The following is a 72089-nucleotide window of genomic DNA, read 5'->3' as shown; positions in this document are numbered from 1 at the left end:
GGTGCTGTCAGTGTTTTAGATTCCCACCATGCTAATAGGTGGGTAGTGGTATCTCCTTGTTTTAATTTGCAATTCCCTAGTGACTTATGATGTTGAGCATCTTTTCATCGGCTTATTTTCCATCTGTGTTACTTCTTTGATAAAGTTCAGGCATTTGGTCCATTTTTAATTGAGTGGTCTGTTTTCTTCTGATCAGTTGTGAGTATCCTTGTGTATTCACAGTACAAGTCTGTACCAAATATGCTATTTGAGAATGTATCTTTCTGTCTCTGGCTTGCCTTTAGATTCCTATAATTCTGCCTTTCACAGAACAAACATTTCTGATTGTGATGCATTCTATTTATCAATTTTTTTTCAGAGAACATATTTTTGGTCTCATTTGTAAAATCTTGTCCACAAATCCGAGGACATCCAGAAGCTCTCCCAAGTCCCTGTGTGAGGCCACCGTTAAGGGCTGGGGCTTCAGCTCCATCCTGAAGGGGGAATTGCATCAGCTACTTCGAATTCTTCTCTGTGGGAGATTGGTCCCCTCCCTTCATGTGTTTCTTTTCTTCATTTTTTAGTATCAGTATAGATACTTTGGTACCCTTTGGGGGCATTTTGTGGTTGGATCCTAGATGCTTTTGAAATTCCCCTGTGATATGTTTTCTGAACAATTCTTTATTCCCTCAACGACATGATGCTCCAGCCTCATGTTTCATATTCCTTTCCAAGCCCTAGAACTAGCCATTTCTCTAGGTAATTCTGTTTTCTTTTGTTGTGGAATGGTATTAGAAACCAAGAGTTTGGTGCTGGTGTGCCCTTTGCTACGGGGGTGTCATTGCACACTTGCCAACAGTTGGCAGGGTCAGGTCTGCAGATTTTAGCTATGCTAATGGGCCAGCAGTAGCAGGTTAGGGTGAGGGGAGCTATTGGGGGAGGAGTCTGGCTTTGCTGTGATCCTGATGCTCTTGGATATGTTGACTCCTCATGTGCCTGTCCCTCACTAGAGACAGACCCTCGCTCTCCTGAGAGTCCACTGTTATGTGGCCCTTCACGGAAGGGGAGTGGTCGCACACAGAAGCACAGGCCTTAGTACAAAGATGGGGCTCCAGACCCCCATGTAGAAAATCTGCTCTTTCCCACACACACTAAAGCGAGCCTGAGGGCCCGCTCCCCAGGGGCCCTGCTGACGCTCACAGGACAAGCTGAATCCTTGTCGGGGGGGATCCCTCTGCCTGTGGCACCTCACAGAGCAGGCGCCCAGACCTGCAGAAACTGGCACAGGGCTGGTGTGCAAGGTGAGTGTCTCACACAGACTGTCCTTGTCCCAAGGTGTCCTTCCTGGCTGAGCTGGAGAAGCTAGCCCACCATCCTCTGCTGTTCTCAGCCAGCGTCCAGAGAAAGGGCTGGAGGTCAGGGGGCATTGGGGCTGCCCATCTGATCCTGCCAGACGAAAAATCATTCATGTCACTTGTTGAAGGTGGTAAGGCAGACTTTATTGCAAGGGGTCATCATGATAGGTGTAGTGCCTACTGCACGAGGGGTGTTGATTGGGCTCAAACACGAAAGCAGGAGCGGCCAGTGGGATTAACAGCCAAGAGGCAGGAGGGGGCAGTGGATGGAAACTACTAAGAGGAATCATCAGAGCTGGGGCATCCTGGTTTAACCCGTGTAACGGGATTCTGGCTGAAGGCTGGCCTGGAGGTCAGACATCACTGGGGTGGAGGGGAATGGGGAACCCAATCAGATATGAGGGTGGTCAGATGAGGGTGATCAGGTGAGAGTGATTAGATATGAGGGGGATCAGATATTGTGGGTCATCAGATATGGAGGGTGAACAGATGAGGGTGGTAAGGTATTGAGGGTGATCAGATAAAGGTGGTCAGAGGAGGGTGATCAGATGAGGGTGGCCAAGGATCACTATGTCCACGTCTGTCCTCAGCCCCGTCCCTGGCTCATGCTCCAGATGGTGTTCTCAGTGCCCCAGGAAGCAGCATTCTGAAGCCTGTGCATGGCCATTAATATTGGACAAGAGACGCTGAGACGTAAATGCCCTGTGAGTCCAGACAAGACCCTTCCTGCAGGGCAGGGGTTGGACGGCAGGAGTCGCTCAAGACTACCCAGCACAGGGTTCCAGCCTCAGGAGCAGGTGCCAAGGGGCTGGGGCTTTCCTCTCAAGTCTGGGTTTCTGTTTTTTCAAAAACAAACAAAAAAAATATTTAGGCAAGCATTTTTGAAGTGTCTTTAAATATCTGATTCTATTGGGAGAATTTACTAAACACAATAAGAAAAGGAAAATCAAATAAAAAAGGAGGTTTCCAGGACTTCTAGATATATATATATTTTTTTTTTTTCTGGTGAGGAAGATTGACTCTGAGCTAACGTCTATGCCCATCTTCCTCTATTTTGTATGCAGGACGCTGCAACACATGGCTTGATGAGCAGTGTGTAGATCCGCACCCAACCTTTGAAACCCAGGGCACCGAAGCGGAGATGTGAACTTAACCACTATGCCACAGGGCCAGCCCCTAGATATCTTAATAGTGACAATCTGAATGACAAAGATGGTGTTTTTAGTTCAAGGTTTGCAAAATTTTGTCAGAATCTCTGATCCCAAGAATAAGACATTCAGATATCAAAGTCCAGAACAGGTTCAGGTGGGTTCACAGTGAGAAGCATGTCCTGTGGGGGCTTGTTCCTTAGGGTCTGCACACAGTTCTGGACACGGCAGGAGACACACATCTTAAAACAAAGATTAAGACTACGACCCTCCTCATCTTGTTGAACATGGTCGCTGTATCATCTGTCTGCTCGTTCTCAGATTGGGCCACAAATTCAGCTGTGAAGTATGCTGCTTCATGAATATGCAAATGATCAGGGTCTATTGAGGTACATATAGATATGTCTGTTTCCTGAGAGCATCACCCAACAACCGCCCCATCCCCTACAGAAGCACGGAGAGCACAGCCCCTCACCATGGACTGGAGCTGGAAAACACTCTTCCGGGTGGCAGTGGCTACAAGTTAGCGGCTCCCCAGTCCCTGGGTTGAGCAGGGAAACAGGAGCAGTGAAGGAGGATTCCACACATTCATGTCTCCTCTCCACAAGTGTCCACTCCCAGGTGCACATGGTGCAGTCTGGGGCTGAGGTGAGGAAGCCTGGAGGGCATCATAGAAGGTCTTCTGCAAGGCATCTGGATACACCTTCACCAGCTACTATATGAAGAGAGTGTGACAGGCCCCTGGACAAGGGCTTGAGTAATGGGATGGATCTACCCAAGCAGTGGTGGCACAAGCTATGCACAGAAGTTCCAGGGCAGAGTCACCATGACCAGCGACACATCCACGACACAGCCTAAATGGAGCTGAGCCGTCTGAGATCTGAGCACATGGTCGTGTATTACTGTGGGAGAGACACAGTATGTTAACCTACATCCTGAGTGTGTCAGAACCCTGAGGGAGAGGGCAGCTGTGCTGTCTGAGGAGATGCAGGGATGATGATTCTCCTGACTCCTCAGACCAAAGAGTCAGGAATCTGAGACAAAGGATGATGTTCTCACGTGGACACTACTCTTTTCCACAAAGGTTTTAAGATCCCAAGTGCTTTTTGAGCAAGATTCGGGGAGGATATTTTGCCAAAAGACCCTTGTCCTTTATTTAAGTTTTCCAGTGGGGATAAAGAGTTTCTTTGTTCTTTGGAAGTGCCTGTTGTGGGGTCATCTGGGAATATTTGGTTGCTGTCAGATTTGGGATTCCTGGACTGTAGAGCTCTCCCTAAAATTTCTCTTTCACAGTATTTTTGAAACCTGGAATTATGCTTGAGGAAAGTAAGGATATAAAAGTCAAGGATGGATTCTGTTCCCAGTCTCTGGCCCAGCATCACACACATGACATTCTGGTAGGACAATCATGATCACATGGTGACAAAGTCATGGGTGGACAGGTTTGCCAGGTTGAAGCACAGTCTACATCAGCATCTCATTCTTTCAGTCCTCTCCTTCAGTGGTGATTTCCTGGAAAGGTGCGTCCACACAGACAACAACCCTGAGAGAGTTCCTGTCCCTGGGAAGTGCTGATTGTCCCCACACAACAGGCAGCAGCATGTGGGGACCCTTGATAACATGAGACTCACATCCCAGCCTGTGTGACTTTCCTATGATCACTGTGTCAAATTACCAAAAAATTGAGGCTTAAATAAATCAACACACATTTCTTCTCTCACAGTCTGGAGTCAGAGCCTGAAATCAGTTTCCTTGGTCTGAAATCAAGGTAGGGGCAGGGCTATACTTCCTCCAGAGACTGTAGGAGAGTGCTATTGTCTGGGTATGTGTGTCCACCCAAAATGCATCTGTTGAATCCTAACCTCCAAATATGATGATTTTAGTAGATGGGATCACTGTGAGGTGCTTAGTTCATGAGAGTGGAGGGCTCATGAGTGGGATTGGTGCCTTTCTAATCACACTCCAGAGAGCTCACTTGTCCCTTCCACCACGCCAGGACACGGCAAGAAGTTGCCAACTACAAACTGGGAAGAGGACCCTCCCCAGAAGCTGAACACCCTGACAATTTGATCTTGGACATCCCAGCCTCCAAAACTGTGACAAATGAATGCTTGTTGTTTATAGGCTTCCTGGGCTGTGGTATTTTGCTATAAGAGCCCAAAATGATTCAGACGGGGAGGGTCTGGGATTTTTTGCCTCTCCCAGCTTCTAGAGCTGCGTTCTTTGCATCCCCTGACTCATGGACCGTTCCTCCATCTTCACAGCCTGTAGTAAATTACCTTACATCAGTGGTCGCACTGTTTACTTCTTATTCTGTAGTCTTATCTCTCTCTGCCTGCCTCTAACATAAACAGTTGTAACTACATTTCCAAATAATTCAGGAAAGTATTTGGATCTGAGGGTCTCTAAATTAATCAAGCTCGGCGAAGATGCTTTTGCCATAAAAAAGTCTATCCACAGATTCAAAGAATAACTCACACAGCCACAGTCCACCCTCAGCCCTCAAAGAATTACATACAACCCACAGGTCAATTATATTAACACGGTGGATATGTCCCAAAATGTCAATCCTTAAAGCATTAAATCAAGTCCAAAATCTATCCAAGAACCATCATCTCAAAAGTCCTAAATTTAATCATCTACATCAGATGTGGGTGAGAATTTGACTACAATCCATCCTGGGGTAAATCCTCCCATCTGCCCACCTGTGATACCAGAAAACAACTTATCTTCTTCTAAAACACAACTGCAGGGCAGGCACATGATAACAGTTATGGACAATCCATTCCAAAAGAGATAAAATGGGAGTTAGAAGGAATCTCCAGCTTGAATCAGCTCTGAAATCCGTGCAGGCAAACTCCCTGAGGTTGCAGTTCTGAGGAGCATCTTCTGTGGCTCAGTCTTCAACCCTGGGCCAGATGTTCTAACCTTGGAGCTGCCCTTCCTCCTCCTTCAAAGGTGCCACGGGGTAAAAGCTGAGCCCTTCATCAGCCTGTGATCTGTCAGTGGAGTTTTGAGAACCCAACAACTTTCCTTCATTTTCTGTCTCTGTCTACAAAGAATAAGTCCTTCTGACGCTTGCTAAGATGGTGAGGAAGACTTTATTCAAGACACTTGCAGTAGGGGGTTTGTAGTAGGAGAGAGAAACAGGTCGCCCCTCTGAATGAAGCAAAGGCAGCTGGGGATTTACAGCAAGGAGTTGAGTGAGGGGGTCTGTCGATGGGATATAACTGAGAGGAGACATCCTTTGAACAGAAGGCATACAGTGCTTACACTGAAAGTGTCCACCATTGTATGCTGGATGAAGCAGAGGGGCAAAAAACAGTTTCTACTTCTCTCAAGGGGACTTTGGAAACACAAGGTGCACTCAGGTCGAGCGGTAGGTGCTCAGATGACCAAGCGTCTCTCAAGACCACCAGGGGCGTTGGGGGAGAAAGATGGTGGTGTAAGCAGACTCTGAACTCACCTCCTCCTGCGGACACAGCCAATTTACAACTACTCGTGGAAAAATTGCCCCTAAGACAGAACTGAAAACTGGATAAGAGGAATTCCTTCAACAAACGACAATCCTAATTGGGGTAGAAGAGGCAGAAACTCTCCTCTCTCCCTCTGGAGAGAAAAAATTCCGCCTTCACAAGCCGCAGCGCCTCACTACCGCCGGGAGCAGCCCACAGGTACTCAGCCCTCCCTGAAGGAGTGGGGCCCTGAGCCGGGAGCGCCCCCATTGTGGGCATTTTGTGGACCCAGCACAATCGAGATGAGTGGTATAATATCTGACTTTGCCTGCTACTAAAACTATGGGGTGTACTCCCAGAAAAGCTGGTTCACAAAGAAATTCAAACCAGCTCTTAAAGGGCCCACGTGCAAACTCACCCGTTTCAGAAAGCAACCCATAATCACCAGAAAGAAAGGTGCACAGTGCATTGGTGAAAAGAGACTCACCTGATAGGCTCTGAGTGCATTGCTGTGAGACGTTAGACTTCTCCAGGGACTGGGACTTTGGCAGCGGCCATTGTTGTGGACTGGTGTGGGCATGCTGACACAGACGCCATTGGAGTTCTCCCTGGGGCCTGCTAGCCCAGGGTCTGCCCCAGCCACTAGAGCACTGATTTAATCCAGCTCAGCCAGGGCATGCAGCCCACCCTAGAGACTGGCCCCACCCAACAACAAGCCCTCGGGCAACTTGTGGGCCTGCATAGATTGGTGACTGGATTCTCTGCAGCCTGGCAACTGAGCCCACTTCAGTGGGGCAGGGCAAGCACAAAGAGTGGGTGCAGAGTGTGGGGCAATGGTGGAGTGTGTGAGGCTGCCGCCGTGGGGAGACTGGGTACACTTCAGGAGGTCAGGGCCTGCACACAGGGCAGGACTGTGTGGACTGTATGTGTAGACCTGTGGGCATCGGGGCTTGTCAGCTGCAGAAGACTTGTGCTTCTCAAAGACCCACATAGGGGGTTTGCCGCACCTCCCAAAGCCTGAAACAATTGGGTGTTCCCATGCCAGAGGCCAGCCCCACCCAGCTGCAATCCTCAGAGAACTGACAAGAGACATAAAAGCTGGAGGCTTATTGCAATTGTAAGCCCCTGAGCCTAACAACCTGCCTCCCTGGGGGCCCACTCACTTAAAAGAAATACTGAAACAAAAATGTGGTATCAGAACTTGCAGCCAACTGTGCTGGGGCTCCCCAGACATGATAAAGAGATTGAAGGGCCAACAACAACTACAAGCAGCTGAGCATTACAACATCTGGCCAGGAGCATAACTCAGCCTCCCTGGATGCCTACAGGGTGAGCAAACACGCCACAACAGAAGGACATACGTAGCCCACATAGGGGTGACCCCTGGAACATTGAGAACTGAGGGAAGCACACTGGAGGCCTCCTAAAGCATCACTTATATAAGGTCACCTATCCAAGAGCAGGAGACGTAGCTGACCTACCTAATACATAGACACAAGCACAAGGAAGGAGGCAAAATGAGGAAGCAAGGAATACATTCCAAGTAAGGGAACAAGACAAAACCCCAGAAAAGGAACTAAGTGAAACAGAAATAAGCAAGCTACCCAACAGAGAGTTCAAACAAAGAGTGTTAAGGATGCTCACTGATCGGGGGGAAGAATAGATGAACTCAGGGAGAATGTCAACAAAGAAATGGAAGATATAAAAAAGAACCAATCAGAAATGAAGAATACAATACTGGAAAAGAAAAATTCACTAGAGGGACTCAAAAGCAGAGTAGAGGACACAGAAGAACGGATCTGCGAGCTGGACGAAAGACTAGAAGAAATCACCCAAGCTGAACAGGTAAACGAAAAAAGAATTAAAAAGAGTGAGGACAGTCTAAGGGACCTCTGGGACAACATCAATCATCCTAACAACCATGTTATAGGTGTCCTGGAAGGAGAAGAGCAAGACAAATGGGCAGAGAATCTATTTCAAGAAATAATAGATGAAATCTTCCCTAACCTAAGGATGGAAACAGACATCCAGGTACAGGAAGCACAGAGAGCACCAAACAAGATAAACCCAAAGAGGCCCACACCAAGACACATCGTAATCAAAATGTCCAGAATTAAAGATGAAGAGAGAATCCTAAATGCCGCAAGAGAAAGACAATTTACATACAAAGAAAACCCCATAAGGCTATCAGCTGACTTCTCAGCAGAAACCTTACAGGCTAAAAGAGAGTGGCACGATATATTTAAAGTGCTAAATGGAAAAAACTTACAGCCAAGAATACTCTACCCAGCAAGGTTATCATTCAGAATGGAAGGAGAGATCAAAAGTTTCTCAGACAAGCAAAAATTAAAGGAGTTTGTCACCAAGAAACCAGTGCTACAAGAAATGTTAAAGGGACTGATTTAAGGATAAAAGAGAAGACCACAAATAGGAAAAATTATCTATTTCCATGCTAAGAGGCTAATGGATACAAATGCACAAAAAAGAGGTTATATATGCTATCAAAAACATAACATGAGGGAGGAGGGGAGTTAAAGACTAGAGCTTTCAGACAGAGGTCAAGCTAAAGAGACCATCAATTCTGTATAGAAGGAGAAAGGAACAGAGAAGGACTACTAAAACACTAAGAAAAAAAAAAGTTAATGGCAGGAAGTACATACTTATCAATAGCTACTTTAAATGTCAATGGACTAAATGCTCCAATTAAAAGGCATAGGGTGGCTGATTGGATAAAACAACAAGACTCATATATATATTGCATACAAGAGACACACTTCAGACCTACAGACATTCACAAACTAAAAGTGAAGGGATGGAAAATGATACTCCACGCAAACGGCAATGAAAAGGAAGCTGGGGTAGCAATACTCATATTAGACAAAATACACTTTAAAACAAAAACCGTAAAAAGAGACAAAGAAGGGCATTACATAATGATGAAGGGAACAATCCAACAAGAGGATATAACACTTGTAAATATCTACACACCCAGTGTAGGAGCACCTAAATACGTGAATCAATTATTAACAGACATAAAAAAGAGAAATAGTAACACAATAATAGTAGGGGACTTTAACAGTCCACTTACACCAACGGATAGATCATCCAAACAAAAGATCAGTAAGTAAATATTGGCCTTAAATGACACACTAGAACAGATGGAACTAGTAGATATATACAGAGCATTCCATCCAAAAACTGAAGAATACACGTTCTTTTCAAATGCACGTGGAACATTCTCCCGGATTGATCACATATTAGGCCATAAAACAAGTCTCCATAAATTTAAGAAGATTGAAAAAATACCAAGCATCTTTTCTGACCACAACTGTATGAAACTAGAAATCAACTATAGGAAGAAAATCAGAAAAGCCACAAATACGTGGAGATTAAGCGAAATGCTACTGAACAACGATTGGGTCAATGAAGAAATCACAGGAGAAATAAAAAATACTTGGAGACAAATGAAAATGAAAATACAACATGCCAGAATTTATGGCACACAGCAAAAGCGGTTCTAAGAGGTAAGTTTATAGCAATAGAGGCCTATCTCAACAAACAAGTAAAATCTAAAGCAAAAAATCTAACAATGCACCTAAAGGACCTGGAAAAAGAAGAACAAACAAAGCCCAAAATCAGTATAAGAGAAATAATAAAAATCAGAGCAGAAATAAATGAAATAGAGACTAAAAAAACAACAGAAAAAATTAATAAAACCAAGAGCTGGTTCTTTGAAAAGATAAACAAAATTGACAAACCTTTAGCTAGACTCAATAAGAAAAAAGGGAGAAGGTTCAAATAGGTAAAATCAGAAATGAAAGAGGAGAAATTACATCAGACACCTCAGAAATACAAAAGATTATAAGGGAATACTATGAAAAGCTATATGCCAACAAATTCGACAATCGGGAAGACACGGATAAATTCTCAGAATCATGCAACCTTCCAAAACTGGATCAAGAAGAAATAGATAATTTGAATAGACCAATCACCAGTAAGTAGATCGAAACAGTAATAAAAAACCTCCCCAAAAATGAAAGTCCAGGACCAGACAGCTTCCCCGGTGAATTCTACCAAACATTCAAAGAAGACTTAACACCTATCCTTCTCAAACTCTTCCAAAAATTTGAGGAGAGGGGGAAGCTCGCTAACTCATTCTACGAAGCTGACATTACCCTGACACCAAAACCAGACAAGGACAATACAAAAAACGAAAATTACAGGCCAATATCGCTGATGAACATCGATGCAAAAATCCTCAACAAAATACTAGCAAATCGCGTACAACAATACATTAAAAAGATTATACACAATGATCAAGTGGGATTTATTCCAGCTATGCAGGGATGGTTCAACATTCGCAAATCAATCAACGTCATACACCACATTAATAAAATGAAGAACAAAAATCACATGATCATCTCAATAGATGCAGAGAAAGCATTTGACAAGATACAGCATCCATTTATGATAAAAACTCTGAATAAAATGGGTGTAGAAGGAAAGTACCTCAACATAATAAAGGCCATATATGACAAACCCACAGCTAATATCATCCTCAATGGCGAAAAACTGAAAGCTATCCCTCTAAGAACAGGAACCAGACAAGGATGCCCACTCTGACCACTCCTATTTAATATAGTACTGGAAGTCCTAACCAGAGCAATCAGGCAAGTAAAAGAAATAAAAGGGATCCAAATTGGAAAGGAAGAAGTGAAACTGTCACTATTTGCAGATGACATGATTTTATATATAGAAAACCCTAATGAATCCACCAAAAAACTTTTAGAAGTAATAAACGAATACGGTAAAGTTTCAGGATACAAAATCAACATTCAAAAATCACTTGCTTTTCTATACACTAACAACGAAGTATCAGAAAGAGAAATTAGGAATACAATCCCATTTACAATTGCAACAAAAAGAATAAAATACCTAGGAATAAACTTAACCAAAGAGGTGAAAGATCTGTACACTGAACACTATAAAACATTGCTGAAAGAAATTGAATAAGCCACAAAGAAATGGAAAGATATTCTGTGCTCTTGGATTGGAACAATTAACATAGTTAAGATGTCCATACTTCCTAAGCAATCTGTAGATTCAACGCAATCCCTATCAAAGTTCCAACAACATTTTTCACAGAAATAGAACAAAGAATCCTAAAACTTATATGGAACAACAAAAGTCCCCAAATAGCTAAAGGAATCCTGAGAAAAAAGAACAGAGCTGGAGGTATCACACTCCCTGATTTCAAAATATACTGGAAGGCTATAGTAACCAAAACAGCATGGTACTGGAAAAAAAAACAGACACACAGATCAATGGAATAGAATCGAAGGCCCAGAAATAAACCCACACATCTATGGACAGCTAATCTTCGACAAAAGAGCCAAGAACATACAATGGAGAAAAGAAAGTCTCTTCAACAAATAGTGTTGGGAAAACTGGATAGCCACATGCAAAAAATGAAAGTAGACCCTTACCTTACACCATACACAAAAATTAACTCAAAGTGGATTAAAGACTTGAATGTAAGACCTGAAAATATGAAAATTCTAGAACAAAACATAGGCAGTAAGCTCTTTGACATCAGTCTTAGCAACATATTTTCAAGCACCATGTCTGACCGGGCAAGAGAAACAATAGAAAAAATAAATAAATGGGACTACATCAAACTAAAAAGCTTCTGCACAGCAAAGGAAACCACCAACAAAACGAAAATACAGCCTAACAATTGGGAGAAGATATTTGCAAACCATACATCTGACAAAGGGGTAATCTTCAAAATATATAAAGAACTGATGCATCTCAACAACAAAAAAACTACCAACCCAATTAAAAAATGGGCAAAAGACCTGAACAGACATTTCTCCACAGAAGAGATACAGATGGCCAACAGAAACATGGAAAGATGTTCAACATCATTAACTATCAGGGAAATGCAAATCAAAACTACAATGAGATATCACCTCTCGCCCGTGAGAATGGCTATATTTAACAAGACAGGAAACAACATGTGTTGGAGAGGATGTGGAGAGAAGGGAACTCTCATACACTGCTAGTGGGAGTGCAAACTGGTGCAGCCACTATGGAAAACAGTATGAAGATTCCTCAAAAAATTAAGGATAGAACTACCATATGATCCAGCTATTCCACTGCTGGGTATTTATCCAAAGAACTTGAAAACACCAATGCGTAAAGATACATGCACCACTGTGTTCATTACAGCGTTATTCACAATAGCCAAGACTTGGAAGCAACCTAAGTGCCCATGAAGGCACAAACAGATAAAGAAGATGTGGTATTTATACACAATGGAATACTACTCAGCCATAAGAAATGATGATCCAGCCATTTGTGACAACATGGATGGACATTGAGGGTATTGTGCAAAGTGAAATAAGTCAGAGGGAGAAGGTCAAATACCGTATGAGCTCCCTCATTAAGTAGTAGATAATAACAAACAAACACATAGAGACAGAGATTGGATTGGTGGTTACCAGAGGGGAAGGGTGGAGGGAGGAGGGTGAAAGGGATAATTCGGCAGATGTCAGTGGTGAGGGGTTGTAATTGGTATTTGGGTGGTGAACATGATGTAATCTATGCAGAAATATAAGTATAATGATATACACCTGAAATTTATACAATGTTATAAACCAATGTTACTACAATAAACAAAAATTTTTTTTAAAAATAGTCCACTAGGGGGTGCACAGGACTACCAGGGGCGCTCTGCACCACCAGGGGATGATGAGGAACTACTGAGCTCATGTCCTCACAGAGGGGGTGGGTTAAGGGCTGGTCTCCTGTCAAGAGTTTTTATCTCCATGCTCTATAAAGCTCTTCCTGACATGCAGACAGTACCTACAGCTTCCTAAAAGCTGTGCAAACACAGACATGTCCTCTCTTTTTGGAATAAACTCTCATATGTAATAACCAAAGTTCCCAAAGACTGGAAACTAGATTAATATTAACTTATAAAATCATGGCAATAACTTTATTAATTTAGATGTACATTGATCTCCATTTCAAAGATGAGCGAATTAACCTTATGTCAGAGCTTTGCACTGATATCAAGTACTCTGAATTTAACGTATTTGAATAATTATTTTATTGCATTTTCTTTAAAGTTTCCCCTTGATGTCTATGTAGAGAGATCCTGTGTAAATGGCCCTCGTGGTTGTTGAAAGCCCTCAGTCTCTCCACCAGCTTTATGTTTCTCACTCAAGGCTTCTCAGTATCTCCAAGTTTCAGTGACAGGAAAGCATTGTCTCAACACTTCAGTCCTTTTGGTCTTCTTGAAGGTCAGGCAGCCATAGCACACTGAGAGGAGAAGGCAACAATGTCAACATTTACATGGGATCCACTCTTACAGGGTCTGCAGTCTGTGGGCCCTTCTCCAGGTGCATCTTTGTCTCCAGACCCTCATGTTCATCCACCCCACGAAGAGGAGAACATCCCCCTCACTCCACCCAGCTGCTCACGTAGCTCAGCATCTGCAGGCTCAGGAGAGGGACACACTGGGGTCTGGGACTGAAGGAGATGGAGGTGAGGTCAGGAGTCTTCTCTTAGCATCTCATGATGAAGATGCAGTGGGATAGTTCCACAGGGGTTGACGTGGTGTGGAGATGCTATAGGGCAAGATTAGACAGATCATGCAGTTGTGCTGAATTGACATCTGCTTTAAAATAAATTAGGGGTCTATTTTCGAATAGTGAATGGTTTGATCTTCTTATGGATGGTCAGTTGGTAGGTGACAGAGAGGTGAAATAAGAGGTGATTTTAGTTTTTGGATCCTGTGTCCATGGCATATGGTCATTTCATTAAATACAATGTGACGGACAACATAGACTTGCACTTTCCCTTTGCTGTGTTCACACACAAATATATTTAGTTATCATTCACTCAATGATGTATTCAGATTTGCACTTGTCCATACGTCAAAATTGAGCAAATTCAAAGATACTCTAGTGGACTTACAAAGAGTTAAACATATTCTTCCTTCCCCATCGTAAAATCACAGCCCCATCCTAGTTATACACTCCATTGTCCCAGCCAGGAAGGTGGCTCTTTCCTTCCATGCTCTTCTCTTACATGAGACCCTAAATGAGCTGGGCTGCACCACAAGTTCCTCAAGTGGGTCACTGGGCATGATGCCAGGTAGAGGGGAAGTGGGTGGGGCTGTTCCTAATATACTCCTTGACAGCAGGTCCATAAAATACCCACAGATTTAGATAATGCCTGCACACTGTGGTACTGTGAAGTTTAATACACGTCAATTATTCATCACTAAAGTTATTACATGTAAAAATATGGATCATTGCTTGGAAAAACTTATAGGCAGATGGATAACAATGTGAAATATCGGGAACTTCTGAAAATACATCTCAGTTGCTTCAGGAAACATTCTTAGGTACATAGTAGAATGCATAAAATTCACACACGTTCTCATTAGAGGGAGGATGTTCTCCAAACATCACTAGGCCTGCTGAACTCTGTCCTGGAGAATGTTCGGGGGCAGTCAGGTCCATTATTGAGGAACACAGGCCCAGATCATGGGGCTAATTCACACCAGGTATGTGCCCTTGGACACATCACACTCTGGGACTCGGCCTTTTCTGTTGGTGTCCTGCCCCAGACCGTCATATATAGTCTGAGGATATGCAAATAGGGCCCTCCCTCTGCTGATGAAAAACAGCCCAGCCCCGACCCTGCAACACTGGGAGAGGAGACCAGCCCCGGGATTCACAGGTGCTCCCATTCGGTGAACAGGACTGAATACAGACGACTCACAATGGAGTTTGGGCTGATCTTGGTTTTCCTTGTCGCTATTTTAAGAGGTAATTTATGGAGAACAGGAGACCTTGACGATGTGAGAGGATGAGAGTGAGAAAAACAGTGGATGTGTCAGAGTTTCCTGACCAGGATGTCTTTCACTTTGCAGGTGTGCAGTGTGAGGAGCGGTTACTGCAGCCTGGTCAGTCGGGGACAGTCGGCTGTGCTTGCGGTAGTGTCTTCAGAAGCTGTGGCATCTTTGGTAGCAATGGCATGTACTGGAACGGCAAGTTGCTTAAGCAGTACTCAGCCACTACTTGCAGCTGGGGAAGCACAAAGTATGCTGACTGCATGAAGGGCTGATTCACCATCTCCAGAGACAACTCCAGGAGTACATTACATCCGCAAATGAACAGTCTGAGAGTTGAGGACACAGCCATGTATTACTGTGTGAAAGACACAGTGAGGGGAAGTCAGCGTGAGCCCAGACACAAACCTTCCTGCAGGAAGACAGGAGGGGCTGGGGTGCATGGGGCACCCAGGACCACCAGGGGGCACTCAGGACCACCAGGAGGCGCTCAGCACTCACTGAGCTCAAGAACCAGCCACAGAGGCAGGTGCAGGGACAGGCCTGGAAAGGATTTCCTTTCCAAGTGTGTTTCCTCTTCACAATAATAAATAAAATAACTATTCTCCAGGGTTACTGCTTCCCCAGCTGCCTCTAACACCATTCCTTGGCTCCAAGCATAAAACACCAGGGTTTTTCACATAGGTGGTGACAAACAGGGGCAGGAGGCCACAGTGTTCATAACAAGCGAACCAAACTGTGGCATCACACCAGTTCTCAGGGTTCCTGCAGTGCATTAAGGAAATCTATCCATTTGTTAATCTTTTCTTTTATTCATTCTTAGTGCCTCCTTCCCACACGTATTGTTGAGTTCCCCCTGACCCCATCCCTATGTGGGCACTGTGAGGGAAAGTGAACAAGTGGTCTAGGCTCTCACAGTTCCCTCTGGAGGAGTTTCCAGAGCCCTGGTCAAGCCTGACGTGAGGAGGACACAGCCACGCTTGGCTGGGCAGGAGGTGGAGAGGAGCAAGATGGAGCCCTCTTACTAGGAACTCACTGGTCAGCAGGGAAGTGGAGACCTCCTTTTGGTCACCAGCTCTCAGTGGTTCCTGTGGGGTTCAAGGTCACCCAGAGACCTCCAGAGAATTTAGAGTTGCCCGTTGCTTCTCATCTCTCCATCAACCTGGTTTCATCACGTGTTAGAAACTGTAGAACTGAGCTCAGGGTAGAGATGAGGATGGGTTGCATAGATAGCTCACCATGAAATGTGTTTAACCTTAGGATGTTGAGATCTGTTCTCTTTCCTGCTTTGATACCTTATAGCACTAGTAATAGGGGTTATTCATTCGGGAAAACATGGTTTGTCCCTAGAAGAATGAAGAGCAGTGAGTCAATATCCCCATCTCCAAATGACATACCAAGATGAGCCTCCCACAATGTAATTAAACAATGATTTGCCCTCCTCCAGGGCACGTACAACAAGTCATCTACCTTACTGTAAATTAAGACCCTTCACCAAAGCAGTGAAGGGAGGCCCAGGTAAGAACGGGAGACTGGAGGAGAAAGGGGAGCAAATTCTTCCATAAAGTGTACGAAGGACCCAAAGACAGACATTTCTGCCCTTCCATCTCAGGAGATCCACCACAGCCTCTAAAGTGTGACTGAAGGTCGTTCCCATCTTCCTTTTGCCTGACCTTTGTTCCTAGAAGTCAGGATAAGAAAGTTCCAAACATACTTCTAGAGGGAATAATATTCTAGAGGGCTTGTCACTGGAGGCTGTTTGGACAAGGCTTTAGATCAGGTCTTGTTACTACACACCCATCAATCGCTGTTGAGGCAAAATGGTGTGGAGGAGGAGTAGTGCAGAAAAGGGCGCCAGTCCTCAGTGCGCAGTACCATGGGTTTTACTACCTGCACACAGCTCCTTGAGGAGAACCCAGGTCAACACTCAGAATGGCACAGAGCCCCCAAAACCCTTTTTGTCCCATCCAGACTCTACTGAAAACAAGTGGCATCTGGATGTCAAATCCATAGGTTAGTTCTGCCCATATTTGACTTTGTGTAACTGAGATCACAAAGATGGGCTGCTCGTTTGTATCCACACTAAGTTGGTGCGGTTCACATGGACAGTTACGTGCACCGAAAACATTCTACTGTGACACGACATGCAGGGGTGTCCAGCTTTTGCCTAATACGAAAGGCTGCTAGGAGCAAAATTGTTCGCATCTGTTAGTGAACACATGTAAGTAATTCTGTTGCGTAAATATGTTTCAAAAATACAGTTATTTGGGGGCCGGCCCAGTGGAGCAAGCAGTTAAGTGCATGTGCTCTGCTGCAGCTGCCCGGGATCCACTGGTTTGGATCCCGGGCACACACCAACGCACCACTTCTCAAGCCATGCTGTGGCGGCATCCCATGTAAAATGGACGAATATGCGCATGGATGTTAGCCCAGGGCTTGTCTTCCTCAGCAAAAAGAGGAGGATTGGCAGATGTTAGCTCAGGGCTGATCTTCCTCAAAAAAAAAAAAAAGGAGTTATTTGCAAATTTTTAAGTCTGCAGGTACTTAACTGTGTTTGACCTACAAAAGGGCAATTTCAATTTTCTGCCTCATTCCTAGGAGTGGAATTTCTAGTCACGGAGTACCATTCCTTTCAGCATCAGTGGCTATTGCCAAACAAATTCTCCAAATGTTCACATCAAATTTACTCTCACACCAAAAGTATATGCAAATTCTAACCGCCCTACATCCTCACCAATACCGGATATTGCTCTTTTTGGTTTTTTGGTCTATTTCATTTGGCATGTCGTAGTCATTTGATGGATAAACATATATTGAAGAACTTTCTCCGTCTTATTGTTTGTAAATTCATTTTCATAACGGTGTCATTTGATGAACAGAAGTTTTTAATTTTAAAATCCAATATATCCAACTTTTCCTTTATTTGTATTGTGTTTTAGATCCTGTTTTTAAAAAATCTCTACCTACTGCATGAAAATTAAAATGTTCTTGGCTCTAAAGCTCTAATATTTTAGATTTCACATTTAAGTCTAGAATCCACCTGGAGCTGATTTTTTTTAGTATGATTAGCAGGAGAGACCCAGTTTATATTTCCCCATTCAAACATCCAAATGACCCAGAGCTACCCCCTAAAAAGGCAAACTTTCCTGGTGCACTGTGGGAACCATGGTGACAATGCAGCCACTGACCACTGCATCAGCCCAGGCCTGATTCCAGCTTGTCTGTCCAGTACCGTGGGTTCACTCATCTCCCTTTGCACCAAGTACAGGCTGTCCTAATTACTGCAAGTCTGTAATCTCTCCAGATATAAAGTAGGCCAAATCCTACAAATTTGTTTAACATCTTCAGACAGCCTTGGCTATTTTTTGGCTACTTTTACTTTCACAAACAGTTGGCATCTAGTTGTAAACCTCAAAAACAACATCAGAGGTTCTGAAGCTTTGATTGTGTTAGAATTGCAACTATAGGTCAATTTGTGGAAATCAAGCTCTTTACAACATTTAGTCTCAAAATCCGTTAAGATCTAAGAGAAAAAAAAAATACCATCTTCCAAAAATTCTTTCAGAGAATAGAGAACACTTCCTTACTAGTTGTATGTAAATGTATAATTGTGAAACAAAACCTGTCAATGATATTACAAGAAATAAAATGACAGGCTGTTGTCTCCCATGAACCAAGAGGCAAAAATCCTAAATGACAACTTAGTGAGTTAAATACGAAAATATATACAATGCACACTGAGTCTTTACTAGATGATGGACTGGGGAATATGCCAGGAAAAGAAGGTTAGAATATAGAGGGGGGGTGGGGAGCACGACATGATAAATGCGTTAAATGTTTACTCTAAAATGTCGAATCGAGTGACATCAACACATGGCAATATATGGCATTCCACCTTTTCATCCTCCTTTTTAATCAATGAATGAATCAAAGGAAACTGAGCTCAAAGTTTCGAATATTGTGATCTAACTGATAAAGAATTCAAAATAGCCTTTATGGAGAAACTCAGGTACTTACAAGAAAACTCAGAAAGTAAATTCAATGAAATCAGGAATAAAATGTATGAACAGATCAGTTCTTTACCAAAGAGACTTAAATTACACAAAGAACCAAACAGAAATTCTAGAGCTGAAGAATGAGATGAAGAGCAATGAATGAGATGAAGTATACAACAGAGAGCATCTCTAGCAGAGTAGACCAGATTGGAGAAAGAATAAACGACTTGGAGGATAGGAATTCCGAAATAACACAGTTAGGAGAAAAGGAGGAAGACAGATCTAAAGAGAGCAAAGAGATCCTACATGAGCTATGGGATTCCAACAAAAAGACAAATATCAGAACAGTCAGAATTCCAGAAGAAGAAGAGCGGAAGAAGGGGGCAGAGGGTTTATTTAAGGAAGTAATAGCTGAGAACTTCTCAAACCTGAGGAAAGACTTGGATGTACAAGTACACAAAGTTAATAGATCCCCCTATTACCTCAATGAAAGAGACCTTCTCCAAGACACACTAAAATGAAACAACAAGAGTGAATGACAAAGAAAGAATCTTAAAAGGCAGCTGGGGGAAAAAAGAGAGCAACCTACACAGAAACCTCCATGAGGCTGTCAGCATATTTCTTAGCACAAACTCTACTGACCAGAAAAGAGTGGAATGACAAATTCAAAGTGTTGAAAGATATAACTGTCAGCCAAGAAAACTTTATCCTGCCAAGCTGTCTTTCAGATATGAAGGAGAAATAAATGTTTTTTCAGACAAACCAAAGCTGAAGGAGTTCACCACTGCTAGACCAGCCTTGCAAGGAATGCTGAAAGGAGCTCTTCAAGCTGAAATGAAAAAACATTAATCAGGGACATAAAAACATATGTAAGCACACAACACTCTGGTAAAGGTGAAAAATAGTCAGAATTAGAAAAATGTAACTTCATATCAGGAGAGTGTGTTAGCCACTCAACATGGTATAAAGGTAAAAGGAAAAGAGTAGTAAAAATAACCACAGCTACGACAAATTGTTCACAAACACACACCATAAAAAGCGGTAAATTATGACATCAACAATATAAAAAAGTGGGCACTTTATACACAAAGACAAGTCGCTCTCAGCCTAAAATGTGTTGTTTTATCTATAAGGTATTTTATGTAAGCCCCATGGCAACCACAAAGCCAAAACCTGGAGCAAAGCCACAAAAGATAGAAAAAGGGAAGCAGAGCAGACAAGCTGGGAAAATCACCAATGTACAAGGTAAGGGTAGGCGGACGCAGAGGGAAAAAGCAGTAAGGTACAAGACGGCCAAAAGCAGTAACAAACTGGCAGTAGGAAGTCCTTATGTATCAATAACCATCTAAATGTAAGTGGATCGAATCCTCCACACTTAAGGCACAGAGCAACAGGATGGTTAAAAAAACAAGATCCCACTGTATGCTGTCTACAAGAGACCCACTTCAGATTTATGGACACACATATACACTCAGAGTGAAGTCATGGAAAAGGTATTCCACACAAGCGGAATCCAAAAGAGAGCAGGAGTAGCTATACTTATATCAGACAAAATAGACTTGAATACAAAAATGGTAATAAGAGAAAAAGAAGGATTAATTCATCAAGAAGATATAACTATTGTAAATCTATACACACCCAACATGAGCACCTAAATATATTAAGCAAGTACTAACAGATCTGAAGGGAGAAATACACAACAATGCAATAGTAGTAGAGGACTTCATTACCCCACTTTCAGCAATGGGTAGGTCAGTCATCAGAAAATCAACAAGGAAATATTGGACTTGAACCATACATTAGACCAAATGGCCCTAACAAACATTTATAGAACATTCCATCCAACAGTAGCAGAATACACATTCTTCTCAAGTGCACATGGAACATTCTCCAGGATAGATCATATGTGAGGTAACAAAACTTGTCAACAAATTTAAGAAGATTAAAACTATACCAAATGTCTTTTTCTAACCACAGTGGTATGAAACTAGAAATAAACATCTGAGGAAAGCTCGAAAATCCACAAATACATGGAAACCTAACAACATACCCCGGAACAACCAATGGGTCAAAGAAGAAATCAAAATGGAAATCAAAGAATATCTCGAAAAAAATGACAATGGAAACACAAGATATCACAAACCAATGGGACACTGCAAAAGCAATTCTGAGAGAGATGTTGACAGTGATAAATGAATATGTTAAGAAATTAGAAAGATTGCAGATAAACAACCTAAGTTGACACCTCAAGGAACTAGAAAAAGAAGAATAAATTAAGCCCAAAGTTAGCAGAAGGAAGGAAATAAAAATTAGAGTAGAAATAAATTAACTAGAGACCACAAACAAACATAGAAAAGATGAATAAAACTAATATCTGGTTTTTCAAAAAAAATAAAATGGAACAGCTTTAGTAGGAATAACTAAGAAAAAAAAGGGAAAAGACTCCAATAAAATCAGAAATGAAAGAGTAGAAATAATAACTGACACCACGGAAATACATAGGATCATAAGAGACATTAAGAACAAATATGCACCAAGAAATCATATAATCTAGAAGAAACAGATCAATTTCTAGAGACATAAGACCTACCAAGACTGAACCAGCAACAAATAGAAAGTCTGAATAGACCAAGAAAGAGTAAAGAAACTTAATGAGTAACCAAAGTCTCTCAAAACAGAACACCCCAGGACCAGATGGCGTCACTGGAAAATTTTAGCAACCATTTAAAAAAGAATTCATGTCAGGGCCAGCCTGGTTGCATAGTGGTTAAGTTCCCACACTCCGCTTCAGGAGTCCGGGGTTTGTGGGTTCGGATCCTGGGCAAGGATGTACACATGTTTATCAAGCCATGCTGTGGTGGCATCCCACATACAAAATAGAGGAAGTTGGGCACAGATCTAGCCCAGGGCCAATCTTCCTCAGCAAAGAAAAAAAAAAAGAATTAATGTCAATCCTTCTCAAATGTTCCAAAAGTTGAAGAGGAGGGAATGAAGCCAGCATTATCCTGATAGCAAAGCAAGATAAGGACACTACAAGAAAAGAAAACTACAGGTCAATATCCCTGATGAACATTGATGCAGAAATCCTCAACGAAATATTAGCAAATTGAATTCAATAACTCATTAAAGTGTTATACAACCTGACCAAGTGGGATTTATCCTTGGGTGCAAGGATGGTTCAACATACACAAATCAATAAGTGTGACACAGCACATTAATGGAATGAAAGATAAAAATCACATTAGCATCTCAATAGATGCAGAGAAAGCATTTGACAAAATGTAACATTCTTTCCTGGTAAAAACCCTCAATAGATGGGGTCTAGAAGGAACACACCTCAATATAATAAAGGCCAGGTATGACCAATCCACAACTAACATTATACTCAACAATTAAAAATTGACAAATTTTCCTCTAAAATCAGGAACAAGATAAGGATGCCCATTCACCACTCCTCTTCAACATAGTGCTAGAGGTCCTACCAAGAACAATTAGGCAAGAAAAAGAAATAAAATGTATCCAAATCAGAATGGAATAAGTAAAACAGTCTCTATTTGCAGATGGTACGATCTTATATATTGAAAATCCCAAAGACTCAACCATAAATCAGTTGGATTTAATCAATGAATTTAGTAAAGTTGCAGAAAGTAAAATTAATACACCAAAATCAGTTGCATTTCTATAGACTAACAATGAAACATATTAAAAAGAAATAAAGAAAACTATCCCATTTACAATGGCATAAAAAATAATAAGATATCTAGGAATAAATTTAACCAAGGAAGTGAAAGATCAGTACACAGAAAACTTCAGGATTTTGTTGAAAGAAATCAAAGAAGACGCAAACAAATGGAGGGACATTGATCCATGATCATGGATTGGAAGAGATGATATTATCCAAATTTCTGTGCTACTCAAAGCCAACTATGGATTCAATGCAATCCCTATCAAAACTCCAATAGCATTTTTCACAGAAATAAAAGAACAATCTGAAAATTTTATGGAACCACAAAAGACCCTGAATAACCAAAAATTTTTGAGAAAGAAGAACAAAACCAGAGGAATCACACCTTCTGATTTCAAACTATACTACAAAGTTATAGTAATCAAAACAGTTTGGTACTGGCATACAAATTGACACATAGACTAATGGAATAGAATAGAGAGCCCAGAATTAAACCCACACATAAACAGTCAACTAATATTTGATAAGGAAGCCAAGAACATTCAATGAAGATAGTATAGACTCTTCAATAAATGGTGTTGGGATAACTGGATAAACACATGCAAAGCAATGAAATTGGACCTCTATCTTATACAACTCACAAAAATTAACTAGAGATGGATTAAAGACTTACACATAAGACCTGATACCATAAAACTCATAGAAGACAACATACGGAAGAAGCTCCTTGACATTGGTCTTGGCGGTGATCTTTTGGATATGACACAAAAAGCACAAACAAAAGAAAAAATTAACAAGTGGGACTACATCAAACTTAAAAGCTTCTGAACTGCAACAGAAATAATCAATAATATGAAAAGTCAACCTATGGAATGGGAGAAAATATTTGCAAACCATGTATTGGATAAAGGGTTAATATCCAAAATTTATAAAGAAGTCACACAACTCAATGACAACAACAAAAATCCGATTAAAAAATGGACAGAGAAATTGAATAGATGTTTTTCCAAAGAAGACATGCAAATGGCCACCAGATACATGAGAAGATGCTTACCATCACTAACCATGAGGGAAATGCAAATCAAAACCACAATGAGGTATCACCCCACGCTTGTAAGAATGGCTAGCATCAAGAAGAAAAGAGATAACTAGTGTTGGGCAAGATGTGGAGAAAAGGGAACCCTTGTGCACTGTGTGGGGGATTTTAATTTGATGTGGCCACTATGGAGAACACTATGGAGGTTCCTCAAAAAATTAAAAATAGAAATACCATATGATACAGCAACCTCACTTCTGAGTATATATCCGAAGGAAACGGAAATAGATTTTTGAAGAGATATATGCACCCCTATGTTCATTGCAGCATTATTCACAATAGCCAAGACATGAAAACAACCTAAATGCCCATCAACATATGAATGGATATAGAAGATGTGCTGTGTATATACATAGAATACCACTCAGCCATGAGAAAGAAAGAAATCCTGCCTTTTACGACAACATGGATGGATCATGACGGCATTATGCTAAACGAGATAAGTCAGAAATAGAAAAACAGTGTAAAATATCACTCATATGTGTAATCTAAAAAAATAGAACTTGAAAAACACAGAGTGGAATGGTAGTTTCCAGGCCCTGCGATTGGAAGAATGGGAGAGATGTTGTTTAAGGGTAAATACTTGCAGCTAGTAGATGAATAAGTCCTGGACATCTAACACACAGCACACTGATTATAGACAACAAAACTGTATATAAACCATAAACTTGCTAAGAGACTAGATGTTAATTGTTTCCATCACTAGAAGAAATGATAATTATGTGACACCATAGAGGTGTTAGCTAACACTACAGTGACAATCGTAGTGAAATATAAATGTATCAATTAACAAGTTACGTCAAATTGATATGTAGGCATTCTATATCTTAAAGATGACAAGTAACAAGAATATTTATCTATCTTTATCTTGAAAATATCTAATTTAATATTACATGGATTTCACCTGAATAAAAAACCAATTAGGGCCAGCCCCGTGGCTTAGCGGTTAAGTGCACGTGCTCCACTACTGGCGGGTTCGGATCCCGGGCGCGTACCGAGGCACCACTTCTCCGGCCATGCTGAGGCCGTGTCCCACATACAGCAACTAGAAGGATGTGCAACTATGACGTACAACTATCTACTGGGGCTTTGGGGGGTTAAAAAAAAGGAAGAGGATTGGCAATAGATGTTAGCTCAGAGCCGGTCTTCCTCAGCAAAAAGAGGAGAATTAGCATGGATGTTAGCTCAGGGCTGATCTTCCTCACAAAAAAAAAAAAAAACAATTAGTATAATACAACACATTAATAGGATAAAGAAGAAAAAAAATATTACCAGTTCAGTAAATTCAGGGGAAAAAAAATTTGATCAAGTTGAGTACCAGTTTCATGATACCTCTCAGATAAATAAATTTGGAAGTTAAATTCCTGTATCTGATAAAGATATGTAAAAATATTACAGCTATCATCATATTAACGTTGGAATATTGAACGCTGTCCTCTAGGCTTAACTGTGTACTGGGGGAACTCGTCTGCCCAGTAGACAAGAAATCAAGAGGCTAGAAAGCTTGGAAAGTAAAAAGTAAAACTCTCTTTATTCACCAATAATATGATTTGCTTGTAGAAAATCCGGAAGGAATCTTTTCTAAAACACTCCTAGAACTAATAAATAAACTTAGGAAAGCTTCTTATTGAAAGTCAATATACAAATATCGTCTCTCTATCTACTAGCAACAAAAATTAGAAAATAAAATTTAAAAAAAAATTCCAGTTACAATGGCATTAAAAACATAAAATACCAAGAATATATAACAAAGGTTGAGAAAGACTTCTATACTGAAAACTCTAAAACGTTGTTTAGAGAGATTTGGGAAGACCTGAATAAATGGAGAAATATGTCTCGGACGTGGGTTGGAAGAATCTACATTTTTAAGGTGACAATTTTCTTCAAATTGTTCTATAGAGTCAATGCAGTCAAAATCACAATCCCTACAGAATTTTTACTTTATAGAAATTCAAAAGCGAATTCTAAAACTTACAGGAAAATGAATATATTGAAAAATATACCCGACAATCCTGCACTGCAGCGTTAGAATACAAATACAGACAGATTCCAGAACTTACTGTAGACATATAGTATGTAAGAGAGTGTGGTCTTGGCAAAGTGGTAGACATCGAGATCATGGGACAGAAATTGATGGGCTGGAAATTGAACCACACGGATACATCGTGGTCATTAGGTTTCCTGACATGGGTGCGACAAATTTAAACGACCTGATATGTAAGATCCTGATAAAGATGAGTGACAGCTGACATAACAACAGATTGCACTGAGGGAGTTTTGAAAACACTGCAAAAGGTCTCCAGAATAGGATGCAACCAGTGGGGCAGGTGCCGTCTGCAGCAAACACCTGCAGTCTCTGGAGGTCTCCCCAGGTTTGTTTGTTCAAACATGCTTCACACGGATTTTTAATGAAGCAATAAATACTGAGATTTCAGCCAAGGACACGTCTCTCGACAGTCTTTGGAATCTCTCTGCTACTGAATCATACACTTAAATTAGGTGATCATAATCAAAACTGGAGGAAAACTGCCAATAATCTCAAATTCAGAAACCTCAGACTCTAAATAGAAACTAAGGCTGAGGAACATGTCTTCTGGTCTTTTTTTCCGCAAGATAGTATTTTTCCAAGATGGACATTTTCCCAGGATATGTAAATATGTGTGTTCCAAGGTTGCAACGTACGTTTAGGAATCATAAACAGGTATTTTAAATGCTTTACGATGTCCGTCATATAAAAGTTGCCACGTGTCTACTAGCTGAGAGCTGCCACTTGGAGTCATGCCGCCCCTTTAGGAATATGAGGACATGCTGGTTCCTTTCAGACCACACAGTGACAGCAAAGGGTCCCTGATGTACAGAAGGTCTAGATTCGCACACAGGTGGGGAACATCAAGTGGCTTTCACGGGACGCACTGTTCTTCACTGGAAGTCATTCCATAGAGAAGATCCCATCATTTTTGTCCCAGTGAAAATGCATAGTTTATCTTGCAGATCGGGATTGCCCACTGACAAAGGGTGAATGATGCTGTCCGTAATCCTCTCTCCTTGGGTGTTTATATGTCTTTATGTCAATAAGCCTCAACTCGTACACTGTACAACTAAACTGAATTTAACATCTCTCTGAAATTTATTTTCAAATAATATTTTAAAATTGTGGTTTTAATCATGTGAAGGAACTGTCACGACGTTTATGAATTTTATTTTCAAAGCATCCGAGGCCTTTACTTTGAAGTCGGTGGTTCCTCAGAGCCTGGCTGTTGGCCGAGAGGGCTAGGTGGGTGGAGGGTGGATTCAGCCGAGGTCAGGAGAGCAAGGCAATTTGAGTCGGGTCAGAGGATCATAGCTCCTCCATCCGGGTTTATAAACGACCCAGGCTGGCTTAAGGAGACGATTGCCAGACACCCATCTCACTGTCGTGCCCTGTCTGGGCTCATGGCCTACAAGAGAGCCCACCATGGGGGTCTATTCATTCTGCTTGGTGAAGTGAGCGATGGATGCTATCAGATTGTGTAGCAATTCTCATTCGATTGCCCGCCATCTCTGCCTCCATGACAACACTGAACCAGGACACCCAGATCCAGCTGGCCTCATCCAAGGAGAGACCCTCTGGGGACACAGCACTGGCCAGACCTTCCATGTCCCTCACTCGCTTCTCCTCGCCTCCAAGCATCTCTCTTCCCTGGGTGTCCTCCAGGTCACCTGCCTCCATCCCTGGTCTGGCTCTGCCTCCTTGTTTGCAAAGGGGAAGCTGCCCGGAGGTCACCGCTAGAGGCAGCTGGAGGTCGTGCGAGCAAGAAGGAGCCCGAGGACAGACAGAAAACACATGTCTGAAAAGAGTTTCCTGCACAAACACGGGGAAGAAATTAATGAACCATTATTAATCAGTGTCCCCACTTCTAGGCCAGGATCTGTGGCATCTCAGAAAGAGGAGAAATAGTAAGAAAGTACACTAGCTGACGTGAAACCACGGAAGAATACGATGCAGATTCCTTAGATGGGAGTTGGGGAGTGAAAGAGTAGCAAAGTAAATAAAACATCAATGGCATTATTAAAATGTCCCTGGGAAGCAGGAAGGATGCCATGGAAAGTCAATCAGAAGTTAGTAATAATAGGGATGGTACAGTTTGACTTTCACCTATTTTGAGGCTGTGTCCTTTGGTGAGTATGTATTTAGGATGATTATGTCTTCCTCCTCGATGGATCCTTCTCTCATTGAGTCATTTGCCTCTTTGTCCCTAGTAATTTTCGCTGCTCTGAAGTCTGCTTTATCAGACATTAATGAGCCACTCGTGAATTTTAATTAATGTTTGAGTGGTCTGTCCTTCCCACCTTGCATCCTCCATCTCCCTGTCACCGAATCGGAAGTGACTTTCTCATAAGCCAGATAAAGTCGGGCTGCTTTGTATCCACTCTGCCAGTCTCTGCCTTAGTTGCTGTATCTGGTCGTCATTTAAGGGGATTGTCGATATGTTACTCCTTAAGCCTCGTGATTGAGTTTTCGGTTTGTTTCCTCTGGGTTCGCATTTCCTCCTTTTCTCTCTTCTTGCCTTCCTGGAGGTGCGTGAACATATTTTGGGAATGCATCTCGATTTATTTGTCTTAGAGTATTTACAGCGTTTCTGAGTGTGTCTTTGGTAGAGTTTTTGCAGTGGCTGCCATCGGCATGACAACAGTCTGCTGACTCAGCCACTTCACAGCACGAGGAAGCCTCACCTCCACGCGGTCTCTTTATCTTCCTCACTTTTAATAAGGTCTTAAGTATCGGATGGTGCTGTAATTTTTCTTTCAACATCAAATATGACTTATAAAACTCTTGAGGAAAAGAAGAGTCTATTGTGTGCACTTCTGCTCTTTCCACTGTTCCTTCCTCCTTCCTGATGTCCCAAGATCCCTTCCTGTATAATGTCCCCACTATTTCAAGAACGTCCTTCAGCCCGTCTTTACCAGTACCTCTGCTAGCAATCAATTCGTTCCATTTTTGTGCATCTGAGAACGTGTTCCTTACCCTTTCACTCCTGCAGGATAGTCTTTCACTGGATACAGAATTCACAATTGATCGTCTTTCTTTTCAACACTTGAAAAATACTGGGGAGCATCCTTCTGGCTTCCCTGGTCTTAGATGAGCCACACGGACATTGAATTGATGTCCCTCTCTAGGTAATGCTTCCTTTCTCTCTTGTTCCTTTCAAGATTTTTTTCTCTGTCTTTGGATTTAAAAGGTTTGATTGCAATGTCTTGTTGTGGATTTCCTTGAGTTTACGCTTCTTTGCTTTCACTCACCTTCTTGGATTTGGAAGTTTGTGTCTTTCACCAAATTTGTTGGGTTTTTGGTCCTTATTTCTCCAAATACCCCTCCCGCCATCTCTCATCTCCTCCTGGGGCTCCGGCGATGCCGACACTGGATCTTCTGTCATTGTCTCACAGCTCCTGAGGCTGCTGGTTCTTTAAGTCTATTTTCTCTCTGTTGCTGAGAAACACCGGCGCCTCTTCGACTCAACAACAAGAACACTAATGACGATGTGATGACACGTGGGGTGCACTGTGTGACAGGTTCCAAATGTTCTCTCAAAAAGAGAAGGCATTTTCTTTACAGTTATCTGTATCACATTTTGAAAAACTGGTCGGATTTTGTGTTACAAAGACAGCTCAGCAAGTCTCGCAAACCGTTTGCCTGCTCTCTCTCTGAGTATTCTGAACATCTTTTCCCTTTATGCTCCATCCACGTGAACGTTGCACAGACAGCTTTCCCAACAGCAGACCACTCTGGAATTCCTGTGCATAAGGACTTGGACAAAAGTTGGCGGCTCCTCCAGACTTTGTTGTGCATCTACCTTGCCTGAGGGTCTGTGAGCCAGGGCGTTGCTGTCCCTCACTCCTTTCTGATTTAACAGCCATGCAAGAGAACAGCTTTAAACAAAACAAACACCACATCCAGTTTAGCCCGATGGCTGGGCAGTGGGGTGTGAGGGCTCCTTGAAAATGTGAATCTTGGGGGCAGGACTGGTGTCATCCTTACAGCTAAGGTGATGAGATGAGCAGCTGAGAACACCCACACATTCCCTGCTCCCCCTGGCTGATGAGAGAGAGAGACCACTGGGAGCCACTGCCAGAGAATCACCCCCTGAGCCTCCGGCCTGAAGCCTGAGCACACTGGGGCTCGATGGCCTTCATCTCAGTGTAAGGGACGCACCGTGGGGACTGTCCTTTCTGCACATCCATAAAGATCGGGTTCCTCCCATTTTTTGTAACTTTTTTTTTTTTTTTGCTGGGAAAGATTCACCCTGGGCTAACATCCGTTGCCAATCTTCCCTATTTTTTCTTCCCCCCACCCCTGAAAGTCCCAGTACATAGTCGTGTACAGTTGTAACTCCTTCTGATACCAGCCCTGATATCAGTTCCCCTACATTAAACCCAGAAAATATGGGGTTAAAACCAAAAGCACTCATCCTCTTTCCTGCTTCTCTAAATTACATTCACATGTAAATATCATTTTTTGAATCTTCTGTCACTGAACTTCACAAGGCAAATAGAAGTTACAAATCAGTAAAGTCCAGGTGGCCTCAAGCTGGGCTCACACTGAAGTTTGAGCTAAGCACCAGTTCTGGAGGTTTGTTCCAGGGAAACTCGTGTCCAGAAAATGTCAAGAAGCTAAACCTTCTCAGACCGCAACTCCTTGACTTCCTGGCACCAGAATCCACCCTCCACCATGGTGACAGTTGTAGGACAACCATCTGCAATTCCCTTACCTTGCCATCGTCCTCCCTGCCAGCAGCCTCACAAAGCCAAACGCAGGCTGGTGGGAAAGCATCGACCAGCAAGGCCACAGCCTCCCCTCCCTGCAATCAGCTACATTCCTCGCAACCTTTAAAACCTCTTGCCTCCCATCTTTTGCGGAGACGAGAAAAATTTGAGACCTCTCGTCCCCCAGCTGACCTCACCCAAAATAAAAACTCTTTCCTTGCCATAAGCCTGGCATTCCAGTTTTATTTGGCCCCTCTTATGTGGCGGGTAAAGAACCCAAGTATGCATCCAGTAACACCTCTAGTTCTTCTATGTGAGCCACCGCCACATTATGGCTACTGACAGACGGACAGTGTGGTTTTACTATCGGGAACCCAACCCAGGCCACCAAAGTGGAACTTTAACCACTAGGCCATCAGGGCTGGCTAGGGTTTCTCCCATTTTTAGTAGCTGGAATTGAAGAGCATTGGGTGATTGGGCCTTGCCTGGTGGGCTCCGGGAAGTGACACGGGATGGCCGTGAATGACCCCCCTGGGAACACTGGGGCTGTGCTGGGTCAGGAGCCTCCCAGCGAGGATGTCCTGGGATCCCGGCCTCCCAGAAGCAAGAGGGTGTACAGAAGTGTTTTGAGATGTTTGGTGGATTCGATCAGAGGCATCAAAAGTAACTTTCCAACCCAGACGAACGGACTGAATGTACATTTTATTATATAGGGAAGGGTAAAGGCGAAAGCCTGCAAACAGATCCAAATAGGTCAAATAAAAGGAGGAAATGACAGTAGGTCATACCACTGGTCACAGACAGCAGGGCAAAGGGTTTCCTCTGTCCAGTATGGCACCGTCCAGACCCAGGACTCCTGGGCCAGGGCAGACCCAAAGTTCCATCGTAAACACTCTGAACCTGAACACGCGGTGAACCCCTGCCCGGGACTTCATAAGCCTCTGCCCACTGTCCACGCCCTGTCAGCCAGATGCAAGCCCTGCTCCATCGCCTCCCAGAGCGTGCCCTAAACCTCCACCTACCGTGCCACCTACATATAACAACATGCCTTCAGGGAAACCTGGCTCTGCCGCCAGCACCGGGTGATCTCATGCTGATTCCTCCACTGCCTGTGCCCCAGGCTCTCTGTGTGCACAGTGAAATAATAATAATAACAATGACGATGATGATAATGATGGCCACCTGTGGATCAGCAGTGAGGACCAGATGAAATGATACACCTCAGAGTGTGGTTTCCAGCCTGCACCGAGCACTCAGTCCACGCCAGCTGTTCTTGTGCAATTATCGCCACCACGTTCCTCCACCCTGAACACCCCTCGTCTGTTGCACAGGAATGGTCTGCCCCCACCCACAGCTCCGGTTGGAGGATGTGTGCCCACCCCCCAAAGGCGTGGAGCCTTGTGGAGACAAAGCCCAGCCAAGAAATTCACACCAGCACCCCCATCCCTCTAGGCACCAGGAGCAGAATGCAGCACGACATCTTCAAGCTAGAGGTGACATCCTCACCTGTCCCATTCTTGCAGCCCCTCACAAGGCAGTGTTCCCGGGCAAAGACCCTATGGCAGTCTACTGGCAGCACGCCCGTCCACCTCTCTTTGCAGCTCTCTTGCAGTGACTCCGCTTCCTTCCTGGGGCTCTTCGTCCATCCGGCCACGGCTCCTGTGTGGTGGCCCTGATGCCGAGTGCCCTGGACACGCTGACTCATTTGTTCACAGCAGGGCTCGTGCTGTGAGGACAGAGCAGTTGTGGGATGTGATTGTTAGCACAAAACAGTGACAACATGTGTGATGTCACCCTGGAACTTTTCTTTCTAGCACGAAAGCAACCAAAATGACTCAAGAAGAAGTCGAAGTCACAGCTGGAAGGATCTTCAGGAAAGTGTTAATATTATCGAGTAAATTACCTGCTCAGACAACTCGGGCCCGAGGGGCCTCAAGGGTGAGTTTTCAGACTCTCACGACACTGATCATCGCCGTGTGAGCTGCTCCAAGACTAGAAGGAACATTAAATGAATTGCGCTGCAAAGCCTCCGAAAGAGACCCATGGGCTAATTTACATATCAGCAAAGAGCCAAAGTCATAAATGAAATCCAGGAGGCCAAATTCTGTGCAAGTCACAGAATGAAGCTTAAACGAGGAATGAGGGACTATTTATAGCTCATCCAGCCGCCAGCAAATGATGGCCTGTGGTTATCTCAATGGAAAGGACGAGACTCCCTCCATTAACCAAAGTCCCAATCCAATCAGATCACCCTGAGCCTCCAGGGGTGTCACGGCTCTCCCTCCACACCCGAGGTGACCCTGCAAAGTCCAGAGAACAACCCTTGCCCGGCAGCCCCCGCCCCGTCTGTGCAGAGCAGTTATCATCTCACGCTCCAGACAGCGGGCAGAACCCTCACCCGTGCCCGTGTCTGTGTCTGCAGGGGCGTTCTTCACCACAGTGGTAGGGACCTCCCCACCCAGAGCTCGCAGAGGCGGTGGTGACGGATGCAGCATGTCTTCCATGTCCCAGCACCACCCTCAAGCCCCAGGAGAAAGCCGGAGACACTATGGCCACAAGGAGATCCTTACTAAAGAGTCAGCCTGCTGTGCTGAGCTACTGGTCACTTGTCCACCCTGCAGTCCCCAAGGTGCAATGCAGCGACACAGGAGCCCATATGTACACGAGGCTCACGTCCTCCTCACACCCAGGGCCTGGCTCCCACATGGACAGCAGCGGGAAGCCGGGATCTCTCAGGTTCCGACAAGACGACCCCACTCCCGTGCCCCTCACAGCACAACTAATACACTCACAGAACTCCGTCCTTCCGGAGTACCCGTGTGGAGTGGAGGACCATGGCTCACGGACACCCCCGTCTGTCAGTAGTTCCCATGGGACCACAGGCCTGTGGTCACCTGAGGCCTGATGGGTGATGGCACCACTTATCTCTGTCCTCGCTGAATCCTTCGCTCACCAGCACATCACCCATGAGCGGCCACCTTGCTATACAGCCTGGGAACCACCTGCTTGTCCCACAGAAAGGCAGAGCCAGGAATTTCTGAAAGAAGATTCTGGGAACACGTCCAGCTCAAAGCTGGGACACCCAGCGCCCTCGTTCCCTGCAGCAGCTCCGCTCAGCACAATGGGCACAGAGGCAAGCCCCACGTGGTCGCAGAGCCTCAGGACAGGGGTGGGCATGTTTGTTGCCACCTGCCTGGAGGGGTCTCCCTGTGCTCCCAGCAGGACACCCTCAGGCTGAGTCCACCCCACAGTCTCCCTGGGGCTCTGCTTCCGTCCATAGGTCAGCCTTTCCATCCCAGGTCTCCGCCCACCCACCCCTTGGAGGGGTTTCGGGTGGGTCTGCGTCACTGTGGTTTTACTCTTCCACACGTGACTATGACCACTGCCTCATAGCACCCGTCAAACACCCCGTCCCTGCATCCCGAGCTACAGCCCTGCCCTCACCAGGCAGTGACGCCTTCCCAGGGATTCTGGACGGCCATATCGCAGGGTGTGGTGACCCACAGCAGTGCAGCCAGAACCCTAACCCACTGGGGACACAGGACAGGGATGACCCACAAACCCTACAATTCCCCAACACGGCAGCTGTCACCACCGCCAGGCTCCTGTCCAAGTCCAGTGGAGAGTGAAACCAACAAGCAAGAACCGCCCAAATCTCATCCCAACTCCCCTATGAGCGGCATCCCTGTTGCACCCCTTAGACCAGGAGGGTCCCAGGCCACCGTGCACAGGCATCTATCCAGCAGCTCGGGAAGCTCCCTCCCTTGGGATTGGTGCAGGCCGCAGCTGGAAGGCACAGAGACCCCACTCTGCCAGGACTCTATGAGCATCCCTGGCTGGGCAGGGGCAGCACGAAGGTGGGGCTGGCCTCACGAGCTGGCACTACACCTGCCCTGGGGCCATTGGGCCACCTAGACACACCAATCGTTCCCCACATCGCTGTGCGCCCCATACCACCCTCACCACGTGAACCCAATACACTCACACCACCCCGTGCCTGACCACACCCTACAACCCACACCACCCCATACCCTACATCCCACACCACCTCATACCCCACAGCACCCAACCTTCTCAACACCTGACAGCCCACAACCTCCACACTCACAGCACATCATACCCCATGCAATCCCACACCAAAAGACCCAGTACACTACAGCACCCCGCCACCCATACATCCTGTGCCCCATGCAGTGCCCCACGCGAATAGGGGCTCTGCTCTCTGGGTACCAGGAAGGTGGGATGGGCTCCACTTCAGGGGATGCTGATTGAATTTCATTGTGGAAACATTCCTTCCAGGAGAAGGGGTGGAACCATGTGCCCACATCCCAGGGACTCACCTGGCTGGACCGTCTACTGGAGAGTCCAGCAGTCCTGTCGGCCTTGGCAGAACCCGACCTCCCCGGTGGGTCGACTTAGGACCCTCACTGCACACTGGGACCTGAGGAGCTTCCAGGGATGGACACCCTCCCCCAGGCCAGTCCTTGTCGGACCCGGACACAGACCCAAGCCTTTGTGAGACCACTAGCATGAGATGGGGCAGCCCTCTGGGGCAGCTGCCTCTGCCCAGCTCAACCTGGACCCTAAAAGGACTTGGGGTGCCCCCCAAGCCCTGGGGCCCCTTCCATGGAGGCTTGCTTCTCCCGACTCCTTCGGTGGGAGGGTCAACGACACCATTCTTGGGGAGAGAAGGGCTGAGGGTGGCAGCCTGACCACCCCACCTGCTCATGATTGTGAAGGAGACAGATGCACTGGGCACCTGCGTGGACGGGCCCCTCTGGACACATGGGCTAGAAGGCTCCTGCAGGGTGGGGCACCTCCTGCCACACACAGGGCTTTTTGTCAAGCTCCTTCCTACTGTGTTACTATAGTAGCTACTCTGGTTACTACCACAGTGAGAGACACAGCAGCAAAAGCCTGCTGGGGTCCGTGAGGCCTCAAGGCCAGGAGTGGCTGCTCCCCGGGCTCAGAACCCAGAGCCTCAGCCTCCAGGGCCACTCCCAACCACTCAGCCCATGGGCTCATGTCCAGGCACAGCCTTCACCCCCATGGGGGCTTCAAAGAAGACTTTGGTGACCACACTGACCCACACCCACACGCACAGAGCCCAGCAAGCTGGCAGAAAGCATCATGGCTCTCAACACCACTGGACAAAGGAATCAGGAAGGACAGAGACTGTGCCAGGAACCCTCAGAGGTCAAGCTCCCAGAAGAACCCCAGAGGCCCTCAGGGAGGCTGACAGTAACAGACACTGGAGCTGGGCCTGTACTCATCTGCAGAGAAGCTCGCCTGGTGTGTGGCGGCAGGCAGGGTTCCCAGGTGGCAGGAGCACCTCAAGTCTGCTACTAATCCTGAGGCAGGTGGGTCCCGTTCCCAGCCTGGCCCAAGAGGGCTCCAGGGATCTCTGCCCCAGGCGTCGGTCAAGGGGTGTCACGCTGAGTTCATGGCCAGGAGGCACACCATGCTAGATATCTGCCACAGTGAGTCTTTCCAGGGAGAGCCCCCCAGAGGAGCCGGCCCAGCCTCCTTCTTCCCAACCCCGCACTGAGGACGTGGCCTCTAACCAGGCACCTGCCCCGGAGAACATAGTGGAGGCTGCACCAGCCTCAGAGACCCCAGTGCTGGGATGTGTCCCTCACACTGCAACTACATGTCACACCCACACTTGAGCTGTCATCTGTCCCGGTGAAAACTTTTCACCAAAGGGCTTGAGGGTAAGCCCTGCCTGCCTTTGGCCCTGGGAACCCTCAGCAAATCCCTCTGAGGTCCTGACCACAACCCCATCCTGCTGCAACACCCCCTCCCAGAATCCCGGAACCCTGAAGGCTGGAACCAGTGGCCTCTCTTGACAGCCGTGCTGTGCCCATGCTTGCGCACCGAGATCCCAGAGTACAGGCCAGGGGAGTCCATGCAGACCCCTGCACCAAGAGACAACCACACTCCAAGCCTGCATCCCCAGGAAGACCCCTGACCCCTTTAAACCTGGACTGAGAAGGCCCAGCGCTGCCAGGAGAATCTGCCAGTGTTTCAGCCGACACCTGACACAGCCTGGTCTGGTCCTCAGAGCCTCTCCTGGGATCCTGCCACTCCACTTTGAGGTGCGTGTGTCCCTACCACCCAGAAGCGTCTCCATCCAGGACTGAGACCCACTCCTCGGAGACGGAATCACCAGGAAACATGGGACTCGGACCCCAGTTTCTGTGAGGACAAGAGCCGACTCTTCATTTCAGCCAGTGGACACTCAGGCCTCGCTGGGTCTACATGGACTAACCTTCCTGATCCCTCACAGGAGCCCCGCTACCCTCTCCTGGCCCCTCACTCTCACCTTGACATGCCCTTGTCCTCTGTGCAAACCCGGATGCAGCTCACCCTGTCCCTGGCATCAGTAGTGACTAAAAGAACCTGTTTCCACCATTTAACTCATGTTGAAAGCCCATGAAGGTCACTGAGTGAATGCCTTACCTGGACAGCAAGGTCTCAGTGAACTCAGAGCTCAGGCTGTTAGGATCCCAGGTGGCAGAGGCCATCTACAAGCCCCTCATGTGTCATCCCTCCCTCAGGCCAAGGCCTGACCCCACAGCTGGCTCAAAACCTGCAGGCCGGGCCCTGGACTCGCTCAAGCATCCACCTCCCTGGGCAACTGGAGGGGGAACACAGCACTCCTGCTCACACTCCGATGGCATCCGGCTGTTCAGGGGCCCTGGAATCCTGCCTGAAGGGACAAATGCAGCTGTCTGGCCAGCAGACCTCACTGCAGCCACTCAGGTAATTCCCTTGTCCCTCAGGAGGTCAGCACCGGGGATAGCAGGCAGCCAAGGTTCCAGTTCCCAGGCGGAAGGCTGAGGCCATCTGAGCACACCAGGTGCCCGCAGCAGGAGGTGCCCTGGGGAACAGCGGGGGAACATGAGAGTCTCCGAGGAGGAAGTCCATGCTCACCTGGAACCGTGGAATGAAAGTGTCCAAGACGGTGGATCTCAGAGTCACCCAGACCAAGGAAACTCCTGTGTCGTGTGGATGGGGGCCCCGCCGAGGCAGGTGCAGAGGGAAGAGGTGGGGAGTCTACACGTGCACACTGCTGGGAGCCGGCCTCTAATGATGTAGTCAGCCTTTCCCAGGCCCAGTCTGCTGGAAACCTCACAAGTTACAACACCAGACCCACCGGCAAATTCCAGCAGAGATGAGATCAGTGGCGGGTAGGCAGACCCTCACTGACCACGCCAAGGACAGTTTCTGAGAGGGGCCCAGAGAGCAGAACAGAAACAGCTAGAACCCCCTAACCAGTCAAAGTGAACACCACACAGGCCACAGGAGACCCAGGGCTGCCTGTACTGGAGAGTCGGGTGTTCCTCATTCACCACCAAGCCCTGTCTACACCAGGGCTGTGCCCCTGGGATTTACCAGCCAGGAAACACAGGAGGCCCTGTGCAGAGCCGCCCCTGGACCCGTGGAGTCTCGTGGGCGTTCGTTCCCCATTTACCCCGAGTTTCAGAGCAGAAACCCTGGAAACAGGCTGTCCCAGCAGAGCCCACTCAGAGCCTGCCTCCTGGGTGGGAGGCTCCTGCTGGCACCAAGGTGACCCATTCACAGTCTGGGGACAATTTATCAACCCAGAGGCCGTCAGAGTGGGGTTGGGCTCCAAATTGGGAACTGATGCCAGCCGGACATGGCTGTGGAGCCTCAGGACAGGGCTGGGCATGGTTGCCATCACCCTGCCAGGAGGGGTCTCCCAGTGCTCCCAGCAGGACACCTGCATGCTGAGCCCATCCACAGACTCCCTGGGGCTCTGCTTCCACCCACAGGTCAGCCTCTACATCCACACCTGGCTCCTGACCAGAAATCTCTCTCCAGGGTCAGAGGGCAGCTCACTGATTATAACAGAAAAGGAGACTCCAGAGAAGCAAAGGGGGACCTACCGCGGCCCCATAGAGGACGTGGGACAGCAGGCAGGGGGTAAGGGACTTTGCACAGGGAATCTGGGAGGGACACCTAAGACCATTCAGGGGCCTGAGATTTCTGTGCCGGGGGCCCCGGGGCGTGAGGAGAGAGGTCTCCCCTGTGCTTTGTCTCCTCAAATTGTCACCAAGTGCAGACAATACACTGGCAATGAATTTTTAAAAATCCAACATAAATCTACTTTAAAAACTTACTGCCTGTAGGTGCTGGCAAGGGCACCAGGCCCTGGAACTAGGGCTGCCGACCATTGCAAAGCTGGCTCCCCATGGCTCCACAGCACTGACCGCCACCTCCCACCTGGCACCGCCACCCAGGGAACGTGGGTGAGGGTTCCAGGGGATGCACCACGTGCTAAGACTAAAGAGCAAAGACAACACGTCCATGAGCACGGACACGAGGTACAGGGGAGGCAGAAATCCATGGAAGACTCGCTCCCCAAGCCTGAAGACCCTCGAGGACCGGAGCCAGCAGGGCCGGGGTCCCAACAAAGGGCCAGCCCTCCAGCTCCAGGATCTCAGGAGGAACTTGACAAAAATAAATGCCAATCCTGGGCTGGGCATCCCTGACAGGCACCAACACACTCTGGAAGCTCCAGGTGGTTTTGAGAGGGGACTAGCTATGGACCAGCATCTCTGCCCCAGAAGGAAAATGCCCCTGAGCAAAGCAGAGCTGGAGGGCCTGACGACGGTCAGTCACCCACCTTTACCATGGAGTGGAGGCCCAGAGGCCACTCAGGGGCCTAAAGAGGCTCAGACTCAGCCGTGCTCCAGGCCTGGAGCTGGGTGGCACAGAAGGGCCATGTATGCTCTGAAGGCAGGGCCCTGTGCTGCCCCAGCAAATGTACCCCTCACAGGGCTCTGGGTGCTCCAGTAGGGACCCCCAGGCAGGCGGAGCAGAGGGAATGTGGGGTCGGGCAGGAGAGACACTGGGGCCTCCCTACACCTGGGCCTTCCCTACACCTGCACCTCCTCCCCTGCACTGCTTCAGGCCCTGCTGGAGCTGGATTGGCCTGAAGCTGCATCCAGGGATGACCAGGCCTCCCGATGAATCACTGACGTCTCCTGTCACCATGGCACTCAATTCCAGGGAGGATTTAGACAGGACAGAGCCACAGGGGGAAGGTAAGGGGAGGTGGCCAGTGAGCCTGTGCTTAGCAGGAGGCAGAGCCACAGGCCCGTGTCCAGGTGGGGCAAAGCCTGGTGCCGTTCCTTCAGTGGCCCTCACAGGACCTGGAGCACAACTTGGAAGCAGAGCCCCAGGTCAGCAGCAGCAAGAATAATGGCTCCTGCCTGCTGCCACCTCTGGCGTCCTGGGTGGGAGGCACCTGCTGGCCCCATGGTGCCCCAGCCACAGTCTGGGGACAATTCATGAACCCAGAGGCCATCACAGCGATGTTGACTCTGAAATGGGCCCTGACTCCAGCCCAATGTGGCCATGGAGCCTCAGGACAGGGATGGGCCATGTTGCTCTCTACTTGCCAGGAGGGTTCTCCCATGCTCCCAGTGGGACGCCAGCATGCTGACCCTCCCCCCCGACAGCCTCCCTGGGGGCTCTGCCTTCATCCACAGATCACCTTCTACATCCAGGTTTTCCTCACCCCACCCCTCGCAGGGGTTAGCGGGTGGGTCTGTGTCACTGTGGTATACCGTGATAGTTACTGATGTTATTATGCCCACAGCCTCACAGCGCACATCAAAAACCCCATCTCTCCAGCCAGAGCCTTGGCCCTGCCTTCCCAAGGCAGTGACACCGTCCCCAGGATTGCAAACGGGGCCACATCTCAGGGGTGTGATGACTCCCAGAGCAGCGCAGCCAGAACTCAAACCCACTGGGGCCACAGGACAAGGACGGCCCACTGCCCCATCGCTTCCCCGACATGGCGGCCGTCACCACCACTAGGCTCCTGTGCAAGTCCATTGGACCATGAAACCAACGGGCTGAAGCCACCCAAATCTCAGCCCGACCGCCCTCTTAGGGCACCTCTCAGACCAGGAGGGCCCAAGGCCACTGTCTGCTGGTATTAGACCACAGCTTGGGAAGTTCCCTCCCTTGGGACACACGGGGAACATGGCTGGAAGGCACAGAGAGCCCACTCTGCCAGGACCCTGTGACTCCTCCTGACTGGGCAGGGACGACAGGAAGGTAGGTCTGGCCCCGTGTGCTGGTACTACACCTGCCCTCAGCCCAGGGGCCACATGGCCATACCACCCTGGAACGAACCCCACTGTGTGCCCCACACCACCCACAACACATGAACCCAACACACTCACACCACCCCATACCCAACCACACCCCACACCACACCACCCATTCCCCATGCCCTGCCCCAACAGGCTGGGGCCCTGCCCTCTGGGTACCAGGAAAGTGGGTGGGGCTCCCCTTCACCATCAGCTGATTGAATTTGACTTTGGAAATGTTCCTTCCAGCAGCAGGGGTGAACACACGTGCTCATTTCCCCGGGACTGGTCTGCCTGGACTGTGCACACTACAGCCCACAAGCCCTCTCAGCCTCCTTGGGGGGCCCACCAAGGACCCTCAAGCACGCTCGGACACAAGACGCTTCCAGGAATGGACACCCTCCCTCTAGCCAGTCCTCTGCCGGATCCAGACACAGACCCAGATCCTGTGAGAGACCACCAACAGTGGACGGGACCACCCTCTGGAGCAGCCCGCCCCCAGCTCTGCATGGAACCTTAAAGGACCTGTGGTGCCTCACATGTCCCCTTGGCCTGCTCTCATGGAGGCTTGCTTCTGCCCACTCCTTCAGTGCAGAGCCAAGTGCCTCGGACAGGGAGGGGGCCGTCCTTCCACACACAGGGCTTTTTCTCAAGGTCCTTCCTACTGTGTTACGAGGATGACTATGGTGACTACCACAGTGAGAGACCTGATAGCAAAAACCTGCTGGGATCCACGGGGCCTCGAGGCTGGGGCTGCTCCCAAGGCTCCAAACCCATATCCTCGCCCTCCAAGGCCACCCCCGATGACTCAGCCCACGGGTTTGTGTCCAGTCACTGCACTCACCCGGGGCTGGGGCTTTCAAGGGCTCTCAGATGACCACACTGACGCCACAGTTGCACGCCCAGAGCCTGGCAAGCTCGCAGAAACCACTCTGGCTGTCAACACCACAAACAAAGGAATCAGGAAGGACAGAGTGTGCACAGGAAAAGCGTCAGAGGTCAGCTCCTCACAGGACCCCAGAGTCCCTCAGGGAGGCTGATAGGAGCAGGCGCTGGAGCTGGCCTGTGCTCAGAAGCACAGGAGCTCGCCAGATAACACAGGTTGGGCACAGTTCCCGGGGGTTGGAGGTGTCCCTCACACTACAACCACACAGCACACGCACACTTGAGTTGTCACCCGTCCTGGTGACAAGTTTTCCCCAAAGGTCTTGAGGGTCAGCCCTTCTTGCCCTCGGCCCTGGGAATACTCAGCAAACCCCTCCAAGGGCCCCCCTACAGTCGACCCTCCTGACACGCCCCCTCCCAGACCCCTGGGCCACTGAAGGCTGGAACCCAAGGCCTCTTTTGACAGCTGTGCTGTGCCCGTGTCTGTACACTGAGATCCCAGAGCCCAGGTATTGGGGACTCCGCCCAGATCCCTGCACCAAGAGACGACCAACCCCCAGCACGGCTGCTAGTAGCCCAAGCCTGCATCCCCAGGAAGAACCCAGCCCCCGTAAAAGGCCAGCCTGAGAAAGCCTGATGCTGAGGGAAAATTTGCCATTGGTTCCAGACAACACCTGACAGCCAGCCCTGTCCTCGGAGCACTTCCTGAGATCCTGCCTCAGCCCTTTGATGTGCGGGTGTCCCCACAACCCAGGAGCGTCTCCATTGATGACTGAGACTCACTCCTCGGAAATGGAATCACCGTGAATGATGGGCCTCGGCCTCCAGTATCTGTGAGGACGGGAGCTGACCCCACATTCCGGCCAGCGGACACAGAGGCCTCGTAGGATCTACACGGACCAGTCGTCCTGATCCGCCACGGGAGCCATACTGTCCCCTCCTTGCCCTCACTCTCCCTCTGACACACTCGTGTCCACTGTGCAAACCCGGATGCAGCTCACCCTGTCCTTGCAGGACAGTAGTGACTGAAAGAACCTGTTTCTACCATTTAACTCATGTGGAAGGCCCCTGACGGTCACTGAGTAAATGCCTGACCCGGATGGCAAGGGCTCAGTGAACCCAGAGCCCAGGCTATTAGGATCCTAGGTGTCAGAGGCCATCCCTGAGCCCTTCACAGGCCAAGCACTGTCCCCACAGCTGGGTCCAAGGCTGCAGGCTGAGCACCACACTCACCTGGGCATCCACCTTTTGGGCCTGAAAAGGTGCCCTCAGCCTGCCTGCTCACCCCTCGTATACACAGGATAAATGGGGACCTCTGGAATCGTGTCTGAAGGGGCAGATGGAGCTGTTTGGCCAGCAGACCATACAGCAGCCGCTCTGGGGAGCCCCTCACTGCTCGGGAGGGCAGCGCTGCGGACAATGGGCAGCCCTGGCTCTAACTGCTAGGCTGAAGGCTGAGGCCATCTGAGCAAAGGAGGTGCCCTCAGCAGGAGATGCCCTGGGGGTATGGGGCGACCACGAGAGTCTCTGGGGAGGAAGTGCACGCTCATCCAGAGCCGGGGAATCAAAGTGTCCTAGACGGTTGATCTTAGCGATAACCAGGCCAGGGAAACACCTGTGCCAAGTGGGTAGGAGCCCCCCAAGACAGGCACGGAGGGAAGAGGTGGGGAGTCTCCCCAGCCCACCGCTGGGAGCCGGCCTCTCAGGATGCAAGCATCCATGCCCAGGCCCGAGTAGACAGGAACCTCACGGGTTGGAATATCAGCTCCATCAGGAAATTCCATGGGAGATGAGTCGGGAGTGGACAAGGCAGACCACCGCTGGCCATGCCAGGGACGGTTTCTGAGAGGGACCAAGAGAGCAGAACAGAAACAGCCAGAATCCCTGAGCCAGGAAAACCGGCTGACACAGGCGCCCGTGTGCATCTAGGGCCGTCTGCACAAGAGAGTGGGTGTTCCTCATCCACCACCACGACCCCTCCTACACCAGGGCTGTGCCTCCTGGGGACTCACGAGACAGTGAACACAGGAGGCTCAGTGCAGAGCCAACTCTGGACCCACAGAGGCTCCACGAGGTCATTCCCCACTCACTCCTAGTTTCAGAGAAGAAAGCACTGGAAACTCAGTGTCTCCTCCCAGAGCTGGCTGGTGCCAGCGGGGGTGGAGAGGGCACAGGGTCAGACAGGAAAATTTTGTGAGGCGTGTGTCACCGTGAGAATACTGTTACAGTAGTTACTGCTACTCCCACAGTGACACAGCCCCCGTCCAAAAGCTCCACTCAACACAGGCTCCCGGGGCCACCGTGTCCATCCCCAAGCAAAACACACCTGGCTCCTGACCAGAAATCTCTCCCCCGGGGTGAGACGGCAGCTCACTGAAAATAACAGAAAAGGAGACTCCAGAGAAGCAAGGAGGACCTCCCGCTGCCCCGTAGAGGAGGTGGGACAGCAGGCAGGGGGTAAGGGACTTTGCACAGGGAATCCGGGAGGGACACCTAAGACCACGTCGGGCACTGAGATCTCTGGGGGGGTCCAGGAGGCACAGGGCATGAGGAGAGCAGAGGGAAGGAGAGCGGCCTCCCTTGTGCTTTGTCTCCTCAAATTGCTACCAAGTGCAGACACATGTTTGTAAACAGATTTTTTAAAATCTGATGGAAATGTATCCTTAAAACTTACACCCTGACGGTGCTGGGAAGGGCACCAGGTCCTGGACTTGCGGCTTCCCCCTACTACGAGGCCGGCCCCCAGCTCCATACCACTATACCCCACCTCCCAACTGCCACCCAGGGGATGTGGGCCGGAGTCCCAGGATCAGGGCCACCACTGAGAGTAAAGAGTAAAGACACAGCATGGCCCTAGGTAGGGACATCAGGTGAGGAGGAAGCAGAATCCCAGGAAAGACTCGCTCCCCAGGCCTGAAGACCCTTGGGGACTCGGGCCGGCAGACACGGGTCCCAGAAAAGGGCCAGATACTCCCGGCTCTCCTGGGGAACTTGAGAAAAGCAAACGCCAACATTGACCCAGGGAACCCCTGGAAGGTGCCAGCACTCTCTAGAAGGTCATTCTGAGTGGGGACTAGATATGGACCAGAGTCCCTGCCCCAGATGGAAAAGACCCCTGAACAAACTAGAGCTGGCAGGCCTGACGATGGTCAGTCACCATATTCACCATGAAGTCGAGGCCCAGAGGCCACTCAGGGGTCTAAAGAGCCTCAGACTCGGCCGTGCCCCAGGCCTGGAGCTGCGAGGGCTCAGGAGGGCCGTGTGTGCTCAGGAGGCAGGGCCCTGTGCTGCCCCAGCAAACGTCCCCCTCACAGGGATCTGGGTGCTCCAGCAGGGACCACCCCTCCAGGCCAGCAGGGCAGAGGGGATGTGGGGTCCGGCATGAGAGACCCTGGGGCCTCCTGTAACCTGGGCATCCCCACACCAGCACCCCCCTTGCCCCTGCTTCAGGCCCTGCTGCACCAGACAGGCCTGAAGCTGCATCCAGGGAACAGCAGGCCTCCTGGAGAATCACTGACGTCTCCCGTCACCACAGCCATGAATTCCCCAAAGGCTTTAGACCAGGCAGAGGCACAGATGGACAGTAAAGGAGATGGCCAGGGAGCAGGACACACAGGCCCGTGTCCAGGTGGAGCTAAGGCTGCTGCCGTTCCCTCAGTGGCCCTCACAGGATGTGGGGCAGATTTTGGAGCCAGAGTCCCAGTGTCAGCAGTAGCAAGAATAATGGCTCCTGCCTGCAGCCACCTCTGGCCTCCTGGGCTCTGCCTCCGTCCTCAGGTCAGCCCCTCCACCTCCAATTCCCACCCACCCAGTCCCTCAGAGGGTTTGAGGGTGGGTTTGTGTCCCTGTGGTATGACTATTCTGGTTCTAGTTATTACAACCACAGCATCACAGCGCCCATCATATACCCCACCCCTGCACCCCAGCCTCGGCCCTGTCCTCGCGAGACAGTGACGCTGCCGCCACGATTCTGAACAGGGCCACATCCCAGGGTTGTGGTGACACCCATGGCGGTGCTGCCAGATCCCAAACCTGCTGGGGTCACAGGGTCACAGGACAGGGATGGCCCACAACCCCCGCCCCTTCCCCAACATGGCGGCCGTCGCCACCACCAGGCTCCTGTCTAAGATCACCGGACCGAGAAACCAACAAGCAAAAGCCGCCCAAATCTTAGTCACACCTCCCTCCGAGAGGCACCCCTGCTGGACCTCTCAGACCAGGCTAGTCCCAGACGACTGTCCACTGGCATCTGTCCAGCAGCTCTGGAAGCTCCCTCCCTTGGGACTGGTAGGGGCCACGGCTGGAAGGCACACAGACCCCACTCTGCCAGAACCCTCCATGCCCCCTTGCTGGGCAGGGACAACACAAAGAAGGGGCTACCATCACGAACTGGCACTACATTGCACTGTGGACATCTGGCCACACTATGGCGCCCCACAACATTGTGTGCCCAACACCACCCACACCACACAAACGCAACACCACACGCCACCTCGTACGCCACAGCCTCCACATCCCACACTACCTCATACCATAAACAAGCCCACACCTAATGACCCAGTATCCCGCAGCACCCCATATCCCACACCACCAGTTCCCCATGCATTGCCCCAAGCAAACTGGGGTTCTGACCTCTGTGTACCAGAATGGTGGGAGGGCTTCCGCTTCAGGGGCTGCTGATTGACTTTGATTGTAGAAACGTTCCTTCCAGGAGAAGGGATGGACTCATGTGCCCACGTCCCTGAAACTCACCTGGCTGGACCGTCCACTCGAGAGCCCAGCAGCCCTGTCGGCCTGGCCTGAACCTGACTTCCCCAGAGGGCCCACTGAGGACCCTCGCCTCACACTCGGACATGAGGAGCTTCCAGGAATGGACACCCTCCCCTAGGCCAGTCCTCGGCCGGATCCAGATGCAGACCCCGAGCCTGTGTGAGACCACCAGCAAGAGATGGGGCCGCACTCTGTGTCAGCTTCATCTGCCCAGCTCTGCCTGGACCCTAAAAGGACTTGACGTGCCCCCCAAGCCCTAGAGAACCTGCCATAGAGGCTTGCTTCTGCCCACCCCTCCAATGAGGGGGTCGCCTACACCATTCATGGGGGAACAGAGATGAGGGGGCAGCCTGACCACCCCACCTGCTCACGATCGTGGAGGAGACAGATGCACTGGGCACCTGCACAGATGGGCCCCTCGGGACTCCTGGGCCAGGAGGCACCTGCAGGGTGGGGCCCTTCCTGTCACACGCAGGGCTTTTTGTCAAGGTCCTTCCTACTGTGTTACTATAGTAGCTACTATGGTTACTACCACAGTGACAGACACAGCAGCAAAAACCTGCTGGGGTCCGTGGGGCCTCAAGGCCAGGAGCGGCTGCTCCCCAGGCTCAGAACCCAGAGCCTCAGCCTCCAGGGCCACTCCTAATCACTCAGCCCATGGGCTCATGTCCAGGCACAGCCTTCACCCCCATGGGGGCTTCAAAGAACACTGTGGTGACCACACTGACCCACAGCCACACGCACAGAGCCTGGCAAACTGGCAGAAAGCACCGTGGCTCTCAACACCACTGGACAAAGGAATCAGGAATGACAGAGCCTGTGCCAGGCACCCTCAGAGGTCAAGCTCCCGACAGGACCCCAGAGGCCCTAAGGGAGACTGACGGGGTGGACGCTGGAGCTGGGTCTGTGCTCAGCTGTTTAGCAGCATGCCCGATGGGGGGGGGGGCTGGGTTCACAGGGGGTGGGAGCACCTCAAGTCTGCTACCAATCCTGGGCCAGGTGTGTCCCGGTCCTGCCTGGCCTGAGAGGGCTCCAGGGGCGTCTCCCTGAGGATGAGGGTTATGCAGCCTCTCGGTTGAGGGGTGTCTCGCTGAGGTCATGGCCAGGAGGCACACCGTGCTAGGTATGGGCAACAGAGAGTGGCCTCCAGGGAAAGCCCCTCGGAGCAGCTGGCCCACCCACGATCCTGCTCAACCCCACACTGAGGACCCGGTCAGTAACCAGGCCCCGGCCCTGGAGAACACAGTGGTGACTGCACCAGCCTCAGAGACCCCGGGGCTGGGACATGTCCGTCACACTACAAATACACGGCACACCCAAAAGTGAGCTGTCATCCATCCTGATGACAGCTTTTCCCCTAAGTGCTTGAGGGTCTGCCCTGCCTGCCCTCAGCCCTGGGAGCCCCTCAGTAAACCCCTCTGAGGTCCCTCCACAGCCTGATCCTCCTGTAATGCCCACTCCCAGAGCCCCAGAACCCTGAAGCCTGGAACCCGAGGCCTCTCGTGACAGCCGTGCTGTGCCCGTGAGTGCGCACCGAGATCCCAGAACCCAGGCCAGGGGACTCCGCCCAGACCACTGCACCAAGAGACGACTCCTCCCTAGAATGGCTCCTAGCACTCCAAGACTCCATCCCCGGGATGACCCCAGCCCCTGTGAATCCCGGCCTGAGAAAGCTCAGCACTTCCAGGAATCTGCCGTGGTTTCAGCGGACATCTGACACAGCCTAGCCCCAACCTTGCAGCATTTCCTAAGATCCCACCTCTTCCCTTTGAGGTACATGTGTCCCCACAACCCAGGAGCATCTCCATCCAGGAGGGAGACCTGCTCCTCGGAGATGGAATCACCCAGGAGGAGGGGCCTCGGCCCATAATCTCTGTGAGGACAGGAGCCGACTCTTCATTCCAGTGAGAAGACACAGCAGCATTGTGGGGTCTACACGGACCACCCTTCCTGATCCCTCTCAGGAGCCCCGCTCCCCCCTCCCTGCACCTCACACTTCCTCTTAAACGCCTGTGTCCTCTGTGCAAACCCGGATGCAGCTCACCCTGCCCCTGCCGTCAGTACTGACTGAAAGAACCTGTTTCCACCATTTAACTCACTTGGAAGGCCCGTGAGGGTCACTGAGTGAATGCCTGACCTGAACGGCAAGGGCCCAGTGACATCGGAGCCCATGCCGTTAGGATCCCAGGTGTCAGAGGCCATCTCCAAGCCCGACACAGGCATCCCCCTCTCAGGTCAAGACCTAATCCCACAGCCGGCTCGAGAGCTGCAGGCTGAGTCCAGGACTCACCTGGGCATCCACCTCCCTGGGCCTCTTGGAGACACCCAGGCTTCCTGATTGCACCCCAAATGCGCCAGCTCGTCTGCAGCCCTGGAATCCTGTCCGAAGGGGCAGACAGTGAGGCATCCGACCAGTAGACGTCACTGCAGCCACTCTGGGAACCCACGTGCCCCTCAGGTGGGCAGCTCTGCGGACAACGGGCAGCCCAGACTCTGACTCCTAGGCGGAAGGCTGAGGCCCTGTGAGCACAGGAGGTGCCTTGGGGGTCGGGAGGCTGCAAGAATCTCTGGGGAGGAAGTCCATGTTAACCCAAAACCGGGGAATGAAAGTGTCCTGGAAGGTTGATCTCAGGGACACCCGGATCAGGGAGACACCTGTGCAGTGCGGGTACGGGCCTCCCGAGGCAGGCGCAGAGGGAAGAGGTGGGGAGTCTCCTGGTGCCCACCGCTGGGAGCCGGCCTCTCAGGATGCAGTCGTCCGTGCCCAGGTGCCTGACGATGGAAAACCTCACAGTTTGGAACACCAGCCCCATCATTAAATTCCAGCAGAGATGAGACCAGGGTGGGGGAGCCAGACCCTTGCAGGCCACGCCAGGGACAGTTTCTGAGAGGGGCGCAGAGTGCAGAACAGAAACTGCTAGAAGCCTCCGAGTTGTGGAAACCTGCTGCCAACCGGACTTGGTGGACACCAGGGCCATCTACGGTGGAGAACCATGTCTTCCTGGTCCACCTCTAAGACCCTCCTACACTAGGACCGTGCCCCGAGGGCTCACCAGCCAGTGAACGCAGGACGCCCTGTACAGAGCCACCTCAGGACCCACAAAGATCTGGAGGGGGTCATTGCCCACTCATCCTGAGTTTCAGAGCAAAAACCACTGGAAACGCACGCTGTCCCCACAGAGCTCTCCCGAGCCTGCAAGGGTGGAGACAGAACAGGGCCGGGCAGGAAGATTGTGTGGGGGCCTGTGTCACCGTGACAGTATTGTAGTGGTGACTGCTATGCCCAGAGTGACACAGCACCCGTCTAAAAGCTCCACCAGACACAGGCTCCTGCGGCAACTGTGTCCATCCCAGAGCATAACACCCCCGGGTCCTGAGCAGAAATCTCTTCCGGGAGATCAGAGGGGAGCTCACTGATAATAACAGAAAAGGAGACTCCAGAGAAGCAAAGGGGGACCTCCCGCCACCCCATAGAGAAGGTGGGACTGCAGGCAGGTGGTAAGAGAGTTCGAGCAGTGAACCCAGGAGGGACACCTAAGACCGTGAAGGGGCTTGAGATCTCTGGGGCGGGGCCCGGGGCACGTGAGGAGAGCTGCCTCCCCTGTGCTTTGGCTCCTCAAATTGTCACCAAGTGCAGAAACACGTTAGTAAAGAGATTTTTTTAAATCTGGTGGAAATGTATCCTTAAAACATATCCTCTGACGGCGCTGGGAAGGGCACCAGGTCCTGGCCTGTGGATTCTACCCACTGTGGGGCTGGACCAGGCTTCACACAGCCACTGCCACCCGCAACCAAGTGGGGCTGGGCCAGGTGGCCTCTGCCACCGCCATTGGCCACTACAACCAAGGGGACAAGGGTCAGCATCCCAGGAGCAGCGCTGCCAGCTGAGACTGATGCCGGCCCTGACATCACTTCCTCTACATTAAAACCAGCATATATGAGGATAAAACCCAGAGCAGCCCTCTCCTCTCTCTGCTCCTATAAGGTGCATTCACATGTAAACATCGGTCTCTCTAACCTTGGTATCCTTGAAGATTATTACAGGGAAAGTAATATCCAGAATATCAAGAAGCTGAATGCTCCCAGCACCCAGCTCCCCAGCTACAGGCACCAGCATCCATGGCCCATCACAGAGGCACAGCACAAAGGACGTCCACCTGTAGTTCCCGCATCTCGCCGTCCCCCTCCCTGCAAGCAGCCTCCCAAGGCCAAACACAGGCTGAGGGGACGGTGCCAACCAGCAAGGCCACAGGCTCCCCCTCCCCTCAAGCAGCCACGTTCCTGAAAACCTGTAAAAACGCACACCCCACATTTTTGGAGGAGACGAATTCAAGGGCTTACTCTCCTCTCCCGACTGACGTTACCCGAAATAAAATGATTCCTTGCCACAAGCCTGGCGTTCCAGTTTTTATTTTGGTCTCTCTTGTGTGGTGGGTAAAAACCTATGTTAGTGGCCAGTAAAAAGACTGAAAAGCAAATGTGCAGCCTTGCCATGGGATGGACACCGAGGTACGGAGGAGGCAGAATTCTGGAGAATATTTGCTCCCCAGGCCTGAAGACCCTTGGGGACAGGGGCCGGCAGGGCGGGGTCCGAGCAAAGGGCCAGGATCTCCATGGAAACTTGAGAAAAACAGATGCCTACACTGACCCGGGCATCCCTGACAGATGCCGGCTCTCTCTAGAAGTTCTGGGTGGTTCTGAGTGGGGACTAGCAATGGACCAGCATCTCTGCTCCAGAAGGAACAGGCCCCTGAGCAAACCAGAGCTGGCGGGCCTGACGGTGGTCAGTCATACACATTCACTGTGGAGTTGAGGCCCAGAGGCCAGTCAGGGGCCTAAAGAGGGTAGGCTCGGCCGTGCTCTGGGCCTGGAGCTGCGAGGGGTCAGGAGGGCCGAGTGTGCTCAGGAGGCAGGGCCTTGTGCTGCCTCAGCTCAGGTCCCAACAGGGCTCTGGATCCTACAGCAGGGAGCCCCAGGCAGGTGGAGTAGAGTGGATGTGGGATCGGGCAGGAGAGACACCTGGGCCTCCCCATACCTGGGCCTCCCCACACCTGCACCTCCTCCCCTGCACCTGCTTCAGGCCCTGCTGGAGCTGGATAGGCCTGAACCTGCATCCAGGGAAGAGTGGCCTCCTGGAGAATCTCTGAGATCTCCCGTCACCACGGCCGTGAATTCTCCAAATGCTTTAGACAAGACAGAGGTACAGACAGACACTAAAGGGGGTGGCCAGGGAGGCCATGCTTGACCTGAGGCAGAATCAGAGGGCTGTGTCCAGGTAGAGCCAAGGCTGCTGCTATTCCCTCAGTGGCCCTCACAGGACATGGAGCACAATTTGGAGCTGGAGCCCCAGATCAGCAGCAGCAAGAATAATGACTCCTGCCTGCTGCCACCTCTGGCCTCCTGGGGTCTGCCCCGTCCACAGGTCAGTCTCTCCATCCCCGATTGCCACCTACCCCACACCTCAGAGGGGGTAGGCGGTGGGTCATTGTCACTGTGGGATAACTGTTATGGTTCTGGTTACTATGGCCACAGTGTTACAGCGCCCATCAAAAACCCCATCCCTACAGCCAGAGCTTCCACCCTGCGTTCTGAGGCAGTGACACCGTCTCCAGGATTGCAACGAGGCCACATCCCCAGGGTGTGGTGACTCCCACAGCAGTGCAGCTGGAACCAAATCCGCTTGGGTGACATGACAGGGACGGCCCACAAATCCCCCACTTCCCTGACCCGGCGGCAGTGGCCATGGACTGGCTCCTGTCAAAGTCCATCAGACCGTGAAACCAAAGAGCAAAAGCGACCCAAGTCTCAGCCTGACCTCACTCCGAGGGGCACCCCTGCTGGACCTCTCAGATCAGGAGGGTCCGAGGCCATCGTCCACTGGCATCGGCCCGTTGCTCGGGAAGCTCCCCGCCTCGGGACTGGTGTTGGTCACTGCGGGAAGGCACAGAGACCTCACTGTGCCACGACTCTGTGAGCCCCGCTGGCTGGGCAGGGACAATACAAAGAAGGGGCTGGCCTCACAAGCTGGCACTACACTGCCCTGTGGACATTGGGCCACCTGGACACACCACTGTAACCCACGGCATTGTGCACCCCACACCACCTACACCACGGGAACCCAACACCACACACTACCCCTTACCCCACATCCCCCACGTCCCACACTAATTCGTACCACAAGTAACTCCACACCTAAGGACCCAGTACCCCACAGCACCCCACACCCCACACCACCAGTTCCCCATGTGCTGCCTCAAGCGAATTGGGGTTCTGCCCTCTGTGTATCAGAAACGTGGGAGGGCTTCCACTTCAGAGGCTGCTGATTGAATTTGATTTTGGAAACATTCTTTCCAGGAGAAGGGGTGGACCCATGTGCCCACGTCCCTGGGACTCACCTGGCTGGACCGCCCACCCCAGAGCCCAGCAGCCCTGTAGGCCTGGGATGAACCCGACGTTCCCAGGGGGCCCACTGAGGACCCTCACCGCACACTCCGACATGAGGAGCTTCCAGGGATGGACAACCTCTCCCAGGCCAGTCCTCAGCCGGATCCAGACAAGGACCCCAAGCCTGTGTGAAACCACCAGCAGGAGATGGGGCCGCCCTCTGGGGCATCTGCCTCTGCCCAGCTCTGCCTGGACCCTAAAAGGACTTGGCGTGCCCATCAAGCCCTGAGGTCCCTCCCTTGGTGGCTTGTTTCCTCCCACCCCTTCAGTGAGGGGGTGACCCACTCCCTTCTTGGGGAGACCGGGGCTGAGAGTGGTAGCCTGTCCACCTCACCTGCTCACAATCCTGGAGGAGACAGATGCACCAGGCACCTGTGCAGATGGGCCCCTCTGGACACGTGGGCCAGGAGGCTCCTGCAGGGTGGGGCCCCTCCTGCCACACACAGGGCTTTTTGTCAAAGACCTTCCTACTGTGTTACTATGATAGCTACTCTGATTACTACCACAGTGACACACCGTGCAGCAAAAACCTGCTGGGGTCCGTGGGGCCTCAAATCCAGGATGCAGTGCTCCCCAGGCTCAGAACCCAGACCGTCGGCCTCCAGGGCCGCCCCCAACCACTCAGCCCATGGGCGTATGTCCAGGCACAGCCTTCACCCTCATGGGGGCTTCAAAGAACTCTGCGGTGACCACACTGACCCACAGCCACACACACAGAGCCCCGCAAGCTGGCAGAAAGCACCATGGCTCTCAACACCACTGGACAAAGGAATCAGAAAGGACAGAGCCTATGCCGGGCAAACCCTCAGAGGTCAAGCTCCCAACAGGACCCCAGAGGCCCTCGGGGAGGCTGACAGGAGCGGACGCTGGAGAAGGGCCTGTGCTCAGCTGCAGAGAAGCTCGCAAGATGGGTGGCAGAAGGCAGGGTACACGGGTGGCGAGCCCACCTCAAGTCTGCTACCAATCCTGAGGAAGGGGGGTCCCGTTCCTGGCCTGGCCTGAGAGGGCTCCAGGGGCCTCTCCCTGAGTAGCGGGTTTGTGCAGGTTTTCTTTTGCTGGGTGTCTCGCTGAGGTCATTGCCAGGAGGTGCACCATGCTAGGTATCCGCAACAGAGAGTGGCCTCCAGGGAAAATCCCTCAGAGGAGCCAGCCCACCCATATTATAAAAGAAAGGGAGACTCCAGAGAAGCAAAGGGGGACTGTCTGCCGGCCCCCCAGAGGAGGTGGGACAGCAGGCAGGGGTTAAAGGGACTTTGCACAGGGAATCCAGGAGGGACACCTAAGAGCACAAAGGAGCCTGAGATGTCTGGGAAGCGTTGGGGGATGCGGGGGGTGTGAGGAGAGCGGAGGGAAGGAGAGCGGCCTCCCCTGTGCTTTGTCTCCTCTAACTGTCACCAAGTGCAGACATTACATTTATAATGACATTTTTTTATATCTACTCTAAATGTATCTTTAAAACTTTCCCCCTGGTGATACTGGAAAGGGCACCGGGTCCTGGACCTGTGGCTATGGCCCCATGTGGGGCTGGTCCCCAGGCTCCACACCACCACCATTTGGGGGACATGGGCCAGGTTCCCAGGAGCAGCACCCGCTGACACTGTAGACCAAAGACACAGCCTGGCCCTGGGCAGGGACACGAGGTGCAGAGGAAGCAGAATTTCAGGGAAGACCCGCTCCCCAGGCCTGAAGACCATATGGGACATAGGCCAGCAGGGCGTTGTCTCAGCAAAGGGCCAGCCCTCCAGCTCCGGGATCTCCTGGGAGACTTAAGAATACAAACATCAAGCCCAACCCCGGGCATCCCTGACAGCTGCCAGCACTCTCTGGAGGCTCCAGGTGGCTCTGATGGGGGACTAGATAGGGACAAGTGTCCCAGCTCCAGCGGGAAAATGCCCCTTAACAAATGAGAGCTGGCAGACCTGACGTTGGTCAGTCACCCACATTCACCAGGGAATCGAGGCCCAGAGGCAACAGAGCGCCCTAAAGAGCCTCAGACTCAGCCATGCTCCAGGCTCAGGAAGGACATGTGCTCAGGGATGCAGGGCCCTATGCAGGCCCAACAAACGATCCCCCTCACAGAGCTCGGGTACTCCAGCAGGGACTCCCATGCACCTGCACCTCCTCCCTTGCACCTGCACCTCCTCCACTGCACCTGCACCTCCTCCCCTGCACCTGCACCTCCTCCCCTGCACCTGCACCTCCTCCCCTGCACCTGCTCCTCCTCCGCTGTACCTGCACCTCCTCCCCTGCACCTGTTTCAGGCTCTGCTAGAACCCGATAGGCCTGAAGCCGCATCCAGGGATGAGCAGGCCTCCTGGGCAATCACTGAGGTCTCCCTTCACCACAGCTGTGAATTCCAGGCAGCCTTTAGACAGAACAGGGCCACCAAGGGACGGGGAGGGGAGGTGGCCAGTGAGGCTGTGCTCAGACCGAGGCAGAGCCAGAGACCCATGCCCAAGTGGAACAAAGGCTGGTGCTGTTTCCTCAGTGGCCCTCAAAGAAAATAGAGCACAATTTGGATGCAGAGCCCCAGGTCAGCAGAAGCAAGAATAATGGCTCCTGCCTGCTGTCACCTCTGGCCTCCTGGGTGGGACTCACCTGCTGGCCCCAAGGTGACCTATCCACAGTCTGGGGACAATTCATCAACACAGAGGCCATCACAGTGGGGTTAACTCCAAAATGGGCACAGACAACAGCCCAACGTGGTCATGGAGCCTCAGGACAGGGGAGAGCATGGTTGCCGTCCACCTGCCAGGAGGGTCTCCCGGGGGTCCCAGCAGGACACCCCCATGCTGAGCCTGCCCCACAGCCTCTCTGGGGCTCTGGCTCCATCCACAGGTAAGCCTCTACACCCCAGGTTCCCACACATCCTGCCCCTTGGAGGGCTTAGGGGCTGGGTCTGTGTCACTGTGGGATTACTATGATGGTTCTAGGTACTATGACCACAGTGTCACAGCACCCATCAAAAACCCCGTCCCTGCAGCCCGAGCTTCGGTCCTGCCTTTGAGCAGTGACTCCATCCCCAGGATTCTGAACGAGGCCGTATCCTAGGGGTGTGGTGAATCCCACAGCAGTGCAGCCAGAATTGAAACACGCTGGGGCCACAGGAGAGGGACAGCCCATAACCCCCCTGCTTCCCCCACACGGCAGCTGTCACCACCTCCTGGCTGCTGTCCAAGTCCGTCAGACCGTGAAACCAAAGAGCCAAAGTCACCCAAATCTCAGCCAGACCTCCCTCCAAGGGGCACCCCTGCTGGACCTCTCAGACCAGGAGGGTCACATGGTCACCGTCCACTGGCATCTGGCCTGCAGCTCAGGAAGCACCCTCCCTCAGGACACATGGGACCCGGGCTAGAAAGCACAGAGACTCCGCTCTGCCAGGACCCTGTGAGTCTCCCTAGCTGGGCAGGGACAGCACAAATGTGGGGCAGGCACTACTCCTACCCTGTGGCCATTGGCTACTTGGACACACCACCCGTTTCCCCATGCCGCTGTGTTCCCCACATCACCCCACACCACCCAAACCCCGCACCACCCCATACCCCACGCCCCCTCGCCCTACAGCACCTCGCACAGCACACCCCACGGCACCCTGCACTGACACACGGTGCAGCCACACATTCCCACACTCCTCACCACCCCACATCCCACAACGCCCTGGTCCCTATACCACCCTGCACCCACCTGTAGAATCCCACACCCTACACCCCACAGCACTCCACACCCACGCCACCTAGTACCCCAACCACCCAATCCCCATGCGCTGCCCGAACTAGGTTGGGCCCAGCCCTCTGGGTACCAGGAAGGTGGGCGGGGCTCCCCTCCAGGGACAGCTGATTGAATTTGATTTTGGAAACATTCCTTCCCGGAGGAGGGCTGGACTCATGTGCCCACGTCCCTGGCACCAGTCTGGCTGGACTGTCCACCCCAGAGCCCAGTGGCCCTCTCTGCCTGGCCCTAACCCGACCACCTCGGGGTCCCACGGAGGACCTTCACTGCACACGCGGACATGAGGAGCTTCCAGGAACGGACAACCTCCCGCAGGTCAGTCCTCAGTCGGATACGGATATGGACCAAGATCCTTCGTACAACCACACCAGGGACACGGGGACATCATCTGGGGCAGCCCCTGAGCCCAACTTTGCCAGGACTCCAAAAGGACGTGTTGTGCCCCCATGGCCCCTGGACCCGCCCCCATGGAGGATTGCTTCTTTCCACCCCTTCAGTGGGAGTGACAGACACCATTCCTGGGGAGAAAGGGGTGGGGTGGTGGCCTGACCAGCCCACCTGCTCATGACCGTGGAGGAGACAGATGCAGTGGACACCTGTGCCCCTCTGGACACGTGGGTCAGGAGGCTCCGGCAGGGTGGGGCCCCTCCTGCCACACACAGGGCTTTTTGTCAAGGACCTTCCTACTGTGTTACTATGTTAGCTATGGCTACAACTACTACCGCAGTGACAGACCCAGCAGCAAAATCCTGCTGGGATCCACTGGGCCTCAAGGCCAGGAGGGGCCCGTCCTCAGGCTCAGAACCCAGACCCTCGGCCTCCAAGGCTGCTCCCAGCCACTCAGATCGTGGGCTCACGTCGAGGCACAGCTGCACCAGCCTCAGAGACCCCAGGGCTTCAACGTGTCCCTCATGCTACAACTACACAGCACACCCACACTTGAATGTCATCCGTCCTGGTGATGACGTTTCCCCAAAGGGCTTGAGGGTCAGCCCTACCTGCTCTCAGCCCTGGGAACCCTCAGCAAACCCCTCAGAGGTCCCACCCACAGCCCGACCCTCCTACAACGCCCTCTCCTGGAGTCCCGGGCCTCTGAAGCCTGGAACCCGAGGCCTCTCCTGACAGCCATGCTGTGCCCGTGCTTGCACACCGAGACCCCAGAGCCCCGGCAAAGGGACTCCATCCAGAGCCCTGCACCAAGAGACGACCGGCCCCCAATCCTGCATCCCCAGGAAGACCCCAGCCAGGAAGACCCTCTGTGAGAACAGGAGCCGACGCTTCATTCTGGCCAGTGGACACATTGGACTCATGGGGTCTACATGGACCACACTACCTGATCGGCCACAGGGGCACCGCTGCCCCCTGCCTACCCCTCACTCGCCCTCTGACCCTGACACACCTGTGTGCTCTGTGCAAACCCAGATGCAGCTCACCCTGTCCCTGCCATCAGTAGTGACTGAAAGAACCTGTTTCCACCATTTAACTCATGTGATCATGGAGGAGACAGATGCACTGGGCACCTGGGCTGAGGGGCCCTCGCAACACATGGGCAAGGAGGCTCCCGCAGGATGGGGGCCCTTCCTGTCACATGCAGGGCTTTTTGTCAATCTCTTTCCTACTGTGTGACTATAGTAGTTACTCTGGTACTACCACAGTGACAGACACAGCAGCAAAAAACTGCTGGGGTCTGTGAGGCCTCAAGGCCAGGAGTGGCTGCTCCACAGGCTCAGAGCCCAGAGCCTCTGCCTCCAGGGCGGCTCCCAACCACTCAGCCCATGGGCTCATGCCCAGGCACAGCGTTCACCCCCATGGGGGCTTCAAAGCACTCATCGGAGACCACACTGACCTACAGCCACATGCACACAGCCCAGCAAGCTGCCAGAAAGCACCGTGGCAATCAATACCACTGGACAAAGGAATCAGGAATGAAAGAGCCTGTGCCAGGCAAACCCTCAGAGATCAAGCTCCCAACAGGACCCCAGAGGACCTCGAGGAGGCTGACAGGAGCGCACGTTGGAGCTGCGCCTGTGCTGGCCCGATAGCGGGGGAGTTGGAAGGGTTCACGGGCAGTGCGAACACCTCAAGTCTGCTACCGATCCTGGGGCAGGTGGGTCCTCTTCCTGGCCTGGCCTTAGAGGGCTACAGGGGCCTCTCCATGAGAAGCAGGGTTGCGCAGGCTATCAGTTGAGTGGTGTCTCGCTGAGTTCATTGCCAGGAGGCACACTGTGCAAGGTATCCACCACAGAGAGTGGGCTCCAGGGAAAGCCCCTCAGAGAAGCTGGCCCACCCATACCTCCTGCCCAAACCCACACTGAGGACCCAGCCTCTAACCAGGTGCTGGCCACAGAGAACACAGTGGGAGCTGCACCAGCCTCTGAGACCCCAGGGCTGCGACACATCAGTCACACTACAACATCACGGCACTCCCTCACTTGAGCTGTCACCCGTCCTGGTGACGACTTTTCCCCAAAGTGCTTGAGGGTCAGCCCTGCCTGCCCTTGGCCCTGGGAACCCCTCAGCAAACCCGTCCAAGGTCACGACCACAGCTGAATCCTCCTGCAACACCCCCTCCCAGAGTCCCGGAACCCTGAAGGCTGGAACCCGAGGCCTCTCAGGACAATCGTGCTATGCCCATGCGTGTGCACTGAGATCCCAGAGCCCAGGCCAGGGGAGTCCATCCAGAGCCCTGCACCAAGAGACAACTAAACTCGAAGCCTATACCACCAGGAAGACCCAAGTCCCCCTAACTGGCCGGCCTAAGAATGCCCAGTGCTGCCGTGAGTCTGCAGTGGGTTGCAGCCCACACCTGAAACAGGCCGGCCCCGTCCTCAGAGCTTTTCCTGAAATCCCACCTCTGTCCTTTGAGGTGCCTGCGTCCCCACAGTCCAGGAGCATCTCCATCCAGGATTCAGACCCGCTCCTCGGAGACGGAATCACCCGCAAGGATGGGCCTCGGCCCATACTCTCTGTGAGGACAGGAGCCAACTCTTCATTCCAGTGAGCAGACAGAGCAGCATCATGGGGACTACATGGACCACCCTTCCTGATCCCCCACGGGAGCCCTGCTCCCCCCTCCCTGCCCTTCACTCTCCCTCTGACACGCCCGTGTCCTCTGCCCAAGCCCGGATGCAGCTCACCCTGTCCCTGCCGTCAGTACTGACTGAGAGAACCTGTTTCCACCATTGAACTCACGTGGAAGGCCCCTGACGGTCACTGAGTGAACACCTGACCTGAATGGCAAGGGCCCAGGGAACTCGGAGCCCACGCCATTAGGATCCCAGGTGGCAGAGGCCATCTCCAAGCCCGTCACAGGACGGCCCCCCTCAGGCCAAGACCTAAGCCCACAGCCGGCTCGAGAGCTACAGGCTGAGTCCAGGACTCACCTGGGCATCCTCCTCCCTGGGCCTCTTGGAGTCACGCAGGCGGTCTGATCGCCACCCAAATGCGCCAGCTCGTCTGCAGCCCTGGAATCCTGTCTGAAGGGGCAGACAGTGAGGCATCACCAGCAGGCCTGACTGCAGCCAATCTGGGAACCCACCTGACCTTCCCGAGAGCAGCTCAGCGGACAACGGGCAGCCCAGGATCTGACTCCTAGGCGGAAGGCTGAGGCTCTGTGAGCACAGGAGGTGTCCTGGGGGACGGGAGGCTGCAAGAGTCTCTGGGGAGGAAGTCCTTGTTCACCCAGAGCCGGTGAATGAAAGTGTCCCGGAAGCTGGATCTCAGGGACATCCAGATCAGGGAGACACCTGTGTGGTGCGGGTACGGGCCTCCCCGAGGCAGGGGCAGAGTGAAGAGGTGGGGAGTCTCCTGGTGCCCACCGCTGGGAGCCGGCCTCTCAGGATGCAGTCGTCCATGCCCAGGTGCCTGACGATGGAAAACCTCACGGGTTGGAACACCAGCCCCATCATTAAATTCCAGGAGACGTGAGACCGGGTTGGGGGTGGCAGACCCTCGCTGGCCACACCAGGGACAGTTTCTGAGAGGGGCACAGAGTGCAGAACAGAAACAGCTAGAATCCCAGAGCTGTGGAAACCTGCTGCCACCAGACTCGGTGGACACAAGGGCTGTCTATGGTGGAGAACCGTGTCTTTCACATCCACCTCCAAGACCCTCCTACACCAGGGCCATGCCCCCGGGGCTCAGGAGCCAGAGAACACAGAAAGCCCTGTGCAGAGCCACCTGTGGACCCACAAAGGTTCGCATGGTGTCACCTGCCACTCACTCCGAGATTCAGAGCAAAAACCATCGGAAGCGCACACTGTTCCCGCAGAGCCCTCCCGAGCCTGCAAGGGTAGAGAGGGGACAGGGCGCGGGGGAGGATTTTGTGGGGGCGTGTCACCGTGACAGTAATTCCTGCTCCGCTCACAGTGACACGGCCCCCGTCCAAAAGCTCCACACGACATAGGCTCCCCAGGCCACCGTGTCCGCCCCCGAGCAAAACACACGGGTCCTGACCAGAAATCACCCCCGGGGTCAGAGGGCATCTCACTGATTATAATAGAAAAGGAGACTCCAAGAGAAGCTAAGGGGGACCTCCCGCCGGCCCCATAGAGGAGGTGGGACAGCAGGCAGGGGGTAAGAGACATTGCATAGGGAATCTAGGCTGGACACCTAAGACCATACAGGGGCCTGAGATTTCTGGGGCGGAGCCAGGGGGGCATGAGGAAGCGGAGAAAAGGAGAGCAGCCTCCCCTGTGCTTTGTCTCCTCAAATTGTCACCAAGTGCAGACACACGTTTGTAAAGAGATTTTTTAAAATCTGATGGAAATATATCCTTAAAACTTACCACCTGACGGTGCTGGGAAGGGCACCAGGTCCTGGACATGTGGCTTCCCCCCACTGTGGGGCTGGACCAGGCTCCACACAGCCACTGCCAACCACAACCCTGAGGGGCTGGGCCACATCGGCTCTGCCACCATCATCAGCCACCACAACCAAGGGGACAAGGGTCAGCATCCCAGAAGCAGCGCTGCCCACTGAGACTGATGCCGGCCCTGATATCAGTTCCCCTAGATTAAACCCAGCATATATGAGGATAAAACCAAGAGCACCCCTCCCCTCTCCCTGCTTCTCTAAGGTGCATTCATATGTAAACATCTGTCTCTCTAAGCTTGTATCCTTGAAGTTTGTTACAGGGAAACGCATATCCAGAGAATATCGAGAAGCTGAATCCTCCCAGCACCCAGCTCCCCAGCTACTGGCACCAGCATCCACGGCACATCACAGACGCACAGGGCAAAGGACGTCCACCAGCAGTTCCCTCATTTCGCCGTCCCCCTCCCTGCAAGCAGCCTCCCAAGGCCAAACACAGGCTGAAGGGACGGTGCCAACCAGCAAGGCCACAGGCTCCCCTCCCCACAAGCAGCCACATTCCTCAAAACCTTTAAAACACTTACCCCCCATCTTTGGAGAAGAGGAATTTGAGGTCTTACTCTCTTCTCCCAACAGATGTTACCCAAAATACAACGTTTCCTTACCATAAGCCTGGCGTTCCATTTTTTTTTTTTTTTTTGGTCTCGATCTTGTGTGGCAGGTAAAGAACCTATGTTAGTGGCCAGTAAAAAGACTAAAGAGCAAATGCACAGCCTTGTCATGGGATGGACACTGAGGTACGGAGGAGGCAGAATTCTGGAGAATATTCGCTCACCAGGCCTGAAGTCCCTTGGGGACAGGGGCCAGCAGGGTCAGGGTCACAGCAAAGGGCCAGCCCTCTGGCTCCTTGATCTCCTTGGGAACTTGAAAAAACAATGCCAACACTGACAAAGGCATCCCCACCATGTGCCAGCTCTCTCTAGAAGCATCTGGTGGTTCTGAAAGGGGACAAGATGTGGACCAGCATCCCTGCTCCACAGAGATGAGGCCCCCAACAAACCAGAGCTGGCAGTCCTGATGATGGTCAGTCACCCACATTCACCATGGAGTCGAGGCCCAGAGGCCACTCAGGGGCCTAAAGAGGCTCAGACTCGGCCGTGCTCCAGGCCTGGAGCTGCGAGGGATCCGGAGGGCCGTTGTGTGCTCGGGAGGCAGGGCCTTGTGCTGCCCCAGCAAACGCCCACCTCACGGAGCTCTGGGTGCTCCAGCAGGGACCCCCAGGCAGGCGGAGCAGAGGGGATGCAGGTTAAGGCAGGAGAGACACCGGGGCCTCCCCACACCTGCACCTCCTCCCCTGCACCTGCTTCAGGCCCTGATGGACCAGACGGGACTGAAGCTGCATCCAGGGAAGAGCAGGCCTCCTGGAGAATCACTGAGGTCTCCCATCTCCACAGCCCTGAATCCTCCAAAAGCTTTAGACAAGAGAGAGGCACAGACGGACAGTAAAGGAGATGGCCCAGGAGGCCATGCTTGGCCCGAGGCAGAGCCAGAGGCCCGTGTCCAGGTGGAGCCAAGGATGCTGCCGTTCCCTCAGTGGCCCTCACAGGACCTGGAGCACAATTTGGAGCCGGAGCCCCAGGGTCGGGGGCAAGAAGAATAATGACTCCTGCCTGCTGCCACCTCTGGCCTGCTGGCCTCTGCCTCCGTCCACAGGTCAGCCTCGCCATCCCCAATTCGTACCCACCCCGCCCCTCAGAGAGGTTAGGGGGTGGGTCTGTGTCACTGTGGGATAACTATTATGGTTACTATGGCCACAGTGTCACAGCGCCCATCAAAGACCCTGTCCCTACAGCCGGAGTTTCAGCCCCGCCTTCTGAGGCGGTGACACCGTCCCCAGGATTCTGAACAGGGCCACATCCCAGGGCTGTGGTGACTCTCACAGCAGCACAGCCAGAACCCAAACCCACTGGGGCGACAAGACACGCACGGCCCACAACCCCCCACTGTTTCCCGCACACGGAAATGTCACCACCACCAGACTGCTGTCCAAGTCCATCAGACCGTGAAACCAACGAGCTGGAGCCGCTCAAAACTCAGTCAGACCTCCCTCCGAGGGGCCCTCCCGCTGGACTTCCCAGACCAGAAGGGTCACAAGGTCACCGTCCACTGGCACCTGGCCAGCAGCTCAGGAAGTTGCCTCCCCTGGGACAGGTGGGGGTCAGGGCTGGAAGGCACAGAGACCCCACTATGCCAGGACCCTGTAGCTTCCCTGCATGGGCAGCGATAACACAAATGTGGGGCCAGCAGTACACCCACCTGGTGGCCATAGGCCACACCACCCATGCCCCACGCCACTGTGTACCCCATACCACACAACCCCCAGCCACCCCATACCCGACGTCCTGCATACAGTACAGCACCCCATACTGCACAAACCCCACATCCCATTAACCCCAACATGAAATCATCAGACACCCCACTCCCCAAATCCACCACATTCCAAAGCATCCTGGACCATACACCACCCTACACCCTACGAATCCCACACACTACACCGCAGAGCACTCCAAACCCATGCCCACTAGTACTCCACACCACCCGTCCCCATGCCCTGCCACCAGTGGGTGGGGGCCCTGCTACCTGTGTACCAGGAAGGTGGGCGGGGCACCCCTTCGGGCGCAGCGGATTGAATTTGATTTTGGAAAAGTTCCTTCCAGGAGGAGGCGTAGACCCATGTGCCCATGTCCCTGAACTCACCTGGCTGGACCATACACCCCAGAGCCCAGCAGCCCTGTTGGCCTGGCCTGAACCCGACCTCCCCGGGGAGCCCACTGAAGACCCTCGCCGCACACTCGGACATGAGAAGCTTCCAGGGATGGACACCTTCTCCGAGCAGGACCTCAGCTGGATCCAGACACAGACCCCGAGCCTGTGTGAGACTATCAGGAAGAGATGGTGCCGCCCTCTGGGGAAGCCACCTCTGCGCAGCTCTGCCTGGACCCTATAAGGACTTGGGGTGCCTCTCAAGCTCTGGGGCCCCTCCCATGGAGGGTTGCTTCTGCCCACACCTTCAGTGGGGCGGTCGCCTACACCCTTCTTGGGGAGACCGGGGCTGAGGGTGGCAGCCTGACCACCCCACCTGCTCACGATCGTGGAGGAGAGAGTTGCACTGGGCACCTGTGTGGACGGGCCCCTCTCGACACGTGGGCCATCGGGCTCCTGTGGGGTAGGGCACCTCCTGTCACACGCAGGGCTTTTTGTCAAGCTCCTTCCTACTGTGTGACTATAGTAGCTACTCTAGTTACTACCACAGTGACAGACACAGCAGCAAAATCCTGCTGAGGTCCGTGGGGCCTCAAGGCCAGGAGTGGCTGCTCCCCAGGCTCAGAACCCAGAACCTCAACCTCCAGGGCTGCTCCCAACCACTCAGCCCATGGTCTCATGTCCTGGCACAGCCGTCTCCCTCTCTGGGGGCTGCAAAGAACTCTGCGGTGACCACACTGACCCACAGTCACACACACAGAGCCCGGCAAGCTGGCAGAAATCACCGTGGCTCTCAACACCACTGGACGAAGGAATCAGGAAGGACAGAGCCTGCGCCGGGCAAACCCTCAGAGGTCGAGCTCCCAACAGGACCCACAGAGGCCCTCAGGGAGGCTGACATTAACGCACACTGGAGCTGGGCCTCTACTCAGCTGCAATGAAGCTTGCCTGGTGTGTGGTGGCAGGCAGGGTTCCCAGGGGGCAGGAGCACCTCAAATCTGCTACTGATCCTGAGGCAGGTGGGTCCCGTTCCTAGCCTGGCCCAAGTGGGCTCCAGGGGCCTCTCCCCCAGGAGTCGGTCAAGGGGTGTCTCACTGAGGTCATGGCCAGGAGACACACCATGCTAGATATCTACCACAGTGAGTCGCTCCAGGGAGAGCCCTTCAGAGGAGCTGGCCCACCCTCCTCCTACCCAACTCCACACTGAGCACGCGGCCTCTAACCAGGCACCTGCCCCGAGAACGTAGTGGAGGCTGCACCAGCCTCAGAGACCCCAGTGCTGGGATGTGTCCCTCACACTACAACTACACGGCACACCCACACTTGAGCTGTCATCTGTCCTGGTGACAACTTTTCCCCAAAGGGCTTGCGGGTCAGCCCGGACTGCCTTCGGCCCTGGGAACACTCAGCAAACCCCTCTGAGGTCCCGCCCACAACCCCATCCTGCTGCAACACCCCCTCCCAGAGTCCCAGAACCCTGAAGGCTGGAACCCGAGGCCTCTCATGACAGCCGTGCTGTGCCCATGCGTGAGCACTGAGATCGCAGAGCACAGGTCCGGGGAGTCCATCCAGATCCCTGCACCAAGAGACAACCACACTCCAAGCCTGCATCCCCAGGAAGACCACTGACACCTCTAAACCTGGACTGAGAAGGCCCAGCGCTGCCAGGAGAATCTGCCAGTGTTTCAGCCGACAACTGACACAGCCTGGTCTGGTCCTCAGAGTGTTTCCTGGGTTCCCGCCTCTCCACTTTGAGGTGCGTGTGTCCCCACCACACAGAAGCGTCTCCATCCAGCACTGAGACCCACTCCTCAGAGACGGAATCACCAGGAAACATGGGCCTCGGCCACTAGTTTCTGTGACGACAAGAGCCGAGTCTTCATTCCAGCCAGTGGACACACAGGCCTCATGGGGTCTACATGGGCTAACCATCCTGATCCCTCTGGGGAGCCCCGCTACCCGCTCCCAGCCCCTCACTCACCCTCTGACATGACCCTGTCCTCTGTGAAAACCCGGATGCATCTCACCCTGTCCCTGCCGTCAGTGGTGACTGAAAGAACCTGTTGCCACCATTACCTCATGTTGAAGGCCCCTGATGGTCGCTGCGTGAATGTCTGACCTGGATGGCAAGGTTCCAGTGAACTTGGAGCTCAGGTTATTAGGCTCCCAGGAGGCAGAGGCCGTCCCCGAGCCCCTCATGGGTCATCCCTCCCTCAGGTCAAGACCTGACCCCACAGCTGTCTCAAAGCCTGCAGGCCGGGCCCTAGACTCACTCGAGCATCCACCTCCTTCGTCCTGGGTAGGGGGGACCCAGCCCTCCTGCTCACACTCAGATGGCATCCGGCCAGTCAGGAGCCCTGGAATCCTGCCACAAGAGGCAGATGCAGCTGTCTGGCCAGCAAAGCTCACCGCAGCCGCTCAGGTAATCCCCTTGTCCCTCGGGAGGTCAGCACCGGGGACAGCAGGCAGCCAAGGTTCCAGTTCCCAGGCAGAAGGCTGAGACCATCTGAGCACACTAGGTGCCCGCGGCAGGAGGTGCCCTGGGAGTGCGAGGGACCATGAGAGTCTCCAAGGAGGAAGTCCACACTCATCTGGAACCGTGCAATGAATGTGTCCAAGACAGTGGATCTCAGAGTCACCCAGACCAAGGAAACTCCTATGCCATGTGGGTAGGGGCCCCACCGAGGCAGGTGCAGAGGGAAGAGGTGGGGTGTCTCCTCGTGCACACTGCTGGGAGCCGGCCTCTAATGATGCAGTCAGCCTTTCCCAGGCCCGTTCCGCTGGAAACCTCACAAGTTACAATGCCAGACCCACCGGCAAATTCCAGCAGAGATGAGATCAGGGGCGGGTAGGCAGGTCCTCACTGGTCACGCCAAGGACAGTTTCTGAGAAGGGCCCAGACAGCAGAGGAGAAACAGCTATAACCCCCTAACCAGGCAAAGTGGACAGCACACGGGCCACAGGAGACCCAGAGCTGCCTGCGATGGAGAGCCGGGTGTTCCTCATTCACCACCAAGCCCCTTCTATACCAGGGCCATGCCCCCAAGATTCGCCGGCCAGGAATTACAGGAGGCCCTGTGCAGAGCTGCACCTGGACCCATGGAGGCTCGGGGGTGTTCGTCCCCCACTCACCCAGAGTTTCATGCAGAAGCCCTGGAAACAGGCTGTCCCAGCAGAGCCCCACCCGAGCCTGCAAGTGTGGAGATGGCACAGAGCGGGGCAAGAGGATTTTGTGCGGGTGTGTGTCACCGTGACAGTACTGCAGTTTGGGTTCCTGCTACACCCACAGTGACACAGTCCCCGTCCAATAGCCCCGCGAAACACACCTGCCCAGAGCCACCGTGTCCGTCCCTGAGTAAAACACACCAGGTTCCTAACCAGGAAATCTCTCCCCCGGGGTCAGAGGGCAGCTCACTCATTATAACAGAAAAGGAGACTCCAGAGAAGCAAAGGGGGACCGTCTGCTGGCCCCACAGAGGTGGTGGGACAGCAGGATGGGGTTAAAGGGACTTTGCACAGGGAATCCAGGAGGCACACCTAAGAGCACAAGGGCGACTGATATCTCTGGGGAGGGCAGGGGTTGCAGGGGTGTGAGGAGATCAGAGGGAAGGAGAGCAGCCACCCCTGTGATTTGTCTCCTCTAATTGCCACCAAATGCAGACATTACATTTGTAATGACATTTTTTTTTATAAATGATCTAAATGTATCTTTAGAACTTTTCCCTGGCTGTGCTGGGAAGGGCACCAGGTCCTGGACCTGCAGCTTCAGCCACATGCGGGGCTGGCCCCAATGCTCCACACAGCCATTAGCACCACCCAGGCAACATGGGCCTGGGTCCCAGGAGCAGCACCTGCTGAGACTGTACAGCAAAGCCACAGCCTGGCCTTGGGCAGGGACACGAGGTGCGGCGGAGGGGGAATTCCAGGGAAGACTTGCTCCCCATAGGGTCCTGAAGACCCTATGGGACGTAGGCCAGCATGGCGGTGTCCCAGCAAAGTGCCAGCCCACAGCTCCAGGATCTCCTGGGGGACTTAAGAATACAAACATCAAGCCCAGCTCGGGCATCCCTGACAGCTGCCAGCACTCTCTGGAGGCTCCAGGTGGCTCTGAAAGGGGACTAGATAGGGCCAGTGTCCCTTCGCCAGAGGGAAAATGCCTCTGAACAAACAAGAGCTGGCAGGCCCAACGATGGAGAGTCACCCACATTCACCATGATGTTGCGGCCCAGAGGCCATGGAGGGACCTAAAAAGGCTCAGACTTGGCCGTGCTCCAGGCTCAGGAGGGACGTATGCTCAGGGAGGCAAGGCCCTGTGCTGCCCCAACAAAAAGGCCATATACGGCTCTGTGTGCTCTAGCAGGGACTGCTACGCAGGCGGAGCTCAGAGAGTGGGGTCGGGCAGGAGAGACACTGGGGCATCCCGTGCATCCGGGCCTCCCCTGCACCTGAACCTCCTCCCCTGCACCTGCACCTCCTCCCCTCCACCTGTACCTCCTCCCCTGCACCTGTACCTCCTGCCCTGCACCTGCACCTCGTCCACTGCACCTGCTTCACTCCCTGCGAGAACCTGATAGGCCTGACACTGCACCCAGGGAAAAGCAGGCCTCCTGGAGAATCACTGAGGTCTCCCATCACCGCGGATGTGAATTTCAGGCAGCAGTTAGACAGGACAGAGCCACAGGGGGATGGCGAGGGGAGATGGCCAGTGAGGCTGTGCTTGGCCAGAGGCAGAGCCAGAGGCCCGAGTGCAAGTGGAGCAAAGGCTGGTGTGGGTCCTTCAGTGGCCCTCACGGGACCAGGAGCACAATTTGTACCCAGAATCCAGGGTCAGCTATAGCAAGAATAATGACTCCTGCCTGCTGCCACCTCTGGCCTCCTGGGTAAGAGACACCTGTTGGCCCCAGGTGACCCATCCACAGTCTGGGAACAATTTGTCAATCCAGAGGCCATCAGAGTGGGGTTGGGCCCCAAAATTGGCACAGATGCCAGCCCGACATGGCCGTGGAGCCACAGGAAAGCGCTGGGCATGTTTGCCATCACCCAGTCAGGTGGAATCTCCCCGTGCCCCCAGCAGGACACCTGCATGCTGGGCTCACCCACAGCCTCCCTGGGGCTCTGCTACCACCCACAGGTCAGCCTCTACATCCCAGGTTCCCACACACCCCACCCCTTGGAGGGGTTTGGAGGTGGGTCTGTGTCACTGTGGTATGACTATGATGGGTATACCTGGTACAACCACAGCCTCACAGTGCCCATCAAAAACCCCAACCCCTGCCCTCGTGAGGCACTGATGCCATCCCTAGGATTCTGAACGGGGCCAACTCCCAGGGGTGTGGTGACTCCCACAGCAGTGTCACCGGAACCCAAAACCTCTGGGGCCACAGGACAGGGATGGCCCACAACCCTCCACGGTTTCTGGACACAGCAGCAGTCACCACCGCCCAGCCGCTGTCCCAGTCCATCGGATCCTGAAAGCAAAGAGCCAAAGCCGCCCAAGTCTCAGCCAGTCCAACCTCGGAGGGGCACTGCTGCTGGCCCTTCCAGACCAGGAGTGGCCCAAGGCCACCGTCTGCTGACGTCCAGCCAGCAGCTCAGGAAGCTTCCACCCCCAGGACAGACAGGGAGCAGGGTTGGAAGGCACAGAGATCCCACTCTGTGAGGACCCTGTGAGCACCCTGGCTTGCCAGGGACAACACAAAGGTGGTTTTGGCACCTGTGTAATGGTAATACCTCCACTCTGTCGCCATTGGGCTACCTGGCCACACCAACATTACCCCTCTCCACTGTGCTCCCCACGCCATCCACACCTCACAGCACCCCACACTCCACATCACCCTGCACCCTACATCTGCCACTGAGCCCGACACCGCCTACCACCCATTACCCGTGTGCGGCCCCAAGTGGGGTGGGCCCTGCCCTGTGGGAACCAGGAAGGTTGGCGGGGCTCCCCTTCTGGGGCAGCTGATTGAATTTGATTTTAGAAATGTTTCTTTCAGGTGGAGGGGTGGACCCACGTGACCACGTCCCTGGGACTCACCTAGCTGGACCGTCCACACCAGAGCCCAGCGGCCCAGTCAGCCTGGTCCTAGCCCCACATCCATGGGGGGCCCACTGAGGACGCTCACTGCGCACACAGACACAAGGAGCTTCCAGGAATGGACACCCTCTCCCAGGCCAGGTCTCGGCCCGATCCGGGCACAGACCCCGAGACAGGTAAGACCACCCACAGGAGACAGGGCAGCCCTATGGGGCTGCCCCTCGCTGGACCCTAAAAGGACTTGGTGTGCCCCCCCATGGCCCCCGTGCCCGCTCCCACAGAGGCTTACAGCTGCCCACTCCTTCAATGGGGTCACCCACACCCTTCCTCGGGAGACAGGTGCTGTGGGTGGCAGCCAGGCCACCCCACCTGCTCACTATCATGGAAGAGACAGAGGCACTGGGCACCTGTGTGGACAGACCCCGCTGGTTGCCTGGGCCTGGGGCCTCTGGCAGGGAGGTGTCCCACCTGACAGGAGCAGGGCTTTTTGCGAATGACCTTCCTACTGTGTGACTGTGGTTAATCTGATTACAACCACAGGAACAGAACCAGCAGCAAAAGCCTGCTGGGATCCTCGGGGCCTCAAGGCCAGGAGGGGCTGCTACCAACCACTAAGCCCACGAGCTCATGTCCAGGCACAGACCTCACCCATGGCTAAGGGCTTCAAGAGCTCTGAGGTACCACACTGACCCCACAGCCACATGGCCAGAGCCCGGCAAGCTGGCAAGAGCCGCCCTGGCTCTCAACACCACCAGCCAAAGGAATCAGGAAGGACAGAGCCCACACCAGGCAAACAGTCAGAGGTCAAGCTCCCAACAGGACCCCTAGAGTTGTCCGGGGAGGCTGATAAGAGTGGACACTGGAGCTGGGACTGTGCTTGGCTGCATAGGAGCTCTTGGATAACACAGGCAGGGCAGGGTCACAAGGGGTGGGAGCACATCCCAGTCGGCTGCCAATCGCAGGGCAGGTGGGTCCCATTGCTGGTCTGGCCTGAGTGGGCTCCAGGGGCCTCTCCGTAAGGAGCGGGGTTGTACAGGCTCTCGGTAAAGCGGTATCTCACTGAGGTCACTGCCGACAGTCGCACTGTGCTAGATATCCGACGACAGTGAGGCCATCCAGGGAAAGCCCCTTGAAGTAACCGGTCCACCCACACCTCCTGCCCAACCCCACACTGAGGACCCGGCTTCCTACCAGGCGCCCGCCCCAGAGAATGCAGTGGCCGCTGCACCAGCGTCAGAGTCCCCAGGGCTGGGACGTACCCCTCACGCTGCAACTGCACGGCACACCCACACTTGAGTGTCATCCGTCCTGGTGATGACTTTTCCCCAAGGGGCTTGAGGGTCAGCCAGCCTGGCCTCGGCCCTGGGAGCCCCTCAGGAAAACCCCCCGAGGTCCCGCCCACAGCTCAGTCCTCCTGCCACGCCCCCTCCCAGAGCGCCGGACACCTGAAGGCTGCAACCCAAGGCCTCTCGTGAAAGCTGTGCAGTGCCCGGTGTGTGCACCAAGATCCAGAGCCCTGGCTGTGGGACTCCTTCCAGACCCCTGCACCAAATTCCAGACCCCTGCACCAATAGACAACCATACCCAAGCATGGCTCTGCAGCCCAAGCTTGCATCCTCAGGAAGACCCCGTCCAGGAAGACCCTCTGTGAGGACAGGAGCCAACTCTTCATTCCAGCCAGTGGACACAGCAGCCTCTGAGTGTCTACACGGACCACCCTTTCGGATGCTTCACGGGAGTCCCCCTCCCCCGTCCCTGCCCCTCACTCTTCCTCTGACAAGGCCGTGTCCTCTGTGCAAACCCAGATGCAGCTCACACTCTCCGTGCCATCAGTGGTGACCTAAAGAACCTGTTTCCACCATTTAACTCAGGTGGAAGGCCCCTGACGGTCACTGTATGAATGCAAGACCAGGACGTCAAGGGCCCAGTTAACACAGAGTCCACGCTATTAGGATCCCATGTGCCAGAGGCCGTCTCCAAGACTCTCACAAGTCGCCTCCCTCAGGCCAAGACAAGTATGCAGAGCCGAGCTGCAGGCTGCAGGCCCAGCACCACACTCACTGCAACATCCAAATCTTCGGGCCTGGGGAGGGCGGCCCCAGCCTGCATGCTCACCCGCCCCGAAAACACAGGACAAATGGGGAGCTCTGGAATCCTGTCCAAAGTAGCATACACAGCTGTCTGGCCAGCAGACCTCAC

Source organism: Diceros bicornis, chromosome 24 (genome assembly GCF_020826845.1).
Source record: "Diceros bicornis minor isolate mBicDic1 chromosome 24, mDicBic1.mat.cur, whole genome shotgun sequence".
NCBI lineage: Eukaryota > Metazoa > Chordata > Mammalia > Perissodactyla > Rhinocerotidae > Diceros > Diceros bicornis.
Note: the sequence above shows the minus strand (reverse complement) of the source record.